This window comes from Sorex fumeus, unplaced genomic scaffold, assembly GCF_029834395.1.
Source record: "Sorex fumeus unplaced genomic scaffold, SorFum_2.1 ptg000066l, whole genome shotgun sequence".
NCBI lineage: Eukaryota > Metazoa > Chordata > Mammalia > Eulipotyphla > Soricidae > Sorex > Sorex fumeus.
The window spans coordinates 345,068-417,156 of record NW_026606123.1 but is presented as its reverse complement, the minus strand read 5'-3'; positions in this window follow the sequence as shown (position 1 = coordinate 417,156).

Below are 72,089 nucleotides of genomic sequence, written 5' to 3'. Positions count from 1 at the left end.
TACATTCTCCCCTCAGGCCCACTGCAGGGCCGGGACATAAGTGGGACTCGGGGCCCAGGGTTGGGGGTGGGAGTCAGGGCCCCAGGGGGTTCGGCCAGCGTGGTTGGGGGTTAGTCAGGGGCTGGGGGTTGTGGCCAGCTTGTCTCTCGCTCAGCCCATCTCCCAGGTCTGCGGGAGCCTGAGGGTCTGTGGGACGCATTCCTGGAGCAGTGCATAGTTGAACTGGTGGGTGCTCGTGGTCAGCCTGGGGCGAACCCAGGCAGAGGGTGGAGTGGGTGCTGGGGCACCCACTCAGTGCAGGCAGGTTCCCAGGGCCCAGACAAGTGATGAGGAGAGGGTTGGGCATTGTCAGCCCAGGCTGTTGGCGCAGAAAGGGGAAGAGCGAGTGTCTCGGAATCACAGGGTCCTGCGGAGTGTTGGCGTAAAACTCAGCCCCCTTGCATGCAGGAAGACCCATGGCCTGGAGCCAGGGAACAGGGTCTGAGGAGCCTGTAGGTGAGACTGGTGTCCCCAGACACCCTGCAGGTGTATGTATGTGCCTCCTGGTTCCTGTCTCGTGGATGGACACTGTTGAAGCAGGGAACCCCTACACGGCCCCTCCCTGCCTTCACTGTCCGGTTGTTCTCTGCTCAGTTCACCCCCTGGGAGCTGGGAAGTTTCCAGGGATGGAAATCTGGGGGTGGTGGCATTTCTGAGGGGGAGGAGGGGAGAGCCCACTCATGACTGGGACAGGCAAGCTCCTTCCTGTGCTTGGGCACCCAGAAAAATCATTTGGTCCATGCCAGCTTCCTCTGACCCTCTCCACCCCCTCGGGGTGTGGAGCCCTGTCGCAGGGAGTGGACATAGACTGGCCTCGATCCTCTTGAAAGGACACGAGGGTGGACAGCAGCCAGTGGCGACCTCCCTCTACTGTGGGTCGAACACCAGGCCACTCGGGGTGCATGCTGGTCTGGGTACAGACACAGGGTCAGCCAACAACCTCCTAGCTTCTCTCGAGTGATACCCAGTATGACTTATAGGGTCCATCCCACCCACGTGGTCCCTTCAGGAGGGTATGGTGCCCTTGGAGGTGGCTGTGCTAAGGGCATATACCTCAGAGGAATCACAATTGGGGTGCGGGCGGGGAGGGGTGCCCCAGGTCGGGGAGCCAGGCACAGATTCCCAGGAGGTCCTGGTGGCTGTCCCAGGCCCCCTGGACAGGGTAGAGGACGGGATGCTGTCATTTGGCCCCTCTACTAAATGGTTTAGCTGGAAGTGGGGGTGAATGGCCCTTGTGGGATGTGCAGGACAGCCAGAACCTGAAGATGTACAGTGCAATCCTCAAGAGCCAGCACTGACTGTCCCCACAGGGAAGCCTGGCAGGTGGCTCAGGAGAGCAGGGTGTGGCCTCGCTGACTCTGGTGGGAGGTGTCCTGTGTGCCTGACAGTGTCAGTGCTGCAGGGTGTGCCGCCCCCTAGTGGTTTCCACTACCTATTGCAGCTTCAAGGGGCATAATCCCTTCCAGGAGCCCAGAGTGTGTGTGTGTGTGTGTGTGTGTGTGTGTGTGTGTGTGTGTGTGTGTGTGTGTGAAGAGGGTCGGTTAGGAGCCCTGGTGGGGCTGGGGGTGGGGGGCACTGACTGTGTTCAGTTTGGTCATCTTTCAGGTCATTTGCCAAGTTGATTCTTTTTTTTTTTCTTTTTGGGTCACACCCAGCAATGCTCAGGGGTTACTCCTGGCTCTGCACTCAGGAATTACTCCTGGCAATGCGGGGAGACCATATGGGATGCAGGGGATGGAACCCTGGTTGACCGCGTGCAAGAAAAATGCCCTATGCTGTACTATGGCTCCGGCCCCAACCAAATTGATTCTTTCCTTCCTTCTTTCTTTCTTTCTTTCTTTCTTTCTTTCTTTCTTTCTTTCTTTCTTTCTTTTTGTTAATTTTTATTAGTGAGACACCATGAGGTACAGTTGTAGACTTACAAATTTTTGTGCTTGGGTTTCAATTATACAATGATCAAACACCCATCCCTCCACCAGTGCCCTTTTCCCACCACCACGGATCCCAGTATCCCTCCCATCCCCCATCCCCCCACCCCACCCTGCCTCTGTTCAGGGCATTCCCTTTTGTTCTCTCTCTCCTCTTGGGTGTTGTGGTTTGCAAAAGAGGCATTGAGTAGCAATCATGTTTGGTCCATAGTCTACTTTCAGCAAGCATCTCCCATCCTGGGAGGATCCTCACAACATCCTTTCCAAATTGATTCTTAAGCTGCCTCCCCGCTGTACCATCGCTCTAGTCCCAGCTTCTCGTTTCTAAGTCATTTTCTGGTGGAGTCTGTAGGTTTTTCTACATAAATTTTTGTGCCATCCACAGACAGTTTCACTTCTTCTTTTCTAATTTGGATCTGTGATTATTTTCCTGACTGCTACGGTAAGGACTTCCAAAACTCTTGGGAGGGAGTGGGGAACGTGGGCGTCTAAGCCAGTAACTGCTGTTGATTGTGGCGCTGGCTGTGGTGCTGCGGATGACCATTGCTGGCCTTAGGTGTGTGCCTATTAGTCTTATTTGTTGAGAATTGTCATGAATGGATGTTGAAACTTGTCAGAAGTTTTTCTCTGCACCTTTTTATTTGATCGTGTATTGTGTGTGTACTTTTTTGGGGGGCCATACTGGCAGTTCTGGGTCTTACTCCTGGCTCTCCCTCAGGGATCATCCCTTGTGGTGCCTGGGGGACCATATGTGGTACCAGGGATCGAACCCAGCTGGGCCCAGTCTAGGCCAGCACCATCCTCTCTGTCCTTGCTCCCTGGCCCAGCATGTGTTTTGTTTCCCTTCCCTTTGGTTGATGGTCACAGGAACCTGCATGCATAATGCTGAGCCTTTCCGGGATGATCCCACCTGCTTGGGCTGATCTGCTTTGCTGAGTTCCTGTGGAGGAGGTTCTTGGCCTCAAGGTTCATCAGGGATGTCAGCCTGTAACTTTCCTTTTCAAACTGCTTATCAGGTGATGCTGGTGTCTCAGAGGCTGTTATTGTCACTAGCATCTGGGTCTGGACTGGGCTTTTGTTCTTGGGATTTTTAAATGACTGTTTCCCTTTCCTCACTCGTTTTTGGTCACTTCGGTTTTCTGCTTGCTCAATCAGCTGTTAGCAGTTCTGATTCTAAGAATTCCGCGATTTCTTCCAGGCTCACTAGCTTAATGGCCTCAAGCCGTTCCTGGACACCTCTTAGGAGACAGTTTTGCATTTCAGAAGTGTCTTTTGTAGCTTTTTCTGTTCCATCATCGACCCGGTTTATTGGAGTTTTCTCTTTTGTCTTCACGAGTCTAAGTGTTTTCAGTCCTGTGTGCTCTCTGAGACACCCAGCTCCTGATTTCATTTATCATTTGTGCTGCATTCTAATTTCTGTATCATTGATTTCTGTTCTAATTTTTATTATTCCCACCCCCCCACCACCACCCTGGGATTCACCTGTTCTACTCTAGTTCTCCAGGTGCGAACTTAGTTACTGAGTTCAGTGTGTTCATGGTTCTGTGTAAGCCCGGATAGCTACACACTCCCCAAAGTCCTGCTTCTGTGGTGTCCACGTTGGTCCTCATGGTTTGCCTTCTTGCTCATTTGTTTTGAAGCATCTTCTTGCTTCTCCACTGGCTTCCACCGTGACTCAGTAGCTGTTTAACTGTACTGTGCTCTGTTTTCAAATGTGGGAGCATTGAGGCCTGAGCTAGTACAGCAGGTAGGATGTTTGCTTGCACTGGGCCAACCTGGGTTTAATTCTGGGAAACCCACAGGGAACCACAAACCCACTTGGCGTGATCTCTGAATGCAGATTCGGGAGTAAGCCCTCGTGGAAAAACCCAAATGCGGAAGGTTCTCTCTCTCTCTCTCTCTCTCTCTCTCTCTCTCTCTCTCTCTCTCTCTCTCTCTCTCTCTCTCTCTCTCCCTCCCCGGCTCCATCATGGCACTGTGGCTGAGAAAGCTCCTGTCATGATTTCTACTTTATTGACCTGATGGACACAGAAATTGGGTCCCAATAATTGATCTGAAGCCAGCATGTTTGTCTGATTTGATTTTCATTTTTCCTGTTTTTCAACATTTCCCTCGGAGCCACTGTTCATCATGAGAATTTTGGTGCGTCTCCTGTGAGGAGCAGAAGCTTGGGTTTTCTTTACAAATAGTTTTTATTTATTTTTTGTTTGGGGGACTTGCATGGTGATGCCCAGGGATTAGTCCTGGCTCTCCAATCAGGAATCATCCCTGGTGCTGCTTGGGGACCCTGCGGGGTGCTGGGGATCAAAGCCGGGTTAGCTGCATGCAAGGCAAGTGCCCTCCGCACTGTTTGATTGCTCTGGCCCTCAAACAAGATAGATAAATTTTGAACAGAAAGATAAATTTTGAACAGAATTTATTTAGAAATTGCACTTTATCTCTGGATGCAGTATGACTGTCTGTGCCCTTAGATGGCAGAGTTCTGTGCATTGATGCTTAGAGAATTTATTTATGAATAAATTCATAAATTGGAAGAAATTGGTGGCCATTTTTCTTCAGGATTTTTATTGCCATTTTTTTCCTTCCTTTGCTATCTTTTAATTTTAAGTAACTTTACCTTTCAAAGCTCATTTTTATGAAAGGGGTTAATCGACACCCAGCAAAGTGCCAGCCTTTCTCCTACCTCTGTGCTCAGGAACCATGCCTGATGGGGCTTGGGGGATTGTCTGTGGTGCCAGGGATTGAATCTGGGTCAGCCATGTGGCAACAGAAGTGCCCTATCTTGTAATAAATAAATAGTAAGACTCTAGTAAGAGATAGTAAGCATGCTATCTCTCTGGCCTCTGAAGCTCATTTTGAGTATGAGTAGAAAAACATAGAAGTGTTAAGTTGAAAAATTAAAAAGACTTTACTAGGAAAGATCTTTTACTGTTTTGTCCCGCATTATTTTGGAGCTTGTCAAGCCCGTGTTTGTGTCCATCAGGGCTTCGTTACTGAAGTGCGGAGTCACTCCGTTACACCGTTACTGAACCGTCCCTGGCAAGACCGTTACGTGTCCACAGGAGTCTGTGTAAAATGAGCCCTGAGTAACAGCAGTGTCCACTTAGGGCTCAGAGGGACTCATGGCGACGGTGAGAAACATCAGCTCATTTCATCAGCAGTGATACTCACTGCAGGAAGTTTTAAAAGGGGGGGAAGGGCATCAAAGTAGAAGGCAGAATTCAAATACCACATTCCTAATGATTCACAAGTAATTCTACACCCAGAGGGGATAACGTGCAGAGTGATCTAAGGCGTGAGCAGGGCCTGGCCTGGGCCTGAAGCTAGCGCGTCTCTGCCAGTTTGTGTCAAGAGACACGTGGCACAGGATGGAGGCCACCGAGGGCAGATGCCAAGTCAAGGGCTCTGCCTGTGTCTTCCATTTCGCCACGCCACTTGTCACGGGAGCTATCGGTGCCTTGCAGAACCAGTGTGGTGTGTAAAGCAGTGGACAGCACTGCTGTTTGAATGAGAAAGTTTGTGTCACCCCACTTTGTTAGGTCTCTGGTCCTCTCAGTGGAAACCCCCAAATCATTTTATCCTGGTGTGGGGGTCCAGGACTTCTGGTGGGGACTCGGGGTTTGGAGGCGGATTCTGAGCCCTGGTGCCTTGTGTAGCATCCAAAACGGCACTTTTCCCTCTGTGTTGTCGTCCTGGGCTGTGCGAGCCCCAGCCTCAACCACAGCCTCTCTAACCATGTTTGGGGCAGCCTGATGACAGGTCAGGCCAACCTGCGGGCACTCAGGGTACCCTGGGCAGTGCTGGGGACGGAGCCAGGACCCCCTGTGGGTAAGTGCCTCGACCCCTGTTCTGCCTGTCCAGCCCTGGTCAGGCTATTTTGAAGACCCAAGATTTTGCCCTCGTGAACTTGCCAAGCAGTTGTGAAGGAGGAATGGGACCCCCTCTCCTTCTGCACTGCCCTGACCCCTTGCCAAATCTGGCCCTTCTGGGCAGTCAGACACAGGGAGCTTAGCTGAATGGCCCCCAGATGGCGTCCTTACCGCTCTTGCCCAGCAGCAGGGACGGGGTGTGGGTGGGTTGTCTGGGCAGCACCATGTCCACCAAAAGGCGTGTTGGACGCCCCCAAAAAAGGGGCCAGTCAGGTCACGCTGATGCATGACCTGACTGAGTGGCCCTTTTACATCTGTGTACACATTCTTACACACACGTTCTTTCCCTGAGTCCATGTCTGCAAACATGTCCTCCTACACATTTCTGGACATGGGTCTTCATGACAGTGCGTGAGCCTTGCACACACACGTTCATGTGCATTGCTGATATTGTGCAGTGACTGAGGCATCAAGGCCACCAGGCCCCATGGGCGGGCAGTTGGGGAGCTGCATGTCCAGCGAGCACCACACACACTTTTCTGGAGTATAGCCTGCCTGTGTTGGGCCAGAGCAATAATACAGCAGATAGGGTATATCTACCTTGTATGCAGCCCACCTGGGTTTGATTCCTGGAATCCCATATGGTTCCCCAAGTCTCCCAGCAATGATCCCTGTGCACAGAGCCAGGAGGAAGCCCTGAACATTGCCAGGTGTGGCCTAAAACTTATAAATGAATATTCTACATCATTTATAAACACAAAACCCTCCCTCAGCTCACTCTTTTTTTTCCTCAGCTCATTCTTCAAGACCCTTCATCTGCCACCTCTACCCTTCCTGTGGACACCCCTGCTCAGGTTACACACAGATGTCCATGACTCCCAGCTATGATGTCTTGTGCCAGGCCAAATTGTTTCTTTCAACAATGAAACCTGCAGAACTTGGGCTCTATCATGTGGTTGGTTCCTGGGAGGTTGGTGGAATGAACTGGAGGGCTTTCATAAAAACTGCACCCAGTTTTCAATTTTCATATGAAAAGGTGGGGACACAGACATACAGGCGTGGAGTGAAACACTCAATGCAGTTCACTGAGCAACACTTGCTGCTGGTGGCTGGTCTGTGCAGGCACAGCCTGGTCACTGTTGCAGGTGGTATTTCTGCAGAGACACAACCCAGTCACTGTTCGTCTGTCTCTTGTCTTTCCGTCGGTGCAGTTCGAGTTCATGATTGAGTCCACCCTCTATGCCCGGGATGCATGGCTGAAGGAGGACGGGATCGTCTGGCCAACTACAGCTGCACTGCAGAGCAGACCAGGACTACCGCAGCAAGTTTTACTTCTGGGACAATGCCTGTGAGTTTGACATCAGTGCCCTCAACTGAGTGTAGTGGTGAGTGCAGGGCCTCTGGGACAGGTGACTGGGAGAGAGTCGCTTGCTTCTTTCACACTGCACTGGAATTGGGTCTGTGGTGCTTTTAAGTTTTCTGTGTGAATATGTGCATACCTGTTGCGATCAATCAGGGGGAACTGCTTTCCAGTCCTGGTGGGACAGAAACCCAGAGTGTGGGGCTTCCACTGCTCATGAAAACCTTGTCACCTTGGTATCTACACATGAAAATGCCACAGTTACAACTTCAACATGCAGTGCCTTGTTAGATCTTCAATTCTATTGGAAAAAGATGAACATGGGGATGGAGAGATAGTGCAGTGGGTAAGGCATTGACCTTGCATGTTTGATCCCTGACCTCCCATACGGTCCTTTGAACACTGCTTTAAACATGCCAGCCACAGCTTAGAGAGTAGAGTGACTTTGGGGCACACTTCAATGTAGGCAGAGAGGGTCTTCCTGGGAGGGGACCAGGAAACAGGCACATTTCAGGAACTGTCTCAGTAATCAGGGTCCTCATGAACACCGACCCTTGGGTTTGATGGAGCCAGTCCCTACTGGTCTGTGACCCCACATCCAACGTGGGTTTACCCATGGGTTGGGGTGGGACTCTGACAGAGCAGCAGTTCCCGACACACATCCCTTGTCACACAACACCACTCACTGGAAGCAGGTGCTGTTCATGATGGATGAGCCCGTGGCCGTCTGCGCAGGAGATGTGCTCACAGGCTCTGTTTGTGCTGCAGAGAAACTCTGTGTGGAGGAGACACATGTCTGTGGCTCTGAGTTAGTCTGTCACCTCCAGACAAGATTTGCATGGCACAGAAGGTAAGGGATCACCTGGAATTGTGTGCCATGGTGCTTGTTGGGGACCGGGTGATGCCTTGTCTTTCTCCGGTCCACTGACAGGAAGTGGGAATGGTGCAGAGTGATTCGGGCTGCTGTGAGAGCAGAGACCCTCGGCCTCTTACTCTGCTTCCTGGTGGAGGGTGGTGTGGTGATGTTCTGACTGATTGCACCTGGACAAAGGCTGAGACACCATGCAGTAGGTGGCGACCACATCTTACAAAGGCTGCTGAAATGGGCTCTACTCTAGACTCGGGAGCATGTAGGAAGGAAGAAAACAAAAAGGTAGCTGCTCTTTTCTTGTCTTCAGGCTATATCTGGCAGTATGCAGGTGCTACTACTGGCTTTGTGCTCAGGAGTGACCCCCTCCCCCTGGTCACTGGTGGTGCTCAGGGGACAGTACTCAATGGTGCTCAGGGGACTGTATTCAGTACTAGCATTCAAAGAGGGCCGGTGGGTTACAAGCATCTGCATCAGCCTTGTAATGTTTTTCTGTCCCTCCCTTTGTTTTTGCTACTTATTTCATGCTGTGCTTTACCCTTTTTATTTTGGTGGGGGTTGGAGCAACACCCAGTGGTACTCAGGGCTTACTCTTGACTTTGCACTTAAGGTCTCTTATGTGGTGCTTTGTATTGAACCTGGGTCATCCGTGTGCAGGGCAAGTGTCCTACCCACTATAGAGAGGGCCCGAGTACTCTGAGACCCAGCCCAAGGGTGAGGCCAGGCATCTGACTCTAGGTGACTTGTTCTGCTTCTGAAGAGTGTTTGAATGAAATTATACATGGTGTATTTGCTATAGAGTGAACACCTGTGTCTTCCCAAAATCCATGTATTGAAACCCAGCTGAAATGTGAAGTTTTTAGGGACTCTAGGCCTTTGGAGGAGAGTAGGTTAAGAAGGTTGAATTCGAGTGATGGGACTGATGCTCTCATTAAAACTAATGTCTCAAGGGCAGGAGATATGGCTCCATGGGCTGAGCATGCTCTTAGCATGCAGGAGCCCAGGTTTGGCTTATGGCACTGTATGGTCCCATGGGCACCACTGGGAACAACCCTTGAGCACCGAGCTGAGAGTTGCCCCTGAGCAGTGCTGGGTATGGTCCCAAAATAGCAAGAACAAAAACTAACTCCAGATGGCTTACTGGTCTCTACTGCCCTCTGATCCCTCTGTGAGGGGACACCTCTCCTCCCGATTCCCACCAGCTCTGATCTGGAAGCAGAATTGCAGCAGATGGGGCTGGTGTCTTGATGTTGGACCATGTAGCCTCTGAGAACTGTTGCTTTTTATTTTGTTTGGTTTGGGGGGTCAAAGCTGGTGGTGCTAAGGGCTTCTAACTCTAAACTCAGGGCTTACTTCTGGCTCTGGGCTCAGGGACAACTCCTGGAAGTCTCAAGGAACCTTAAGGGATGCTGGAGGTCAGAACTCCAGAACTCTATCTTGGGCCAGTTTTTCTGGTGCCAATCATTCCTGAGCCAATCTCTCTTGGGTCAGTTGATGTGGGTCCAATTTATATTGTGCCAATCTATTTTGAAATAATCTATGTGGGGTCAACCTACTGAGGCCAATCTATGTGAAGACAATCTGTCTTGGCACAATTGATATTGGGCCAATCTATCTTGGAACAGTGTCTATTGGGCCAATCTGTCTTGGCCCAATCTATCTGGGACCAATCTAGGTTAGGCCAATCTGTCTTTGGCCAATATATCTTGGGTCAATCTTTTTGGGGTCAATCTATCTTGGGCAAGTCTATCTTGGACCAATCTACCTTCATCCTATCTATCTTGGAATTATTTATCCTGGGCCAATATGTTAGGAGCCAATCTGCCTTGGTCCAATCTAGCTTGGGCTAATCTATCTTGGGCAGATCTATCTGGGGCCAACCTATCTGAGGTCAATCTATCTTTGGCCATTATATCTTGGGAAAAATCTATTTTGAACCAATCTATTTGGGTCAGTCTATCTTGGGCCAATCTATCTTGGGCCTGTCTACCTTGAAACAATCTTTCCTGGGCTCATTTATCCTGGTAAATCTATCTTGGGCCAAACTATCTGGGGCCACTTTATCTGGGGACAATCTATATGGCACAAATATATATGGGGCCAAACTCTCTTGGTTCAATATATGTGGGGTCAATCTATCTTGGTCAATCTATCTTGGATAATCTATCTTGGGCCAATCTATCTGTGACTATTCTATATGTGGCCAATCTATCCTGGGCCAATCTCTCTTTGGCCAGTCTATCTTGGGCCAATATATTTTGGGCCTATCTACCTGAGGACAATCTATCTTGGGCCAATCAATCTTGGGCCAATCTATCTTGAGCCAGTGTGTCTTGGGCCAAACTAACTGGGATGAATATATCTGTGACAATCTCTCAGGGGCCTATTTATCTTGGGACATTCTCTATGGGTTCAATCTATCTTGGGCCAATCTACCTTGGGCCAGTCTATCCTGCACCAATATATCTTAAGCCAATATAACTGGTGACAATCTGAGGCAAAACTCTCATGAGCATTCTATCTTGGAAAATTCAACTGGGGCCAATCTTTCTTGGGCATTCGTTCTTGGGCCACTCTATCTCAGGCCAGTCAATGTGGGGCCAAACTAGCTGGGGCCAGTGTAGCCTGTGCTAATATACCTGGGACCAATATATCTGGGGCCAATTTATCTTGGGCAAATCTATCTTGGCCAATATATATTTGGTCAATCTATCTGGAGCCAATCTACTTTGGGCCAGTCTACCTTGAGCCATTCTCTCTTGGGCCAATCTATCTTATGCCAATCTATCTTTGGCCAATCTATCTTGTGCCAAACTATGGGGTCAATATATCTTGGGCCAATCTACCTTGGCCAATCTTTCTGGGGCCAATTTATCAGTAGCCAATATAACTGAGTTAATCTATCTTGGGCCAATCTATTTGAGACCAATCACTCTGGGGCCAAGATATCTGAGGCCCATCTATGTGGGGAAAATCTCTCTTGGGCCAATCTATATTAGGCCAATATATCTGGCTCAAATCTCTTGGGGGCCAATATATCTGGAACCAATATGTTATGGATAAATCTATCCCAGGTCTATCATTCTTCGGCTAATCTATCTCAAGCCAATCTATTCGGGCCAATCTATTTTGGGTGAAACTATCTTGGGCTAGTATATCATGGGCCATTCTATCTTGGGCCAATCTATCTCAGCCACTTTTTCTAGGGCCAATATATGTGGGGCCAATCTATGTGTGCAAGCAATCTCAGGTCAATATACCTTGGTGAAATCTAGTGAGACCAATCTATCTTTGGCTAGTATATCTTGGGTCAATCAATATGGGGCAAGTCTATTAGTGACAAATATATCTGGGGCCAATATATCTGTTGTCAATTTATTTGGCCAATCTATAGGAGGGTAATATACCTGGGGCCAATCTATCTGGGCCCAATATATCCTGTACCAATCAATCTTGGGCCAATCTATCTTGAGCAATCTATTTCGGTCAATCTCTCTCAAGACTATATATCTAGGGTCAATCTATGTGGGATCAATCTACCCTTGGCCAATCTATCTTGGGCAAAACTATGTAGGGCCAATATATCTTGGGCTAATATATTTTGGGCCAATCTCTTGGGTCAATCAATCTGTGGCCAATCTCTCTCTGGCCAAACTATATGGGGGTCAATCTATCTTGGGACAATCTATCTGGGAGCAATCTACTGTGTGCTAAACTATATGGGCCCAATGTATCTGGGGCTAATCCATGTGGGTTCAATCTATCTTGGGCCAATCTTTCTTGGGACAGTCTGTCTGGGGTCAATCTATCTGGCGCCAATCATCTCAGGCCAATCTGGTGCCAATCTATCTTGTGCTATCTATCTGTGGCCAATCTATTTTGGGCCAAACTATCTTGGGTAAATCTAACTGGGGCTAATATATCTGGGGCAAATCTCTCAGGGGACGATTTATCTTGGCAAATCAACTGGGACCAATATTTCTTGTGCTAATCTCTCTTGGGGCCAATATGGGGCCAATCTATCTGAGGTCTGTCTATCTGTGGTCAATCTATGTGGGGCAAATTCATTCTTGGCCATTCTATCTTGGGACAATCTGTCTTGGGCCAATCTATCTAGGCCTAATCTATCTGGGGCCAATCTCTCTTGGGCCAATCTATCTCAGCCAATATATCTGGGGCCAATATATATGGGGTGCATCTGTTGTCAATTTATTTGGCCAATCTATAGGAGGGTAATATATCTGGGGCCAATCTATCTGGGGCCAATCTATCTCGGGTCAATCTATCATGGGGAAATCTATCTGGGGCCAGTCTATCTTGGCTAATATATCTTGGGCCAATCTATCTCAGGTCAATCAAAAAGGGGCAAGTCTATCAATGACCAGTCTTTCAGAGGCCAATCTATCTTGGCCAAACTATCTTTGGCCAATCTTTCTGGGGCCAATAAATACCTGGGGTCAATCTGTTGGGGCCAGACTAGACCGTCTGGATGAGCCCATGGAGACTGACCTGCAAAAGGGCAGAAACCCAGGGACCCATGAAAATGGGCAAGACATGACTCGTGTGTCCAGACTGGTTTGGATAAGACAGAACATCTCTTTCTTTAGGCTTCCTTCAGTAAATAACCTAAATCTGAGTATACCAGAAGAGTCAGCGTTCCTCTTCTCACAGAGCCCAGACCCAGCTTGTCTTTGATAAGCAAACCCTAGGTGCTTGTGGCCCTGGAATGCTCTTGTCTGTGCATTTCTTTCTGAGGGGATTGAAAGTAACTGGCTTGGGGACATAAGGAAACAATGTATGTCTTAATGCCTCAATGTTCCTCCGCGAACTTCTGAACTTTTTGTTTAGATGATGTAATAAAAGGAGATCTCAGGATGCTCTACCTTTGTCACAGGATCTGAGTGATTCCCGTGATCCTACACGAAAAATAATTTCTCTTGCGTTCCTTGTCTCAGTGCCTTTGACTGAACGAATACTCGCAACATCTGGCGCTCAACACACAGGCCAGAAGGTAAGGACCGGGTACGGGAGAAACCAAGAGGGATAACGTTGCACCGAGTTTGCATAGTCTCTCGACAGATAGGAGGCGGGGGAAAGGGTGTGATGGGTAGTTCCGTAATGTTGCAGCAGGAGGTTTATATTGACATCCTGAACTCTCTGACAAAAGCAGTAGGTCTGCTTTTGAAGGAACAAATAATGCGACTGCTCCTTGAGAGGGTACATAGGTATTGCAAAGAGAGAACAGTTCGATTTGAAACTGTGGAGAAAAGTAGGGAAAAAATTGTGTCATGCACATCAGAAAGGGGACTTGATCCCTGCAGATGAATGGGGCGTGTGCGATGTAATTACCACCTCCCTGATTCCTTTCCAGTCTGACGCCACAAAATGCATGGCTTACTGGAGGGTCACTGGTTGGGGAGTGTGGGAGACGTCCCCATTGCCCCCAGGAATGGAGCACTGTTTGGTAAGACACCATGGTCTGGCAGGAGTTCACTGAACTCCTAGTTTTTAACCTGCCTAGTTAAAAAACAAGAGCTTTTGTGAAACAGTTCAGAGATAAAATTAGTTTGGTGTTTTCTTATGTTGCTTAGTGAGTGCCAATGATGTGTGTGTGTGTGTGTGTGTGTGTGTGTGTGTGTGTGTGTGTGTGTGTGTGTCTATCTGTCTGTCTGTGAAGGCATGTTTGTAACTTTAACTGTTGTAAATTGTTAAAGTGTCTGGGTATGGTGTGAAGATTTTATGATTTAAGGTAATTAAGAACTTTTAAAATTAAGCGAAAAGGTGCCAGAAGAAGTCCAAAACCCACCAGGATGGGTCCCCTTTGAATATATTTTGCCGACTTTATAGTAAGAAAGGCACTTTATTGATCCAATTTTAACAAGCAGGAGACAAGCTAGTTAGACTGAGAAATGGGGAACAATCCTGGGGAATTTTACCTTGGGGACTGCCCTTCCTTTCTCAGTCCATCAGTTTTTCCCCTGTCATTCTTTTCTTCTTCTTCTTCTTCTTCTTCTTCTTCTTCTTCTTCTTCTTCTTCTTCTTCTTCTTCTTCTTCTTCTTCTATTTATTTATTGAATCACTGTGGGAAAAGTTACTAAGCTTTCAGGTCTAAGTCTTGGTCATACAATGATCAAACACCTTTCCCTTCACCAGTACTCATTTTTCACCACCAAGAACCCCAATATAACCTCCTCCCACCGCTCCCAATGCCTGTGAGGCAGATGATTTTTCACTTAACTCTTCTCTACATTGATTACATTCATTATTTTAACAAAATATGCACCATTATTGTTTAGAATCCCCCCCCAACCAATCAGAATTGCTGAAAAGGCATTGTGAAATACTTTGTTTTCTGTTGCTGGTTATAAGAATCATATAATCTTGCATGGCCACAATAGCAGCCTTTTGATTTTGGATTTCTGCAAAGAGCCAGATAATTATGAGATTGGTTTCTGTGCATCTGGTGTGGCTGTGCCAGAGAGCCACTTGTGGGGGGCAACGTGTGACCTCGGTAAGGCGTGAAGGACATGCCGGTACCGCCCCCTTTCCCATGAGACTGAAGTTGCCCCGTCAACGCCGGCTCATACCTGGCTTTTCAATAAGCTCTGAAGCGGCGGCCACCTTGCTGCTGGGCGGGAAAAAGGCAGAAGGGAGCAACACCTTTTCCCTCTCGGGAAGGCATGGAGCCGTAGTTTAATGCATGGTCCATTCACTTTTCTGCCACAAGCTACCGGGCTCTGGATTAAGTCCTTTTGCCTCTGGAGCCATGGCCGTGCCGGAGAGTAGCTCGTGGGGGGCAACTAGTGACCTTGGTAGGGCGAGAAGGACGAGCTGGTACCGCCCCCCTTCCCATGAAACTGCAGTTGCCCCGTCAACGCCAGCTCATACCCGGCTTTCCAAGAAGCTCTGAGGCGGCGGCCACCTTGTAGGTGGTCCAGATGCATTTCTGCCAAAAGCCGCTAGGTTTCAAGATTTGTTTCTGAATCTCTGGGATCATGGCCGTTAATTAGCTTGATCAGGAGCCAGAGAGGTCGCTGGGATGGAGAGGAAAGGGCTGGTTCCACCCCCATCTGGTGAGGCCCCACATGTCTCATCCCTGCAGACCCAAACCTGACTGTACAGTAGCCTCTGGAGGATGGTGGTCTCCGGGCCGCCAAGGGGAACAGGCCAAGGCACAAAACCTATTCCCACCTGGATTGGCCCAGAGCCAGTAACCTACTGCAGGAACAGGATGCATTTCTGCCAAAAGCCTTTGGGTTCCAAGATTCATTTCTGAGTCTCTGGGATCATGGCTGTCAAGCAGTTCGATCAGGAACCATAGAGGCCATGCCTCCAATGATATAGCTGAGCCGGAGGTGGTTTGTGGGTGTGTCTCCCACATACCTAACTTTTGGCTGTTTACTTTCTTGGTAAACTTTGCCCCAAGTTTTTGGGGTCTGACCAAGGGCACAGCAGCATTTCTGGGGTATCTGAAAGTCTGATGGTGCCATCAGGGTGCTGATACACTCATCTCACAGGTACAAATTGATCTGCTGGTGGCATCATACCCCTGTTTTTTGTTTTTTGTTTTTTGTTTTTTTTTTTGCTTTTTGGGTGACACCTGGCGATGCTCAGGGGTTACTCCTGGTTTGCGCTCAGGAATCACTCCTGGCAGTGCTCAGGAGACTATATGGGATGCTGGGAATCAAGCCGGGGTCAGCTGCATGCAAGGCAAACACCCTACCCACTGTGCTATCACTCCAGCCCCTTCCCTGCCATTCTTGAAGGGTCAGATCAATTGATCAAGTATATATGTGCACACATGTACATGTGATGTTTGTTGTCTTTCTGTCTGTCTGTCTGTATTGAGTACTCAAATGTTAGAGTCAGATTAAAATCAGAAGTAGAAATCCTTAAACCTGTGTAAGCAGCATTATCACAAAAGTTCAGTGATATGCAATCCAGCAATTTAAAAAGATTAGGCATTTTTGGAACTTGTTTGACAAAGGTTTAAACAAAAACCAATCCCTGCGGATGAATGGGGATGTATGTGGCACCTACAGAGAACTTGAAATTCTCAATCTAAAATTTCTTATTGGAAAAACTTTAATGGTTACTAACAGTTGCATTTTTTTGAACTTCAGAATATGCTGCTGTGTAGGAAGAATTGCAGAATTAGAGTCTGAAACTAAAGTAAAAATTGCTAAAGTATCTGGTGCAGAAAGCTCATGATTTGAAATAACTAAGTTGTAAGAACTATTGAAAATAAGCCAAAAGAGGTTTTTCTCGTGCTTCATAAAAAAAATTTCAAACTCTTCTCTATGCTCATATATATACATATATATGTTATAAAATTGGTTGCAAAACTTATCCTACCAGTGTTTTAATCTCTGAGACTTTTGGTAGTTAAAATTTCTAGGGCTAATTAGACAAGTTATAATGGGTTAATGTCAGATATTAACCTGATAGCCTGAAGTCATAGCTTACACGGTGTCTTTGTAAAAGTTTAAAGAGATAGCAGGTTTTCCTGCTAAAATGCCAGACCAGCTTCAGAATTTTTTTCTCCCTCCATCCTTTCTCAGTCTTCTGATTTTCGTTTTGAAGTTAGGAAGTCAATATCTAAAGTGTTAAAAGTTTTGAATGCCTTTTGAATTGAGTATCTCCAGAAAACAAAATATGTATGTGTGGTAAAAAGGAATTTCAAGTTTAAAGTATTCTGGCAGAAGAGTTAGTCCACTGGAAGTGATGAAGTGGGCAAAGATAGAAGGAATATGTAGATAAATGAAATATATGAATTTTGTGAGCATTTTAACCCTCTTCTATCCATGTTCTCCTGCAGTTTGAAATTCTATATCATAAGGTCTTTCATTATGAGCATTGTAAACCTTTTGAAAATATACAGGGCTAATGTGATGCTTTTGAAAGAGTACTACAAAGTACAACTTAGTCATGGTCAATGAGACAATGATTAGTAATCTTCATAAAAACTTTTAAACTTGTATCTGCAGAATTGTTCTAGTATCCAGACTCCTATTACAGTGTTCCTAGATAATTGGAAATCATGGTTTTCAACATGGAACTAAATGAGTTATACATGATGTTGTTAAACTTTACATTCTATCTCTACACAACTTAAAGCTTTTATTAATTTGATGAGGACCTATAGCAAATAGGTATTGGTCATGTTTTCAAAACAATTCTGCTGCTCAAAAAAAATAGCTCTCCCAATAGTTCAGAAACAAGTTCAGTCAGTTTGGGTTGAGCAGTGGCCCCTGACAAAAGAAAAACTTGAGGCTTTGCATAAATTTGCATAAATTTATTACAGAGCAGCTTGATTTGGGATATATCGTTCCTAGCTCTAGTCTTTGGAATTCACCTGTATTTATTATTATGTTAGCTGATCTAAGAAAGGTTAATGACTGTATGAAACCAACGGGCCCTTTACAATAGGGGGTGCCTAATTTGGCCATAATCCCAAAGCAGTGGGATATTATTATAATTGACATAAAAGATTGTTTCTATATTATCTCTTTAAGGGAAGAGGATAGAAAAAAATTTGCATTTACTGTGCCTTCTTTAAATAATGAACTTCCTACTAAAAGATATCAGTGGACTGTTTTGCCCCAATGGATGATGAACAGTTCCACGATGTGCCAATATTTTGTTAATCAACCACTGGATGTCATAAAGGCACATGTCCTGAAGTCAAAATTATTCACTAGATGGATGATATTCTAATCACTACTGCACCTCAGACCAATTCGCAGAAGGTGTATGAAGCTGTAACTTATGAATTAGAGTCATGGGGTTTAAACATTGCACAGGATAAAATTCAATGTCAGGTTCCTAGGAAATTTTGGGGACAAATAATATGGGAGAGTAAGATTACATCTCAAATGGCCTAAATTCAGAGAGATAAGTGAAAAACTTTAAATGATTTTCAAAAGCTTTTGGAAAATATAAATTGGCTATGGCCTTCCCTGGGCATTCCGACTTATGTCCTACAAAATTTGTTTTGTACTTTGGAAGGTAACTCTTCTCTTAATAGTCTGAGGCAACTCAGCCCCAGGAGCTGAGCATGAATTGGAACTAATTGAGAAAATTGTTAATAAGGATCAGCTAGATAGAATTGATTCTTTAGAAAATTTAAATAGTGTTGCATACTTCACATTCTCCCACTGAGTTTCTGGTACAAGGAACTAATATTGTGGAATGGAGTTTTTTACGTAACAAGCCTACTAAAAAATTGGTCACTTGCGTGTGTAAAATATCTCAAATATTTCTCAAAGGAAGAAAAAGAACTAGACAATAGGGAGTGATCCTGCTGAAATTATTGTGCCATTGACTAATGAACAAATCCAAGCGCTATGAGAACTTGATTAGGATTGGCAAATTGCCTGCAAAAACTATTTGGGAAAAATCCATAACAGCTTTCCAAAACAAAAGATATTTCAATTTCTTAAATTTACTGATTGGATTTGGCCTATCATCATAAAAGCTTAACCTATTGAATCAGCAGTTACATTCTTTACAGATGCTAGCAAAGAAGGAAAGGCTGCTTATGCTGGTATGCAAAATGATAAGGTTTTGCAAGCTCCATATAATTCGGTTCAAAAGAATGAATTGTTTGCAATTATTTCTCTTTTTACGAGATTATTCTGAACCCGTTAATATAATAACCATTCTCAATACGCAGCTTGGACTTTCAATCATATACTTACTGTTGCTTTGCCTTTGAGTGACTCTGAACTTATTTCTTTATTTAAAGATTTACAGCAAGTTTTGAGAGACCATAAACATCCTTTATACATTACTCATATACAGCTCTTAGGTCTTCTGGGTCCCTTAGCTCAAGGCAATGATAAGCTGATAAATTGGTTACTTTGGTAATGAATGCTGAGAAGTCTCATGCTTTGCATCACCAGAATGCCCATCCTTTGAAAATCAAATATGCTCTTACTTGGAGGCAAGCTAAAGGCATTATTAGGCAATATACTACTTGTCAGGCAATCAATACACCTCATATGCTTTGGGGGGCTAACCCTCAAAGCATAAAAACAAATGAAATTTAGCAAATGGATGTAACTTCTGTCCCAACTCTTGGTAAACAAAAATATGTTCATCAATCAATTGACACTTATTCTCATTACCAATGGGCTTCTGCATTACCTTCAGTAAAAGCAGGAGCTGTGATTATTCACTTGTTAGAAGCTTTAGTTGTCATGGGCATTCCTAAGGCCCTGAAAATGGATAATTCACTTGCCTATACCTCAGCAAAATTGTGTGCTTTTTTTCCTCTGCTTATGGTATTAATCATATTACAGGAATTCCTTACAGAACAAGCTATTATTGAAAGAGCAAATCACTCACTTAAAGAAATGTTACTTAAACAAAAAGGGGGAGTATATACGAATTCTCCCAGACAGCAGTTATTCAGAGAACTGTTTACTTTAAATTTTTTGACTGCTCTGATAATATAACACCTGCAGAAAAACACTGGGAAGTTCAAAATAGCTCAGAAGAAACAAGTTCTAAGGCAATCAGAAATAACTGAGATAAAACTATTCAGAGATGAAAAGTCCTTTATAGGGACCTAGTCTCTGGTAATTGGATACCAGGTCAGGTAGAAAGGTGAGGGCAAGGTTTTGCTTTTATTTCTACTGACAAAGAATGCTCTGGTGTCCCACCAAAAAGACTTAACATCAATCCAATCAAAAAGAAACAGATGAAACAGCTATGAAAAAAGATGAAAAGATTCCAAACAGTCATCAGAGTCTGGCCCAAAATGCACTCCCTCAACGCAGATGCCTTCCAACAACACAGCCAGCAGTGACTCCAACATGGGGAACTTCAAAACCCTGATTAAACATGCTGAGGAGGTATTGTGCAACACTGACACAGAGAAAACTCCTGAAGTGCTCTCTCTCTCTCTCTCTCTCTCTCTCTCTCTCTCTCTCTCTCTCTCTCTCTTAATATTATTGAATCACCATGAGATAGTTAGAAGCTTTCATGTTTGGGTTACAGTCACACAATGATCAAACACCCATCCCTCCACCAGTGCACATTCCTCACCACCAATATCCCCAGTATACCCCCCTCTTTATCCCCCTCCCCCTGCCTCCATGGCAGACAATATTCCCCATACTCTCTCTCTACTTTTGGGAATTATGGTTTGCAATACAGACACTGAGAGTTTATCATGTTTGTTCCTTTATTTACTTTCTGCACACATCTCCCATCACTACCGGTTCCTCAAGCCATCATTTTCTTAGTGATCCCTTCCCTATTCCAGCTGACTTCTCCCCTTTGCTCATGAGGCAGGCTTCCAGCTCTGGAGAAATGTACCTGTCCAGTGTATCTACTATCCTTAGGTATCAGCCTCATGTTACGTTGTTTTATACTCCACAAATGTGTTCAGTCCTTCTATGTCTGTTCCTCTCTTTCTGACTCATCTCACTTAGCATGATACTCTCCATGTCTATCCATTATAAACGAAGTTCATGACTTCATCTCTCATGACAGCTACATAGTATTCCATTGTATAGATGAACCAAAGTTTCTTTAAACCGTCATTTGTTCTAGGGCACTTGGGTTGTTTCCAGATTTTGGCTATTGTGAACAGTGCTGCAATGAACATATAGATACAGATGTCATTTCTACTGTGCTTTTTTGCATCCTCGGGATATATTCCCAGAAGTAGTATTGCGGGATCATATGGAAGCTCAATTTCTAGTTTTTGAAGGACTGTCCATATTATTTTCCAGAAAGACTGGACTAGTGGGCATTCCCACCAACAGTGAAAGAGTGTCCTTTATCCCCCACATCCACACCAGCACCGGTTGCTTTTGTTCTTTTGAATGTGTGACAGTCTCTATGGTGTGAGATGGTATCTCATTGTTGTTTTTATTTGCATCTCCCACATCAGGGTTTTCTTCCTGTCCCTCTGGGACTCCAATAATTCTTATCTTACTCCTCTTGGCTTCATCATGATCTTCTCTTGCCATCTGTTCCCGGATTTTGAGTCTCTTTTCCATTTTCTGCTCTTTTCTGGAGAGTCTCTGGACTTCATCTTCGAGCTCACTGATTCTGTCCTCAGCAGCTGTTACTCTGCTGCTGAGGCCTTCCACTGAGTTTTTCAAATTGCCTACCAGGTTGTTCAGGCCTGACATTTCCGTTTGTAATTTTGTTTGCATTTTCTGCATTTCTACTTTCAAATCCTCTTGTCTTTTATTAGCATTGCTTTCCATTGTTTCTTTTAGCTCTTTAAGCATCTTCAGTAGCTCCTTTCTAAATTTCGTGTTGGAGAGGTTGTCTAGTACTTCATTACTGTTGGGGTCTTCTAGGCTAGCCTTTTCAATAGGTAAGCTTGGTGGGCTTCTCCGTTCTTTTACCATAGTATAGTTTAGCCCTTCACACTCACTGTTTCTGTTCTTCTTATGATGCAGTATTAATTAAAGTGGGCTTAATGAATTATTAACTAATGTGTTTCTAAGCTAACTTAGTGAAAGTTCCAACTAAGAGGGTAACTTATAGTTCTTATGAGATATGGAGTGGAGGATTATTGATGGCCACTAACACAGCCGTGGCTCCAGGTAGGAGCCCTGCCACCGGGCAGGTACCTGGTGAGATGAGCAGAGAGTGGCCGGAATGGTTAAGCTTTGTATACGCACAGTGTGCCTCAATTCCCGTCCCCCCACAGATCAATGATGAAAACCGGCAGTTCTGGGGACTAGCTAGACGCTTGGCTCCGGGAAGGAGCCCTGGCACCAGGCGGGTACCTGGGTGAGATGAGCAGAGGGTACCCGGAATGGTTCAGCTTTGGTTGTGTGCGGTGTGCCTCAATTCCCATCCCCCGCAGATCAAGGATGAAAACCGGCAGCCCTGGGGACTTGCTAGATGCACAGCTCTGAGAAGGAGCCCTGCCACTGGGTGGGTACCTGGGTAAGATTGAAGCTCTCTTTTTAGCTATCATATCTCTTCTGTCATTATAAGTAAATCCCTCTACTCAAAAATCTAACCTATTGGGCTTACATTCTTAATCCACCTTTACCAAGTGATGTGTCCAGTAGGACGAAGTGATACTTATTGTAATAATGAAACCTTTTGGCTGCAAATATATCTATCTATCCCAGCTATACCTCCATGTAAGCTGGAGAGTATGAAAAATTTATATTATTGGATTTCTTGGGAAAATTGTAGAGGATTGCTTGCAAACATTTACATTGATGATTCTGTTAAAATTATAGGTTGGAGCCCTAAATTTAGGTTATTCGAATGGACAAAAAAGGAATAAAAAGAAGCCTGGTATGGCAATTTAAAGATGATCAACATATGGATGCAGTGTCATCTGACTCCACTTATTGGAAGAATGAGGGGTTTCCTCTTCCTGCATCATTTCAACCTGGATTTTCAAAGTGAATTTACTTATGGAAAATTGGCTCTGCTCTGTATGAACCTGCCTCTTGGCAGAGTAGCCAAACTAAGGATGGTACTATTGATGTGATGTATTTCAACAGAAATTTAACCCTCTCTATCTTAGCTGGTGTCCCTTTTCCTTATGTGACCCTGAAAAAGGAAAAATTAATTAGGACATACATGAAGAAATGATTTCCTGTAGACAGTGTTCCATGTATACTTGTATTGACCCATCTGTGAGACTCCTTGAAGGAGGAAGTTTTTATTTTTTTCAGAGCCTTAGTAGGTGTTTGAATGCTGATGACTTTTCCATAGACCATGCGAGTTGAGTCCAATGATGGGAGCACTTTGTCAACTGATCGTCCATCTCTTCCAATGGACCAAGAGATCCCTTGACCTGCTCATCACTGCTATCATGGGGGTCATTGCAGTGACAGTGACGATGGCTGTGGAAGATGTAGCTCTGAAGTAAGGAACACAGACTGTGGGAATCGTCCAGAAATGGCGTGAGAACTCTGGGAAATTATGGACTACTCAAAGACAAATTGGCTCTGAACTGCAGGCTGAATTGGCTAATGTTGCTTAAATTATTACTTTGTTTGGAGGCTTAGTTATCTAGTCTCCACCATCAGTTGTCTTTGAAATGTGATGGTACTACTATTTTACTTTGTGTAACATCTGTGCTGTATATATAATATGACTAAATTTTCATGGAATAAGGTTAAAAAACATCTGTAAGCATGTAAGAAAATAACAGCTAGAATACTGAACTTATAAAGTTCATGGCACCTTTAAGGACCATATTTCTGGTATTGGGTTTTCAGAAATATGGCAAGGGATTTCTGATTATTTAAATTCCTTTAATTCTAAGGGACTGCTGGAAGATCTGTGGGAATAGGTGCTTTGCTCTTGTTACTGGCTATTTTGTGCCTACTCTTTGGCCAATCTATCTCGACTAATCTCTCTGGAGTCAATAAATCTGGGGCCAATCTATGTAGTGCCAATCTGCGCTCTTGGCCAATATATCTTGGGCAAATTTATCTGTGGCCAGTCTATCTTGTGCTAATATATCTGGAACCAATATAAAATTGGTCAATTGGGGCCCAAATTATTGGGCTCCAATCTATTTGGGGCCAATATTCTGTGGGGCCAATATATCTTAGGCCATTATATCTTGGGCCAACCACATGGGACCAGTCTAACTGGGACCATTCTATCTTGGACCAATCTTTCTGGGGCCAGTCTAGCTGGGGCCAATCTATCTTGGCTCAAACTATTTGGGCCAATCTTTCTCAGGATAACCTATCACAGCCAAATCTATCTTGTGCCAATCTATCTTAGGCAAAACTATTTTGGGCGACTTTATCTTGGGTCAATATATGATGGACCAATCTATCTTGGGCCAATCTATCTTGAGTGAATCTATATTGGGCTAATCTCTTTGGGCCAATCTATTAGACCAATTTATCTGGGCCATTATATCTGGGGCCAATCTATATTGGGCAAATCTATTTGCAGTCAATCTATCTTAGTCTAATATGTATTGGACCAACCTATCTCAAAATAATCAATATAGGGCCAGTCTATCTAGGGCAAAACTATCTTGGGACAATTAATATAGGGCCAATATATCTTGTGTTATAATCTGGGGCAAATCAATCTTGGTCCAATCTATCTAGGACAAAAATCTGTGGCCAATCTATCTGGGGCCAAATCATTTGGAGGTAATCTATCATGGACCAATCTATCTAGAGTCGATCTGGGGCCACTCTATCTTGGACCAGTCTATCTGGGCCCGATCTATCAGTAGCCAATCTATGTAGGGCCAAACTATTTGGGGCCAGTCTATCTTGTGCTAACCTATCTAGGAGCCAATCAATCTTTGGCCAGTATAACTGGGACCAAAATATCTGGGGCTAATTTATGTGGGGTCAATCTATTTTGGGTCAATACATCTTGGGCCAATCTATCTGGGGTCAATCTATCTGGGACCAATCTATCTTGGAACAATCTCTCTGGGGCCAAACTATCTGGGACCACTCTCTCTGGGTACAATCAATGTGGGGTCAATATATCTTTGGCCAATCTCTCTTGGTTCGAGCTACATGGTTCAATCTCTCTTGGGTCAGTGTTTCTTGTGACAAACTATCTTAGACCAATCTGTCTTGGGCCAATAAATCTTGGGTCAAGCAATCCTGGGCCAATCTATCTCGAGCCAATCTATCTTGGTTCAATCTGTCCTCCCATTGTTCATCGATTTTCTCGAGCAGGCCCAGTAACGTCTCCATTGTGAGACTTTGTTGTTACTGTGTTTGGTATATTGAATATGTCACTGGTAGCTTGCCAGGCTTTGCTGTGTGGGCGAGATACTCTTGGTAGCTTGCTGGGCTCTCTGAGAGGGGCGGAGGAATCAAACTCAGGTCAGCCATGTTGGCTGCATGCAAGGCAAACGCCCTACCATCTGTGCTATCACTCCAGTCCCATGGGTCAATCTATGTCAGCTAATCTTTCTGGAGCCAATATATCTGGGGCTAGTCTATGTAGGTCCAATCTATCCTTGGCTGATATATCTTAAGCAAATCTATTTGGGGCCAATCTATCTTGTGCTAATATATCTGGGACCAACATAACATTGACCAATGTATCTGGACCCAAACTATCTGGCCCCAATCTATATGCAGCGAATCCCCATGGGGCCTATCTATCTTGCACAATATATCTTGGGCCAATCTCTCTGGGGCCAATCTAACTGGGCCATTCTATCTTGGACCAATCTAACAGGGACCAATATATCTGGGGCCAATATATCTGGGGGTAATCTACCTTGGTCCAAACGATTTGAACCAATCTCTCTCAGGCTTACCTATCACAAGAAAATCTATCTTGGGTCAAACTATCTTGGACATAACTATATTGGGTGAATCTATCTTGTGCCAATATATGATGGGCCAATCTATCTTGGGCCAATCTATCTTGGGCCAATCTACTTTGGGTCAATCAATCATGGACAATTATTCTGGGGTAATTATATCTGGGGCTAGAGCGATAGCACAGCGGTAGGGCGTTTGCCTTGCACACAGTCAGCATGGCCGACCCGACTTCCATTCCTCCACCCCTCTCGGAGAGCCTGGCAAGCTACCGAGAGTATCTCGCCCACACAGCAGAGCCTGGCAAGCTACCCGTGATGTATTCGATATGCCAAACACAGTAACAACAAAGTCTCCAATGGAGACGTTACTGGGCCTGCTCGAACAAATCGATGAACAACGGGAGGACAGTGACAGTGACAATTATATCTGGGGACAATCTATTTGGGGCCAACCTAACTTGGGCCAATCTACCTGTGGCTAGTCTGTCTGGGGCCAATCTGTATTGGGACAAACTATCTTGAGCCAGTATATCTGGGGCCAATCTATATTGGGCCAATCTATCTAGGAACAGTCTGTCTCGGGCCTATCTATCTGGGAACAATCTATAGTATCCAATCTCTCTTGTTCCAATATATCTTGGGCTAATCTATCTTGGTTAATCTATATTGGCCAATATATCTGGGGCTAATATATCTTTTTTTTGTTATATTTATTTATTGGATCACTGTGGGAAAAGTTACAAAGCTTTCAGGTTTAAGTCTGGGTCATACAATGATCAAACACCGTTCCCTTCACCAGTGCTTGTTTTTCACCACCAAGAACCCCAATATACCCACTTCCACCCCTCCTGATGCCTGTGAGGCAGATGATTTCTACTTAACTCTCTCTCTCTACTTTGATTACATTCATTATTTCGACAAAAGATGCACCATTATTGTTTAGAATTTCCCCTGAACAATCAGAACTGCTGAAAAGGCATTGTGAAATAATTTGTTTTCTATAGCTGGTTATGAGAACCACATGATGTCGCGCGGCTGCTATTGCTTTTGTATTGCCTTTGGATTTATGATATTTTACTAAATATCTGATATTTCTGATATTTTACTAAATAAGTCTGGAGGGATTTCTGCCAAGAGTCAGATAATTACAAGATTGGTTTCTGTGTGTCTGATGCTATGGCCATGCTGGAGAGCCACTCTTGGTGGGCAATTCATGACCTTGGTAGGGCGTGAAGGATGAGCCGGTACCAGACTCCATCCCATGAGGCTGCAGTTGCCCCGTCACCGCCGGCTCATACCTGGCTTTCCAATAAGCTCTGAGGCAGCAACCACCTTGCTGCCGGGGGGAAAAAGGTGGAAGGGACTGACACCCTTTCCCTCCCGGCGAGGCATGGCCCCATAGTTTAACACATAGTCCATGCACTTTTTCGCTGCAAGCTGCCAGGCTCTGGATTAAGTCCTTGTGCCTCTCGAGCCATAGCCGTGCCAGAGAGCCGCTCATCGGGGGAAACTTGTGACCTCAGTAGGGCGTGAATGGGGCTAATATATCCTGGGCCAATCTATCTTATACCTTAGGCTAATATATCTGGGGCCAATTCATCTTGGGCCATTCTATCTTGACCAATCTATATTGGGCCAATCCAGCTGGGGACAATAAATGTGGGGCCAATATATTGGGCCAATCTTCCTTGGGCCAATCTACCTTGGGCCACCCTATCTCAGGCCAACTTATCTCAGCCAATCTCTCTGGGGCCTAATATTTCTGGAGCCAATCGATGTAGGGCTAATCTATATTTGGCCAATCTATCTTGGCCAGATCTATCTGCAGCCAGTCTGTAGCACTGTAGCACTGTAGCACTGTCCTCCCGTTGTTCATCGATTTGCTTGAGTGGGCCCAGTAACATCTCCATCATGAGACGACTTGTTACTGTGTTTGGCATATTGAATATGTCATGGGTAGCTTGCCAGGCTTTGCCGTGCAGGTGAGATACTCTTGGTAGCTTGCCGGGCTCCCCGAGAGGGGTGGAGGAAACAAACTTGGGTTGACCGCATGGGCTGTGTGCAAGGCAAACGCCCTACCCACTGTGCTATCGCTCCAGCCTGAAGCCAGTCTATCTTGTGATAATATATCTGGGACCAATATAACATTGGCCAATGTATCTGGGCCCAAACTACCTGACTGCAATCTATCTGGGACCAATCCTGTGGGACCTATCTATCTTGGGACAATATATCTTGGAACAATCTATCTGGGGCCAGTCTAAATTGGGCGATTTTATCTTGGACCAATCTATCTGGTGCCAATCAAGCTTGGGCCAATCTATCTAGGGGCAATCTATATTAGTCCAAAATATTTGGGCCAATCTCTCTTGGGCTATTCTATCATGAGCAAATGTATCTTGGCCCAATATATCTTGGGCAAAACTATATTTGGCTAATCTGTCTTAGGCCAATATGTGATGGGTCAATTTATCTTGGTTAAATCTATATTGGCCAATCTACCTTGGTCTAATCAATCTCGGCCCATTTATATGGGGCCAATATATCTGGGGACAATGTACTTGGGACCAATCTATCTTGGACCAATCTATCTTGGGTGAATCAACCTGGGGACAATCTACTTTGTACCAATCTATCTTGGGCCAATCTATCTCTACCAATCTACCTTAGGCCTATCTAACTGGAACAACCTATATGGGGCCAATCTATCTTGTCCAATCTCTCTGGGGCCAATCTATCTAGGGCCAGTCTATGTGTGGCCATTCTATATTTGGCTAATCTATCTTGGGCAAATCTATCTTGGGTCCATCTAACTGGGGCCAATCTCTCTTGGGCCAATTCAGCTGGGGCCAACTATCTTTGGCCAATCTATCTGGGGCCAAATTATCTTTGGTCAATCTATCTGAGATCAATCCATTCTGAGCCAAAATATCTTGGGCCAATCTATCTGGGGCCAATCTATCTTGAGCCACTCTATCTTGGGCTAATTTTTCTTGGGTCAATCTGTCTTGGGACAATATATCTCAGGCCAAACTCTCTCTGGATTATCTATCTCCAGCCAAACTATTTCAGATCAATCTATCTCAGGCCAATCTATATTGGAACATCTCTCTTGGGCCAGTGTATAGATTCATCCGAGATAGTTCATCCCTAGATAGATTGGGCCAAGATATATTGGCTCAAGATAGATTACCTGAGCTATATTAAACCAGAGATATATTGGCTCATGATAGATTGGCCTGGGATAGATTGGCCAAAGATAGATTGGACCTCAATAGATTGGTCCAAGATATATTGTCCCAAGATAGATAGGAGAAGAGAGTTTGGCCAAAGATTGATTGTCCAAGAGAGATTGGCTCGCCCCACAGATAGATTTGCCTAAGGAAGTTTGACGCAAGATAGATTGTCCGAAGAGAGATTGGGTAGGAGGACATTGGTCCCAGATAGATTGGCACCAGAAAGTTTGGCCCAAGATTGATTCATCCCAGATAGATTGGGCCAGCTAAATTTGCTCTATGTAGATTGGCTCACAATAGATCAGCCCCACGTAGATTGGCCCCAGTTATATTGGCCCCATATAAATTGACCGAGATAGATTTGCCCAAGCTAGATAGGCCCAAGCTAGATGGACCCAAGATAGATTGGACCAAGATCAATTGGCCCAATAGAGATTTGTCTGAGATAGTTCAGTCCGAAATAGACTGGGCCAAGGTAGATTGTAGTGGTAGAAGTGGTAGAAGCCCGCTTGTTAAGTTCCATCCATATTGCAGCAAACTGAATGATTTCATCTTTCTTAGAGCTGTATAGTACTTCATTGTAGATATGTACCGCAGCTTCTTTATCCATTTTTGTGAGGTTAGGCATTTATGTTATTTTCATGTGCAGTTTATTTTACTAAGTACTACAATGAATAAAATGTGCATGTAACTTTTTAAAATAATGTTTTGGTTTTTGAGGGGAAGTGGGGGGAGCAGATGCCAAAAACAGGAATTTTTGGGTGATATGGGAGTTCTATTCTTTATTCCAATTTATACTATAGTTTATTGAGGGACTATGATTTACATAATGTTAATGACAGTAATTTATATATATATATTATCCAACAATATACCTACAACTAGAGTGCCTGGTTTCCTCCACTAGTGTCTCAAGGTAACTCCTATTCACACACATACACACACACACACACGCACACGCGTGCGCACGCGCGCACCTTGTAAAATCAGTACTGTGGTCCAACTCTTCAGTTCTGTATTCTTTCCCCATATGTTGCTCCCTTACTATGTAACTATAAACAACATATATTAGAGAGACCCTTATTTATCTACCCCTTCCTTTTGAGTCACATCATTCATCATGATGCCTTCTAGTTCCGTCTTCCATCTGTGTAGCAACAAATTGCATTATTCTGTCCTTCCTTACAGCTGCATAGTATTTTCAATACTATTCTTACTGGTTTTGGATTATATTTCACTGTCATGTTCATTTCTTATAAAAAAAATTGTGATGGTTTTCCAATGAGAATGACACGTGTCACTAAGAATGTAAACAACCAGTGTTGGTGGAGATGTAGTTAAAACAGAAAAGCTCATTCGTGGATGGCTGGAAAGTCAGATGGTTATGCCAAATGAAAAGCAGTGTGCTGACTTGTAAAAAAGGTAAAGATAGTCCATAGGATCCCTTAGAAGTTATTCCAAGAAAATAAAAGCAGTAACTTGAAAACATACATGCTCCCCTCATTGTACTATTCTTAACGATTGTAACACTTTATGCGTACTAAAGACAGGAGCAGGGCAGCCCTGCCCATACCAGACCTAAAATATCCAGCTTACCCACCCCCCAACAATAATTAGAGATAGGTACATACCACTTATTGGTGAAAGAAATCAAGAAATACTAACTCTTACCAACATATATGCATCAAATGAAGGGGCAGAAACATATATGAAATGTCTGCTCAACAAACTAAAGAAACACAGTGGTGGAATCACAGTAATAGTGAAAACTTCAACTCTCCACTTTCAGCATTAGACAGATCAACAAAATATCAATAAAGATGCAAAAGCCCTAAATGATGAGTTTGAGTAACTGGACTGACATACACAGCTTCTCCTATCTCCAGAAAGCCAAAAACACATTCTCCTCTTGTATATATGGTCCAGTCTAGACCATATACTAGGGCATAAATTAACATATATAAATTTACAAAAGTATTAATCATGCCAAGCAGCCTCTCAGATCACAATACCATAAAAGTAGAAATCAGCAATAAAAATAAGATGGAGGAAAAACTCAACCACTTAGGAGCCAACAAAATCCTTCCAAACAGACCCACACCTGTCCTCCACCTCACCAAGAGGCCCAGCTCGGTGGCTGCTGAAGCTCTGTACACTACCACACCCTTCCAGGTGGACCCATCTCTTGGCTGACAACTCCAAGGCCTTTCCAGAAAGGGAGTAGGGGTGGGAAGATTCCCCAGCTCCCCCAAATTTCTCACTATTCACAGTTCAGTAGGAGCACAAAAAACACATGGGAGAAGATACGTAGAAGTCCACTCAATGAGTGAAAACAAGAACAAAGAGGAAGGTTCAAATAGCCCCAACCAGCTTGGTAAATCCTTGATGACTTTAGTGAAATCATTGTGAGGATGTTTAATGAGCTCAAAGAAACAATGGCATAAGTAGTCAGCAGTGGCATAGGTAATCTGGTATATCCCGTTATTATGTGCTCTTTACCTCCCACACACACTTGTGGCAAGCTTCCAATCGTTGACCTGTCCTCCCTGTCCCCTTGTCACTTGGATATTAGTCTCTCTCTCTATATATATAAATATATATACACATATATGTATATATACACATGTATCTCATAACCCACACATGAATGCAATCATTCTATATCTGTCCCTCTCCTTTTGACTCATATCACGCAACATGATACTCTCCATGTCAATCCATCTATAGGCAAATTTCATGATTTCATACTTCCTAACAGCTGTATAGTATTCCATAGTCTAGACGTACCATAGTTTTTCAGGCACTTGGAGTATTTCCAGCCTCTGGCTATTGTGAATAGTGCTGCAATGAACTTCGAAGTACAGATGGTGTTTCTTCTGTGTTTTGCGGCCCTCAGGGTATATTCCCAGAAGAAGTATTGCTGAGTCAAATGGGAGTTCAATTTCTAGTTTTTTGAGGAACGTCCGTATTGTTTTCCAAAATGACTGGACAAGTAAGCATTCCCAACAACAATGAAGGAGAGTCCCTTTTCCCCACATCCATGCCAGCATTGGTTGTTTTTGGTTTTTTGGAGATGTGTGCCATTTTCTGTTTTGTGAAATGATATTGTTTTTTGATTTGTATCTCCTTGATGATTAGTGATTTAGAGCATTTTCTCATGTGCCTTTTGGCGATTTGAATTTTTTCTTTGAAGAAGTTTCTGTTCAATTCCTCTCCCCATTTTTTGTTGGGGTTGGATGTTTTATTACCTCATATTTTTTCTTGAAATTTTTACTCTTACTAAATCTTATATTTGTAGCTTTTACATATTTAATATAAATTGAAAAATACATTAGCTCACCACTAAAGTATAGTTTTATAGGAAGATATGATTATTACCATAATGGGGCTCGTGCATAAAAAAAAACCTTAATGCATCTATTATAGATGCCAAGGTTGAATATTGAATTAAATTATTTGAATTTCCCTATTTACATAGGTTAAAATCAGAGCCATCAATATCATAAATTTACTTTTATTTTATTTTCTATGGTCCCATTTGCCATTTCTCTAATTTTTTGTTCACAATAATTTATATTGCATTCAGTATTCCAACACCAATCCCACCCCCATTACACCTTCTCACAACCATTATTTTGAATTCTTCCACCAACACCTAAACCTGCCCAAAAGACAGGTCTTAAATTTATTTTGTATTGCTTGTTATGAATAATCAGCTAAAAATAATCCAAAATAAGTTCCTTAGAGGAAATTGTATGAAGATAGTTGTATCTCATCCTGGAGACATTAAGCTCTTGTATAAGGGGTAATTAAGATGTTGTTAGAGGTTGAGCCTTTCGTGTTAATATATATATACATAAATTATGTGTGTATGATATGTATATATATGGATATATATTATGTGTTAATATATATATACACATATTATGTGTGAATGGTCAAGATCAGTCGCCTTATACTTTAAACCCTATCAAATATGGTGTACTATTTCTGGTACATTAGTGGCTTAGAGAACGAAATGTCATGGCCTTGAGCTCCAAGAATTCTAAAATTTTAAATAGTATGATAGAGCTGCAGTTAGATTTTTAACTGGATGTTGACTTTGGGGTCTGGAGGCATGTCTTCGGCTTGTTGCTCTCTTTCGAGATCTATTTGTGCATTTCTCTAATTTTTGTTGGAGCAAGAATATGAAGTAAATTTGTGATGTGCTTGCTATGGGGGCAGGCTGGGGGTCTGAGGGAAACCGGGGAGTGGTGTAGGGGAGGTCACACTAGTAGTGGGATTGTATGTCTGAAACAATTGCATTATGAACGACTTTGTAAATCATGGTGTTTTAATAAAAAAATACTCCTCAACATCTGGATAAAAGAGAAAAGGTGGGATAAGATGGAAATTCTTGGAAACTAATGAGAATAAAGAAACAAACTATCAGAATCTTTGGGACACAGCAAAAGGTGTACTAAAAGGAAAATTTACAGTGATACATGCTTATATTAGGAAAGAAGAAAAAGCTCAAACCAACAATCGAAACACATGTCAATCACCTGGAGAAAGAAAAACAATCAAGTCCCAAAGATAGTTGGGACAAAGATAGTATGAAGAAGGAAATAATAAAAATTAGAACAGAAATCAATTACATAGAAATTAAGAAAACAATGCAAAGAATCAATGAAACCAGTGGCTGATTCAAAAGAAAAAACAAGATAGACAAAACTTTGACTAGACCCACAAGATAAAAATAGAGGAAACACCTAAATAAAAAGGATCAAAGATGGAAGGGAAGGAATTACAGAAGACTCTTCTCACATTCAAGATATCCTGAGGGGTTACTAAGAACAACTCTGTTCTGTTAATCTGAAGAATCTAGAAGAATTTTTACAATCATATTACCTCAAAAAACTATTCAAGGAGGAAATAGGCCAATCTCAAGCACTGACATTGAAACAGTAATTAAGAATCTCCCTAAGGACAAAAGTTCTGGTCCAAATGGGTTTATTGGTGAGTTTTATCAAAACTTTAAGAAATACTTACTACCATTACTCCTCAAACTGTTCCAAAAAATTGAAGAAATAGGAATTCTGACTAATATAGTGTCTATTAAGCCAACATTACATTAATGCCCAAAGCAAGTATAGATGCTACTAAAACTTTTTAAGCCAATTTCCTTGATTTCCCCGAATTAAAAAAAAAGCTCTTCAACCAAATCTTTGCAAACAGAATTCAATAGCATATCAAAAAGTTAATTCAACATGATCAAGTTGAGCTTCATCCATAGATGCAAGTGGTTCAAAAATTGCAAATTAACGTAATAAAAGAAAAGATGAGAATTATGATCATATCAATTAATGCAGAGAAAGCTTTCATCAAGATCCAAAATCTATTAATAATAAAAACTCTCAACAAAATAGAGGTGGAAGGCACCTTCCTCAAAACAGGGATAGAGATCTATAATGAACACACAGCCAGTTTCATTCTCAGTGGTGAGAAACTGAAAGCATTCCTGCTGAGATTAGGCAGAAGATAGGGATGTTCACTATCTTCCCTTTTATTTAATATTGTATTAGAAGTTGTAGCAACAGCCAAGTAGGCAAGACAAAGAAATCAAAGGGATTCAAATTGGAAAAGAAAGAAGTCAAACTATCACTACTAAGAAAGAAGTCAAACTATCACTACTTGTAGATTACATGATCATATACATAGAATACTTTAAAGAATTTACTAAGAAGCTTCTTGAAACAATAAACCAATACAGCGAAGTAGCTGTATACAAAGTCAACACAGAAAAATGGATCATGTTTCTATTCCAAATAACGAAAGATGCCAGAGTCTATTCTGTTCAAAAGAATATCACAAAATCAAGTACCTGTAAATCAACTTAAACGATGTGAAATTTATACATATTTATGTAGATGTATAAAATCATAAAAACTACAAAACATTTTTGTGCAGCTTGATGTCTGCCTCACGAGCTGGTGTGACACGAGGACTGTACCACACAGGAGATCATGGCTGAATTTTTTCAGTCCTAGATTTCCTCAGGCCTCTCCAAGTGACCAAGATGGATAAAGAAGAAAGTAGCAGACACCCTTCTCCAGGCTGCCATCTCTGCCTTCTCCCTACTTCACATCAGTCACCTGCAACACGTTAAAGTCATTAAAAGTCCTGTGATAAACATTAAATTGTTGATTTATGAGAGTATGTTTTTGCTGTAGAGTCTCCTTTTCAAAGTTGGGTTATGTTAGAGCAGGGAATCCTGTATTTCAACTTCAAGATTTTTTTTGCTCTCAGGAGGAGTATTCACCTTTACTGAATTATACATGGGTTATGCTGTCCATTAAATAAAGAGGTAGGATTTTGGTGTCAAGACAAAATTCTATCTCTGGAACATTACTTCATGTGTATGTACCTCAGTTTCATTACCCAGGTGTCAGCAGCCCTACATATTTCAGAGGCTGGTTAGAATGATCCTAGATGAGGAAAGCAAATGACCCGGTCACCTACACCCCATCTGATCTGGTAGTCCTCCTCTGTTCATGCTAATTAGAATATCAGAATATCAGATGTGGGGACATAAAGAAGGTGGAGATGGAAGAAGGCATGATCAAGAGCAGGTTGGGCATTCCAACCAGACTTGCTTGCACCAGTGCTGTGCCCAGTTCCTGTTTTCCCTACAGAACCCCGCTGCCCTCCCATAAAACCAACACAGAGAACTGCCAAGTAAGGTTCTTTTTGATTTATTTATTGTTTTGTAAAATTTAGAGCTCAGTCAGGAACCAAAGCAATCGAAAGAAGTCTGACCAGATGGTGGACTAAACTGATTATAGCTTACAGAGCTGCTTTGGTTTGGAAGGATGTAATGATCCCCAGTAGTGTGTATTAGGAAATGGAGAGTGGAATTTGAATGAGGAATTATTGATTGAAAGCCTTACTACATTGAACTTTCCATAACCTGGTAAATTGTTAAATGTTCTATTAGTAGGAAATGACAGCTCTACTGGAATATTTATAGATTAGCAAAAACAAATATTATTATAAATATGCAGGATATCACATTTCCTCAATATTCAAAGTAAGTAAGTAACGTCATAATACAGAAACATATTTTTCCTCTTTTGGTCCACACCTATCAGTGTTCAGGTCTTACTAGAAACTATTTTTTGTTTTATTTTGCCAATTGTGATGGTTTTGTTTTTCTGTTTGTATTGCAACAAATGATAGTAATTTCTGGACACGTGTTATTAAAACTCACCAGAAGAGTTTTAAAGTGGAGCAGACATACAGGGTTAAAGATGACCAAAGTCAAAGCTTTCCTTTGTGGAGATACCTCTTTGTTCCTCTCCCATTATTTCAATTCTTTATGTCCTTCTTTCATAACTTGTCATTAACTATAACATTGATCGTGAAAAATATTTATTTTTAGAAAGCCTTTATGGGGTCAGAGAGAACAAGGGTTAAGGTGTTTCCTTTGTAATGAAGTGGACTGTGGTCTGATTCTTAGCACTGCATATCCTCCATCATTGCCATGGGGCACTTCTGAGCACTGAGTCAAAACAGTTTATGAGTAACTCAAAGTGTATGGACTCTCCGTTTTCTAAACTTTTGAAATTAAGACTTAGTGTATATCACAGGACTCTTAGAATAAGTAAGAGAACAAGATGAAGGGTGGAGTCCTAGATAGCTTCGTCTGAGTCTGTCTTGAATGAATGGCCCACTTCTGCTTGGATCTCACCCATGTACCACAGGGAGTGAGGGTGCACACGTGATGAAGCCAACTCCCCATTCTAATCTAGCTTTGCTGTTCATTTTTAGAATCTGTTCCTGTATTTGTTAGAGGGAAATTTCTCTCATTCTTAGACATTGTTGGAACTATTTAGTTTCCTGAACTATCAACATTTTTTCAGAAATATTTCAGTGGCGGGGGTAATATTTGACTTAGGTAAGTAGCACTATCTAGAGCTTAATTATGAAAATTCTCTGTTCTCATTCTAAGTGATAGATTTGAAATAGTACAAGCGTGTATTACTGTAGCCTATAAAAGCACTTTAACTTCTTCCACAATGTCTGTGGAGAAATGGAAAAATCCCGGCCAGGATAACTTACCCAAACTAAGTGTCTGCTAGTTACTGTTGATTAACATTGATCAAAAATAGCCACAAACACATATTTTTGTTTTGGAAATCTATCAGGGGTCATTATTTTTTGACTTGCCATCTTCAATTTATTATCCATTTCACTGTTGAGATACCGTTGTTCACTTCACTTAATCACTTAACTTCCCATTAGTCGGCGATTTGCTCGAGCGGGCGCCAGTAACGTCTCCATTTGTCCCTGTCGCGTGCTAGTGTAGCCCAATGGCATCTGTTCGCTCCGGGAACATGAAGGGCCTCAAACCGATCGTTCATGATCTTCACGAAGAAGTCTGACCATCTGGTAGGTGGGCGGCCACGCGGTCTTTTGACATCCTGTGGAATCCAGTCGGTAACAGCTCGAGTCCAGCGGTCGTCTTTAAATCTCATTACGTGACCAGCCCATCTGATTTTCGACACCTTGGCAAATGAGACAGCGTCCCTGATCCTTGATTGTCGACGGATGTCAGAACTCCGGATTCTTTCTCTCATTTGAGTGCAATGTGATATTCCAAGCACAGCTCTTTCTATTCTTCTTTGGGAGACCTGAATGGCGTTCTCATCTCATTCACCATTGTTCAATAGAAATATAATGTGGGCCACGTGTACTTTTTATTTTGAGACCACATCAACCGTGCTGCCATTTTTACTTCAGATGGGAAATATAATTTAGCAAATGCAAGTTTTAGTATTTTTCTGTTTTTTTAACTGTTAATCCTTCATTACACAATTCCACCTCTATTTTTTCCTTATCAGCTTTAGAATTTCCTTTAGCCATTCATTTATGACTTAGTCTATTGGTAACTAAATCCCTCAGTTTTTCTTCACTTGAAAATGCTTTTAATCTTTCTTTCTTTTTGGAGGGTGGGGGCAGAATGACTCCTAACCAGTAGTCAGGAGGTTTGGAATTGAGTCTGGATTGAGTGTATGCAAGACATGAGTCTTAACCACCGTTCTATTTCCTGCCCCCTCAATTTCATTTCTGTCTCATCCCAAGCAGTCTACTCACTTCCTGTGAATGACAGCCAGGTGCAGTTCCTGCATCCTTTTTTTTTTTTATCCCATTTGCTTTCCTCAGTCTCCAGCCACGGCCACATGCATGTGGGCAAGATCCCTGCACTAAGTACTTGTTGCTGAGCCCCAAGTGCTCTTGTCCTGTCCTGCTTTCCCAATCTCTGGCCACAGTCATGTGCGTGCAAGTGGGTGAGACTCCTATGCTCAGCATCTTATCACTACCTGGGCATCAGAGCCCTACCTGAACCTGAGCTTTCCTGGGCATCTGAGCCCTGGCTGTATTTTGTCCCTGTCTGGGCCTATATGGCCTGCCTGTACTCAGCCATCTGTCTGGGAGTGCAGCCTTACCTGATCCTACAGTCTGTGGAGAGAGGAAGATGGTGGTCTGGGAAGAGAGAGCCAGAAGAGAGTGAAATCGGGCTGGGAACTCCTTTTATCTGATGGTATCCCATCCCCCAGCCATTCCATTATCTATTCTGATTAGCTACCCGTTCAATGGGCAAAATTTAAAGTGACCAACGAAATTCACCTGGCCCTCCACCCTTTCACTCCTGCTTTATCATCGTTATTGTTCAGAAGTATGGTTATGACATGCCTTACCGATGCTCCAACCGATAGCACAGCGGGTAGGGCGTCTGCCTTGCATGCAGCCAACATGGCCGACCCGAGTTCGATTCCTCCGCCCCTCTCGGACAGCCCGGCAAGCTACCGAGAGTATTCGATATGCCAGACACAGTAACAACAAAGTCTCCAATGGAGACGTTACTGGGCCCGCTCGAGCAAATCGACGATCAACGGGAGGGCCTTTACCTTTACCTTTACCTTATTGTTCAGAAGTATGGTTATGACATGCCTTATTGTAGAACTTTGATACTATTGGGATTCACTTACATACTTGAATTTTTAGGTTTAATTTGCTTTTGTTTGGTCAGATTGGACAATTAAGGGCATCCAGATAGGAAAGGAAGAAATCAAGCTCTCACTATTCGCAGATGCTATGATACTATATCTAAAGAATCCTCAAGGCTCTACCAAGAAACTCCTAGAAACAATAGACTTGTACAGTAAAGTCGCAGGCTATAAAATCAATATCCAAAAATCCATGGTCTTCCTATACGCCCCAGAAAATCAAGTACCTCAGAATCAGCCTACCTAAGGAGTTAAAGGACCTCTACAAAGAAAACTACAAAAAGTTACTCCACGAAATAAAAGAGGACATGAGGAAATGGAAACATATCCCCTGCTCATAAGCCACCCATGAGGGTCCACTGATATCAAGTCATAGATTTCCATAGCTCTTACCTGGTGGTAGAGGTGGATAGAGAAAAAGCAGATTTCCTTCTCAAAGCCACTGCCTCTCTCCTCCCCCTTCACTCCACCAGCAACACTAACATGCTGAAAGCAATATCTGCTTTAAATGCTGACTTAGCTTAATGATAGCAAGATAGCAATCAGTCAGCATTCAGACTTGTGTTTTATCCCTTCTCTGATCTAGCAACGCAAACTTTACAAACATTACCCAAGAGCAGGCAGGTAGATGGGAAAGAGCCCTCACCCTCCCCCAACAGTGAATGCACAGCGGGTAGGGCGTCTGCCTTGCACGCGGCCAACATGGCCGACCCGAGTTCGATTCCTCCACCCCTCTCGGAGAGCCCGGCAAGCTACCGAGAGTATTCGATATGCCAGACACAGTAACAACAAAGTCTCCAATGGAGACGTTACTGGGCCCGCTCGAGCAAATCGACGATCAACGGGAGGGCCTTTACCTTTACCCAACAGTGAAATTCCTGGGAAATAATGAAACCAATAGCCCTGAAACTGCAAAAAGCCCTTTTTGCAGAAATGGAAACTAAGGCCTGGTAAGGCTTCCCCTGGCACCAACAGACCCAGAGAGAGCTGGAGCCCTCCGAGAGAAGCTCCAGCAGGAACAAAAGCCAGGAAAGGAATTGCAAAGAGAACCTTCAACCACTCCCAACTCTACCCGCTTGGCAGCAACCTTAGCAATGGACTTTTACTTAGGTAGAAGCCCTGTGTGGGAGCAAGTTGGAGAAACCCTATAAATATAAGCCATCTGTTATAGTGTTTCTCCAACAAAGGAAGGGTGCACACATGCTGCCTGAGCTCGTGTGCTGTTTGTGCCCACGTGGCCACATCTCCCCTCTAGAGATGTGTACTGGGGCTCTCTCCATCTCTGGAGTAGCCTGTGTTCTCCCTTGAGTACATTAGTCTTACTCTCTCCCATTACTCTCCTTCCTTCTCTTTCCTAAAAACCTCCAAATAAAATCCTTTTTACAAGACAAGGATCCAGAAACTCTGAGTAAGTTCTGTGACTGACTTTCCTTTCCTGCAAAGAGCAATCCCAGCATCTGCAGCTCCCCCAAGAGATTGAGTGATGGGGATCAACTCCAGTGCCAAGAAGACCAAGAAGACATCAAGTGTGGCTTGATATCCACCGTGTGGGGCTGGCAGGATTCCAAGTCCATGCCATGCAGGGGCTCATAGCAGATTTGATCAGTCCTAACCTTCTCAGCAGGTCCAGGGGTGGCAGAGGTGGATCAGGAGAAAGTAACCGTCTCTCTCCTCCTTGCCTCACATAAGCCACCTGTGGGGACCCACCAACTTCATTCTTAACTCAATCTTCCATTAATAACCAAATCATGACCCAGCTGAAAGCACTGAAGCCGGTAGTCCAGTATCTAGGCATGCAGCACGAAGTTTTAATATAATCATTTAGACTTCTCTGAGACCCCCCCCCTTTAATACGTTTGTATGACTGCATGACTGCATTCCCTATAATCAATCAGTAAGTTGGAGCAAAGTAGAAGACCACTTGCCAGATAAGTATAGAGTACAGCTATTTAGGGTCTTTCAACTGTAGGGATTACAAAGACAAATAGAATAGGAAACTGTTGGGACTTTAGTGAGTAATGGTACCTTTTGAGAGCTGTGTAAAGCACCCAGCCTCTGGTCTTCCTCATACCTAATGAATGTTGATGTGCTTCCTAATTGTCCTTAACATCAACAATGCCTCACTTGTTTGGAACCCAGTGGGGGGGTTGGGGGGGCAGGAGGGAGGGGCATTACTGTAATTGAATAAATGTTTAGCCTGTGAGAGTAATAGGGGATGCCCAGTGACCTAAAACTAGGACAGTGACTTTTTATTTGTCTGTCTTTATGTGTTTTCTGTCTCATTCTCTGAATCTGACCCTTGTTAGACAGGGGTCAAAGGTGCCGGTCTGATTGACTTTATACAGTGGGTTGCTTTTATTAGGTAACCTTTCAGCAATCCTTGAGGGTTTGGTTTAGTTGTAGCAAAGGATGTTAGTTCTTTTTTGTCTGAAAATGTTTTTATACCTCCCTCAAATATAAATGACAACTTTGCCAGATAGAGGTCTCTGGGCTGAAAGTCTTGTTTATTTCACTTTCCTTTAAAAACATTCAAATGAATGTGGGTTGTTGTTGTTTTCATTTCATATGGGAAAAATAGGATTCTTTTACTTCCCTTGTATTTGAGGTTTTTCCTTCTTTCTTATTGCTTAAGTAGTCTGTTTCTCTCTCTTTGTTCTTACCTTTATGTATCTGGTGTTGTTTTCTTCATAAAGTATTCACTGTATCGCTGTATCACTGTCATCCCATCGGTCATCAAATTACTCGAGTGGGCACCAGTAATGTCTCTATTCCTCCCAGCCCTGAGATTTTAGCAGCTTCTTCTTACTTTGTCTTTTCCCAATGATTGGAGGCTCTTTCAGGGTAAGGGGAATAGACCTGTTGTTGTTACTGTATTTGGCATATTGAATACGTCATGGGGAGCTTGCCAGGCCCTGCCCATGTGGGCACTGCCCATACTCTCAGTAGCTTGCTGGGCTTTCCAAGAGGCATTTATTTATATATATTCACTATGATCTGTTTCCTACTGTCTGAACCCCATCAGATATGGTCTAGTAATTGTGAAAAATGGGTAGGAAGGCCGCATGGTCCGGAAAGTGGCCTGAAGCATGGCGGTGGTTGGGTAGTGGAGGTCAGCTGCCAGGGCTGGGTCCCTTGGGGTGGGGCAGGCTCTCACCCACCCCAGAGCCTGGCGTGGAAAACACGAGAAACCTCACCCGGCCCGGACACGGACAATTGACTGATAGCTCTTTCTCAATTCTGTGGGTGGTGGTGCATGGCTGTTCTTAGTTGGTGGAGCAATTTTTCTGGTTAATTCTGATAACTAACGAGACTCTAGCATGCTAACTAGTTACACGACCTCTGAGTGGTCGGCATCCCCCAACTCCTTAGAGGGACAAGTGGTGTTCGGCCACCTGAGATTGAGCAATACCAGGTCTGTGATGCCCTTAGATGTCCGGGGCTGCACGCACGCTACACTGACTGGCTCAGCGTGTGCTGGCAGGCGCAGGTCACCCGTTGAACCCCATTCATGATGGGGATCAGGGATTGCAATTATTCCCCATGAACGAAGAATTCCCAGTAAGTGCGGATCATAAGTTTGTGTTGATTGAGTCCCTGCCCTTTGTATACACCGCCTGTCTCTACTATGGATTGGATGGTTTAGTGAGGACCTCGGATCTGCCCTGCCGGGTCGGCCCACGGCCCTGGCAGAGCACTAAGAATATAGTCGAACTTGACTATCTGGAGGAAGTAAAAGTCCTTAAAGTATTATGTTCAGTATTCTTTGGGCCTCTTGCCTCTGTGCAGAAGCCTCTATACAGAGATGAGGACGTTCTGAGCTATTACATGTTCCCACAAGTAGTTCTTTCTCTCCTGGTATTGCTGTAATTCAGATATTACTCCTCTTTATATTCTCTTCCATTCCTTTCCATTTTCTTTTGCTACTCAGTTGTGGTTAATGAGTAGCATATTGCCTTGAAGATCACTCATAGAATTCTCCACATTTTGAATTCTGGTACTGTGGTTTGCTCCTTCAATTATATGTGTTTAGATTCTTTTACCCTTGGAAAATTCTTTTTTGGATTGATTGAATTTCTTTCCCAATGATTGCTAAATTTTCATTGCCATTGCATGGAATTTTGATTTGATATCCTCCTGATTCAGGCTTGAGGTTTTTAGGAATTTGAGGACTTTTTTGATATGTCTACCAATACAGATGATTTTCACATTGTGTTCAGGATTTTGTCAATGCTGACTGTTAGGGCCCTCCTGTTGATCATCGATTTTGCTCGAGCGGGCCCAGTAACGTCTCCATTGGAGACTTTGTTGTTACTGTGTCTGGCATATCCAATACTCTCGGTAACGACTGCTAACCTCAGCAGTTAGGGGGAGTGAACTCAAATAACTGACCCAGGAAAAGACAGCCAATCCCTAGTGGGAAAGTCCCTAACCGCCCGAGGCTCACCAATCGGGAAGAGGTTGGTTGACAGTTGGGGTTCCAGGTATAAAAGGGACTCAGAGGCATAGGTATGCGCTAGCTCTCTGGGGAGACGGCCTTGATGGATTGATTGATCAGAATCTGGACTCTGCTTGGTGCAAAATAAAGCTCTGCTAGACTTTTGAATTTGTGTTGCACTTTTCCCTTAGATCATGGACCCTAACACTGACAAATGTAACTTTAAATTCCTGGTCATCTGGTACTGACCTGATATGCTATTTTACACTAACTGACTACCATTTATGTATGCCTCTGATACTGGGACCATTACCAATGTTGGGGGGGGGGGGTTCGTAATCAAAAGACCACAAGAGACCAAAATATTAGAATTTAGAGGTCTATTGACACCAGCTGGCGAGATGTCCTGCTGGGCAAGAGCAGAAGCCCTGATCTCTTGTTAGGCAAAACCTCATCCTGGTGCCCCAAGCACTTTCTTAAGCACATGCAACACTTGTTTTGCCCACCAGGGTTCACATCCTGGCACCCACTAAGTTCACACAAGTCCAGCAAACAGGTTTTTACAGAGGTGAGAAAAAGTAGTTATAACAGGAGTCCATAAAGCAAACAGTCATCTTTAACTATATCCCTCTAAAATCCTAGTCCATTGTTCCTGTTTGCAATCCATGATGGGCTTTCAGTCCTCCAGCAAGTTCAGTGTACTTATGGAATGACAGTTAAATCAGCTAAAAAAAAAAAACCCTGTAGTACTGTAGCACTGTCCTCCCGTTGTTCATCGATTTGCTCAAGCGGGCCCAGTAATATCTCCGTTGTGAGATTTGTTGTTACTGTGTTTGGCATATCGAATACGCCATGGGGAGCTTGCCAGGCTCTGCCCTGCAGGCGGGCTACTCTCAGTAGCTTGCCGGGCTCTCCGAGAGGGGTGGAGGAATCAAACCCAGGTTGGCCGCATGCAAGGCAAACGCCCTACCCACTGTGCTATTGCTCCAGCCTGAAAGAAGTGAGTGGTCGCAAGGTCAATCTGAAGTCAACCTGCAGCAAAAACAAAACAAAACAAAACAAAACAAAACCATAAACTTTTAAAAACATTAAATTTTTTATTGCTCCCTTTCAGTCTCCCCCATTATACCTTATATAGGTCTTTCAGTGGGACATACAGGAGTATGTCTAATTTCCCCCAATTTTTGCTGGAATTTTAATGGAGGTACCCTTGTTGTATCCCGGGAAGGGAGTCTCACTCACACATTGACCGGACCAGATTCGAGGATGCAAACGCAAGCCACTCTTTATTGCTAGCTCAAGCGAAGGTTCAAGTCTCTTCCAACACAGTGGAGTCTTGACAAAGACCCCAACCCAAGTTGCAGGGAACATTTTATGGCATATTGTTACATAAGCAATGTTTGGCAGTTTTCTCAAGAATTGCGGCAAAGTATTCACAAGTCTGTGAGCTAATTGTTCATGCCCACCTGCTGTGCCCAAAGATAACCTACTTATATTAGGACTAGCTAGAGGCATCTAGGGGATTTCCAGCTTCGGCCAAGGACAGCCTCATCCTATCTTTGATGAGAGACCCCAATTAATTCAAGATGCAGGGGCCCACAGTCAAGAGCAAAAGTAGGAGCACAGGGGTCCCAGGTGGGATGGGACCAGGGTGACAAGTTGACTTTTCCAGATCCCCCTTTATAACAATACCTATAGCACAATCTTCACCATTAAACACAATTCAGGAGGACTGAAATTGGCAAAGTAGGAAGGAGAGGAGACAAGCAAGGAATTACATACAAGCAAGCCAAGTATTGTTGGGTCCCTAACATAGGGGCTCCTCTAGCAGACCTGTGGTATAATCACTGGGAGATCACTCTATAGTTTTGGTTACAACAGGCCTGGTAGGTCCCTGGTAGGTCCACACGTCCCAGTGTGGGCCATAACTGACACAGATCAATGTTAATTCTACCTGTCTCAATATCAGAAAGCACTCAGTGCCCAAAACTGGGGCATGCAAGGAACTCGCTCCACAGCTGTCACTATGAGCAGACAGAAACAGAATAACTTGTGCCCTTCCCATGGTTCCTTTAAGTATCTTTCTTCAGTCTTATCTTGAAGGGAGTGGGGGTCATCTCCCGTTGTCCGGACATGCCACTGGTTGGAGTCGTCTGTATGTTCCATTGTGTATGGATGAGGAGTTGCTAGTTCCCTTTCACTCTGGCGGTGTGCTCCAGGCCCTGCATAGAGCTGGGCCTTGTTACCTGTAAGGTCTGTAATGACAGGAGAAGCGAGAGATCATACATTCTGGCCTACACTTCCTCTTTCAAGGCTAACTGGAATAGTGACAGTCGACCCGAAAGAATTTCAAAGGGAGCAGAGTTCCACTCCGTAAAGGGAGTTCACACAACATGGCAATTGGAAGGGATTTTTGGGGGAAGGGGGAATTCCTTAATCTACCTACATCCATATTCCCCTAGAGATTTCACCTCCTTAGATCTTTGAAAGGGATGTGGTCAAAGTTTCATCTTCTGGGGCTGTTTCATGCTGATAAAGGGGCGCCAACCCTGCCTGCACAAAGGGTGAATTCTCATGATAACTTAGTTTTTAATGGGCCCCTGGCAATGAATGGGTTGGGTACCTGAAATTATCAGCATCTTAAAGAAAAGATCAGGCAGATTAAAAATGAAAAATATTTACTTCCTCACCCATGAATTTAGTTGATAGAAAAAGATTTCCGGTATCCAGATCTTTCTAATTTACACAGAAACACCAGGCCACCTCTCTGAATTTCTCAGTATAGATTGGAAAAGTTTTTGTCTATCCACTGAAGAACCAATAGATATTTATACCTTAAACATTTGAGCATTTGATCCTGTGCATGAAGTCAAGCCAGTCCTCCCCTGGATAAGACTCTGATGTTGAACAGGCGCTGTTAGGAGGGCAGACCCAAGATTTCCACTAGGTTTATTAATGGCACAGAAAGCACAGTTCTGAGTTACTGCATTGGTCCAGGAGTTAGCAATTTCCCTTGTTTGGTAACCCATCCATCAACCATCCTTTGGAAACCTTGCTCCACTGCCCATTCTTCCTCTTCTGCAGAGTGTTCTGGCTTATAGGAAATGTTTTCTAAATGGTGTATTAATCTCATGATGGAAAAGAATTAAAAACTGTTAAAAATCTCTGTTCTCTCCAAATGACTATGTGCATTCACAGAAATAAGAATGAGGGGCTGGAGCGATAGCACAGCAGGAAGGGCATTTGTCTTAGCTGACCTGGGTTCGATTCCCAGCATCCCATTTGGTCCCCCAAGCACGCCAGGAGTGATTCCTGAGTGCAGAGCCAGGAGTAACCCCTGAGCATCGCCAGGTGTGACCCAAAAAGAAAAAAACAGAAATAAGAACGAATACTTAGAACCCACTTAGATGTCCACACTCAGCACTTCAGCTGATTGACAGGCTGGGGGAAAGCAATTGATCCTGCACTTTGAGCTGAGGTTCCTTCCTGGTAAAGCTCTGGCTTCCACTTTTCTGACCAGACTGGTTATAGCATATACAACATTGAGTCTTTTTATGGACTAGGCAACTAATTTACTAAATTACTCAATTATTGAATCACCTTTGTATAATGAGAACAAAAGAGTCAAATTCCAGAAACATGGTTTTCTCTCCTTCATTATAAATTTTCCAGATGGCTTTACAAACCTGGCTCATTCCTTGGCATAAACACAGCAGGATTGACTTTATTTGGGGTACCCCGTTATTTACTGAGAAGCCCTAGAGATTGGTTAAAGACAGAGCAGGAGACACACCAATAATGACATTTAATATTTAGTCACACATCAGGGCTACCCCAGGCTTGGTCACAGGATGTGAAGATCAGGTCCCATGATGAACTAAAGGTAGAGTCTTCAAGCTGAACTGGATGTGGCCTCAGGCCTCTCACCCGTAGGAGTGTCCTGGCAGTTAGGAATCCATCCCATCCCTTCTTCAGGGCTGGGAGAGATCTCGACCTCCAGTTTTTGGACACTGAGGGAGGGACCCAAGCTGAGTAAGTCGTTGCAGATTTCTAGCTTCCTCATTTACCATGGCACAGACGATGTCCAGTCCTTCCTTGAGCTGGCCTGCCGCTGAGGTTTGTAGGGTACTTGAAACAGTAACTGTTTAATACCCACTTCTGTCATTTAGACGAATCCCTCAACTCTCTCCCTGAAAGAGGGCTTTTGGGGTCCTATATCTGGTTTTCCTGTCTGCAGTAGGGGTAGGTCCTATTGCAGAGAGGGAAGATTTTTATCTGGTTTTATGCAAACAAACATAGTTTCATGAAGCATTTAAAAAAGAACATGCTGAAGGTACAAAGGGAAGAAAAGCAAATATTTCACCTTACAATGAGATGTAGCTGTTGGCTATAGGTCCTAGTCAAAAGAAGCATTAAGTTCTGTAGAGATAGAATATACAGTTTCATTTACTCCCATATTGAAAACCTTGATTTCCAGTTGTCTAAGAGCACTGTAATAGGAGTCTGGATACTAGAACAATTCTGCAAATATAATCTAAGGAGTTCTTATAACAGTATAGTTTTTCATTTTCTTTCTTAAAACACCACCTCAAACGTACACATTTCTTTACATTCTCAAGCCTTCTACGCATTCCTTCATGTTCATTTTGTTCCGTTCTTCACTTTAACAGGATTCCTTTTCCTTTTTCCATCAACAACATCGCCATCCATTATCTTTCTTACTTAAAATGCACATTTGTTTTCCTTCCTTATAATTATATCTCACAGGTTTTAACTTCCTTATTTTACTGAACTTAGCTTGATCTACCAAGAAATTTGGAAAGAAGTTTGTTAATAATTTTCTCAATTACTGTGACTAAGCTGCACTCTGCAGTACACTTTCAAAAGCATTAACTCAGAATAGATATTCAAAAGGTTTACACTGCTCATAATTAAAGATCTTATAACACAGAATTCCAAATTCTAGGAAAATATGGGTAAAGGAGGATTAAAATGCTCACAAGATTCATATGTTTCATTTACCTACATCTTTCTTCAATCTTTGTCCACTTCATCACTTCTAGTGGACTGCATTTTGTATTTTATTCCATTGAATAACTTTAACCTCAATTTTAATTTTTCTCCAGTACACAACTCAAATAGCTTTATATGCAGGGTAAGCTTGCTTTTTTAAACAATCCTTGAAAATAACATAATAGAGAAATGGAACAGAGTTTTAGATTGTTTATATTTATTTTAGTACGAAGCTCAAATATTCCTTCTAGTTTTCTGTTTCTTGAGACAAAACTCCTCTGCCAGAATACTTTAAAAAATAAATTCCTTTTTACCACAAATACATATTTTGATTTCTGGATATATTCTATTCAAGAGGCATTCAAAACTTCTAACACTTAGATATCAACTTCTTAACTTCAAAACTGAAATCAGAATAAGGCTTTAATTTATCACCATTCTCAATTCTAATTGGCCTCAGCTGAGGAAGGAGAGGTGGTGGCTGCCTCTGTTCAACTGTCAGGTGACTAAAGCCAAAAAGGGCGGGTTTTAGCTGCTTGTATTTTAGCTGCACACTCCCCCCCCCCCCCCCCCCGCGCCCTTTCAGCAAGAATAATGAAGCTGGTCTGAAATTTCAAAAAAAACAAAACAAACATGATATGTTTAAACTCTGATTGGATAAAAGCTTTGCAGCCAAAATTATAACTCTAGTAACTCATGCTTTAAACCAAACCATTACTCTTTGAACCTGTTTTTAGGTACAAGAATTATTTCAACTCACATTCTAACAATCCAATGCAGATGCAAACAAATATATATTGACATATCAACATGATAAAACACTTGAACTGCCAATGTTTATGAAAACATGGGAAAACTTTTTTTAATGAATCCTGTACCTCTGTTGTTTGTAAAAATGGCCTAATTTTTCATTAAGATTTGCAGTGGCTGGTAAGATAAAGCTTTGCATTCTTATTTCAGTGTGCATTCTTATTTCACTTTAGTTTCAGGCTCTAATTCTGCAGTTCTTTTCTAGATAATACAGATTCCAAAGTGCAAAAGAATTTCAATTATTAATAACCATTAATGTTTTTCCAATAAGAGATTTCAGACTGAGAATTTCAATTTCTCTGTCCAAAAACACCTTAATAACTTAATCACTTAATCCCCGTTATTCATCGATTTATTCGAGTGGGTGCCAGTAACGTCTCCATTCATCCCGGTTGCGTGCTAGCGTAGCCCAATGGTATCTGTTCGTTTTAGGAACATGTAGAGCCTCAAACCGATCATTTAGGGTCTTGACGAAGAAGTCTGACCATCTTATAGGTGGGCGTCCACGTGATCTTTTGATGTCTCGTGGAATCCAATCAGTAATGGCTCTAGTCCAGCGGTTGTCTGTAAACCTCATTACATGTCCAGCCCATCTGATTTTTGATGTCTTGGCAAATGAGACAGCGTCCCTGATTCTTGAGCGTTGACGAAGATCAGAACTCCGGATTCTATCTCTCATTTGAGTGAATCGTGATATTCCAAGCATAGTTCTTTCGATTCCTCTTTGAGAGACCTGAATAGTGTTCTCATCCTGTTTTCGTAGGGTCCAGGTCTCTGAGGCATATGTTAATGCAGGAAGAATAGTGGAATCAAAGAGATGTGCTCGTAGCTGGAGGTTCTTTGTCCTTTTAGTTATTTCTTCAATGCTCTTGAAGGCATTCCAAGCCGCTCTCTTCCTCCTGTGTAACTCAGGTGCCAGGTCATTCATCATGTTGATTTCTCGACCTAAGTATATATAACTGTTGCATTCGGAGATGGTGGTTCCGTTGAGAGCGAATGGAGCGTCAGGAACAAGGCTGTTTCTCATAAACATTGTCTTCGTAAGATTCAGCTGTAGTCCGACCTTTCCACACTCACGGTCAAAGTCCGCAAGCATTTGTGCCGCTTGGCTGATGTTTGGTGTTATTAGAACGATGTCATCAGCAAAGCGGAGGTGGTGTAGTTGCCGACCATCTATCTTCACTCCCATGTTTTCCCATTCTAGTCGTCGCATGATGTTCTCGAGGGTGGCACTGAAGAGTTTTGGTGAAATGGTATCACCCTGCCGAACCCCTCTCTTGATATGGATGATTACTTCTTTGTAGAATGGTGAGATCTTGGTAGTGAATCCGCAATAGAGCTCACGAAGGATCCTGATGTATTGAGTTTGTACGCCCTGATTGGCTAGGGCTTCCATGACCGCTTCCGTCTCAACAGAATCAAAGGCCTTCTTTAAATCAATGAACGTTAGACAGAGCGGCATCTTGAACTCCCGAGATACCTCAATGAGCTTGGTTATTGTGTGGATATGGTCAATGGTACTGAATCCTTTTCGGAATCCAGCTTGTTCACATGGTTGTCCTTCATCTAGTGTTCTGCTAATCCTATTCAGGATGACTCGAGTGAATAGTTTGTAGATGACAGACAATAGGCAGATTGGGCGATAGTTGCCAATGTCGTGGATGTCTCCTTTCTTGTATAGTAGTACAGTCTTGCTGGTTTTCCATTGGGATGGAACCTTGCATTCAGACAGGTAGCGTGTGAAGAGTCGAGCTAATGTATTGATGAGTACTGATGGTAAGTTCTTCAGGTGTTCAGGTCTGATCTTGTCTGGGCCAGGTGCTTTTTGTTTCTTTACCGACGAGATGGCATGTTGGATTTCGGAAGGGAGAACATTGGGAACGACATATCCATCATGTGGTATGTGGTATGTGGGCAAGTGGATGTGGCTATTAAAGAGATCTGAGTAGAAGTCATGAATAATCTTCTCCATTGCCCTTCTGGAAGATGTGATAGATCCATCATGATGTCGGAGGGCAGTCATCTTGGTTTTGTAGTTGGTGAAGGACAGGCGGGCATTACGAATGTAATGTAAAATGTAATGTAAAAACACCTAAACCTTTTAAATTGCTAGGTTGCTTATCATTCTGACCTTTTGTGATGATGCTTGCTCAAGTTTAAGGATTTCTACTTTCTGATTTTAACCTGACTCTAGCATTTGAGTATCCATAGCATTTGGGTATCCAACACAGACAGACAGAAAGATAACAAAAATCACATACACTTGTGCACACATATATACTTGATCAATCAATCTGACCCTTCAATAATGGCAGGGAGAAATCTGATGAACTGAGAAAGGAAGGGGCAAAATAAACCCTATGGCCAACTGGATCCTTGCCCTTCGTTTCTCAGCCTGACCAGCCTGTTTCCTGCTTGTTAAAAAGACTCAAGAAAGTGCTTTTGTTAATATAAAGCTAGCAACATTAATTCATAGGGGACCCGTCCTTGTAGGTGTTGGATTTCTTATAGTCCTTCTTTGGCTTAATTTTAAAAGTTCTTAATTATCTCAAATCATAAGATTTTTACACCAGACACCTCAACAATTCCACAATACGAACATGCTTTCAGACATAGAAAGAAGCCATTGGTATCCACCAAACTTTAAATAGAAGCATAAGACAGCATTTGAATGGTCTATGTTTATGAAAACATCAGAAAACTTTGTTTTGATGGTCACTATACCTCCATTACTAAAATTAATAACCTAATTTTATCTCTGTACTGTTTCACAAAGCTCTTTATGGATAAAAAGAGACAGGGGTGTTGTCTGTCCCTGGCCCATGTTCCTGTGGAGGAAGTGTGTGATTAATGGTCCAAGAACAAAACAAAGACACAGACTCAAGACACATGCAGTCACACAAATATGCCATGAAGAAGACAGACAAATATCGTCCACTTGCCCTCTCTTAATTGTTCCAAACCCCTCTTCTTGTCTGGCCCCTCTGTGACCAAGCTTATCAAACATTGTCCACCATTCTGAGACTCCTGGGGGATAGTAGGGATGTTTCCCACACTCCCCGACCAATGACCTTTCAGTATGTCCACCTAGGTCTCGTGCTGGTCCTCTCTGCCTTACTCCTGACACCTCTGGTCGGAAAACTTGGACAGTCGGTGCAGCTGATCGACCTACCTCAGTTGACCTACACTCAGCTCCCCCCTCCAGGGTGACTTTCACTCAGATGCCCCCTCTGAAGTGACCTACACCATGGGAACCCCAAGAGTTCCCACGTTGCTTATCAGCAAATGAGGGAAGAATGAGGAATGAGGGCCACATCATGATCTGGGGGGGGGGGGTCACGGTATGAGCAAAAATCCCGGAGGATGAGCCCCCAGATGTTGTGTCCCAGGAAGGGAGTCTTGTTCCAGGCAGTATTCACTGGGCCACCTCAGAGGAGGGAGGATTGAGTAGCCCTCCCCACCCCAAACAGAAGCCCAGCAGCCCAAAACCTCCAGCACCCAACCGCTGCCATGCTCAAGCTCACTCTCCACATGCTTGGACAACCTCTCCCAAGAGGAGACAAGCCTCACTCAAGACAGGATAAACCTCACTGGAGAGCGGACTGACTGGAAAACTCAGGTACACGGGAACCCGTGACTGAGATCTCCAAGCTCGCTCAGATCGGGGCTGGGCCTCTTCCCCCCAGCTCCCCAGTTTTCCAGTAGCTTGGCAGTCACACCCACAAACTGCCCCTGGCACCATGTAATCTCATCAAAGGCCAAGACCCAGAGTCTATAAACTAAAACTCCTGGAAGAGAATGACACAGAATTTCCTGGACATGCTGGAGCGATAGCACAGCGGGTAGGGCGTTCGCCTTACAAGCGGCCAACATGGCCGACCCGAGTTCGATTCCTCCGCCCCTCTCGGAGAGCCCGGCAAGCTACCGAGAGTGTTCGATATGCCAGACACAGTAACAACAAAGTCTCCAATGGAGACGTTACTGGGCCCGCTCGAGCAAATCGACGATCAACGGGAGGGCCTTTACCTTTGGGCTGGAGCGATAGCACAGCGGTAGGGCATTCGCCTTACAAGCGGCCAACTTGGCCGACCCGAGTTCGATTCCTCCGCCCCTCTCGGAGAGCCCGGCAAGCTACCGAGAGTATTCGATATGCCAGACACAGTAACAACAAAGTCTCCAATGGAGACGTTACTGGGACCGCTCGAGCAAATCGACGATCAACGGGAGGGCCTATATTCTATCCATAAAAAGCAATACAAAACAAATCATCTAGCACTGCCTTTTCGGCAGGTTTGAGTGTTGGTGTGACAGGTGTCAGAATATCGAATGTAACCAAAGTAGAGAGAGAGTATGGGGAAATTATCTGCCACATAGGCAGGAGAAGGGTTGGAATGGGGTGGGGTGGGGGAATACTGAGGATTTTGATGGTGGAAAATGTGCACTGGTGAAGGGATCCGGAGGCAGGAGACTGCGCTGTTCTCTTCCAGGAGCTGGGTTCTCCAAGCTGAGATCTCCAAGCCTACTCGGATCGGGGCTGAGCATCCTCCACCCAGATCCTCCAAATTCCAGTAGGCAGGGGTCACACCCACCAACTGGCCCCCTGGCACCGTGTAATCCCATCAGCGGCCCAGACTCAGAGACTATAAAAACCAGCTCCTGGAAGTGAATGCAGCCGCGCAACATCTTATCATCTCATTCCTACTTTGGACAAACTGGCAGGCTACCGAATGTAACCTGCCCACACGGCAGAGTCTGGCAAACTCCCCGTGGTGTACCCAATATGCCAAATACCAGTAACAATGAAGGGTCTCATTCTCCTAACTCTGAAAGAGCCTTGAATATGGCACTTTTTAAAAAAATCTTAGGGCTAGGACAAAGGAGACGTTACTAGGGCCTGCTTGAGGCAATCGACGAATAACAGGATGGTTGTGATTTTGTGTTGTGGTGAAGGGATGAGTGTTTGATGATTGTGTGACCGAAACTCAAACATAAAAGCTTTGTAATTGTATCTCACAGTGAAAAAAAAACGGTGGGGGGAAATAATAATAAAATAATAAAATAAAATTAACATTCTGAATAAAAAAGGAAAAAGTAATGTGGGAGTTCATGCCCAATTCAATCAGCTTAATCAATGGCTGAATAAATAGCAGTACTCCTACATTATTTAAAAAAATTAAATAAGTAAGAGAATACCAGTATTGAAATTTTAGGGTTATAACAATAAGCTACACCTCATCCACACCCCTAGATTTCTAGTGAGTTGGTACTATGACCTTATCTGTCAGGTTTTTCCACACATCTGGAGACCCAGAGATGTGGCATAGTGTCCTTCCTATATGCCAAGAGTGGTTTATGTTGGTATCTTTGGACAAAAAATATGGTGTCTCTGGCAGCACAACAAAATTTGTGGGAGAACCATAGCTAAAGAGTGAAATCCTCAGCTGAGTGACACAACTAAGGACAGAACAGTAAGCAAGAGTGCAAGCCACTCACAAATTTAAGAGTCTAGTAACTAAATATGTGACCTCCCCCAGTCAGAACAAGGTGAAAAAAGGGAAGTGTAGAGGAGGAAGTTACTCCCTTTATGACTTATGAGTCAAGACTTGATTCTTTTAGCTTTAATGGGTAATTAAATAAACTTAGGATCTCTGGGCTCAGTAAGTTCAAAACAAAAATATTTAGAATAAATTAACAAAAAGAGAATAATGGAAGATTGTTACATTACACACAAAGCACAGAAAACAAGGAAGTCCCAAAACAAGTCAAACTTCAAAAACACTCCAAGTAATCATAGAAAAATAAAAGTGTTCGTTTATAGTAATAATTTCTCTAAATTTCAGTGAATTGAACTCCCCTATCAAGGCTAGGTGCGTTAGGAATCAAACCCTTTGTTGCATGTAAGAGACACGTTTGAGCTCTTGCTATAAGTACTAGTTCTGAAAGATGGGAAACAGTTATACAGGCTAATGCTATATTTACATAAAAGCAGGAACAAGGCCTGAGTGACAGTAGGTGATGTCTTGCATGGGACTGACCCTGGTTCTATCTATTGCACCTTATATGCCCGCTGCAGCCCAGCCCCATCAGGAGTGAGCCTTGAGCACAGAGCCAGGAGTAAGCCCTGAGCACAGTCAGGTGTGACCCAAGCACTGCCAATCCCCCCTCCCCAATCATTCTTGTATAAAACTAGCATTCAAACTGAGAAGTGTGATGAGACAGATATTAATTACAGACTGATTAAGGGATCAATTGATCAAAAGGATTGTATAATCACATATACAACAAAAGGGACAACGAAGTTTCTAAAGTCACTGGTGATGTACCTGAGGAGGTGCATGGATGCAACAGCACGGGGCAACTTCACCACCCACTATCATCATTAGATACATCAGAGATTACAAATGAAGAAACAAGAATTCTAACGAGAAATTGGAAGAAACAAGACATGAGCATAAACATAAACACGGTGCTCCTCTGCAAAAAATTCTCTCTGGTGAACATGGAACATTCTCCAAGATAGATGATATCTATCTTGGAGAATGTTCAAAATGTTCACAAGTTGGGTGTCCACAAAGTAATGAAAATAGAATAATACCAAGTATCTTTTCATATCATAATGCAAAAAAAGAGATATATTGACCCTAAAAAGGCCAGTAAAATATTCCAATATACAGGAACTGAAAAATATATTTTTAAACAATATACTTTTAAACAAGTTGGAGCCTCTTCCCGTTCATCCCCAACACAGTGCCCTGCTTTCTCCTCCTCCAGGTCAGTCAGTATTCGAACCCAGGACTCTGATTTCCCTAAGCAGGTGCCCTAGGCATCCTCTAGGACCCTGGGCCGCTGTCCATCCCTGAGCCTCTTCCTGTTCATCCCCAACACGGTGCCGGGCTTTCTCCTCCCCCAGGTTGTACACGCCACACACACCAGGTACCCGTAGAGGGCGTGGCCTCTTCAGAAGTGGACATGGCCTCTGTAGAAGTGCGTGTGGCCTAATTTGGGGCCAGTGGATGCTCACAGAGCCGGAGGCAATTATTCATACCCAGCAATCTCCTGTAATATCTCAGTCTCCATACCACCACACCAACATGAAGAAACAATGCAAATCCCCACCAGGAGGAGAGGACAATGAAAAGAGAAGCCTCATTATGTGTTACTCACCTAAGGAAGCTCTCTGATAAAGAATTCAGATATGAAGTAATGAAGATGTTCAATGAACTCAGTGAAACAGTGAGACAGATATCCAGTAAATTAAAGAAGGACATGAAAGAAACAATCGAGAAATACAGGAATAAATGAGAGTAGAAATTGGAAAACTACACACAGAAGTGTCACGAATAAAAGATTCGGTAGATGAAATAAAAAACTCAGTCTGTGACCTCAACAGAAGAATGGCTACAGCTGAAGACAGAATCAGTGAGCTGGAAGATGAGCTGCAGGAAGCCTACAGGCAACAACAAACAATGGCAAGAGACTGCAAAATAGCCCTAGAGCAAATCAGAGTCCTAGGGGATGATTCCAAGAGGAACAACATTAGAATCATTGAAGTACCAGAAGGTCAGGGAAACAGTCCCAATGAAAAAGCCACAGTTAAGCAAATCATTGCTAAAAAATTCCCAGAGCTGGACAATGCAGGCATCCAAATTCAAGGAGCCCAAAGGGTGCCAGCTAAAAAAGACCCTAACAAAAACACTCCGAGACATAACATAGTTAGAATGATGGATGTCACGGATAGAGACCCAATACTGCAAGCAGCGATTTCAAACGAGGAAATCACCCCTTCTTTCATTAATATTAAAACTAGAGCAAAGAAATAATGGCTCTGAAGGAAATCACAAAGGAGCACCCCTTAGATTCACAGCAGACCTATCAGAGGTAACCCTCGAAGCCCGAAGGCAATGGTGGGATATAGTGAAAAAAAAACTCAATGAAATGAACGCTTCACCAAGAATACTTTATCCGGCTAAACTCTCTCTCAAACGTGAAGGAACAGTACACTATTTTATAGATAAACAACAGCTCAGGACCTTCATAGACTCAAACCAAACCTAAAAGAAGGGATAAAGGGGCTAATGTGAGACAAGACAAACCCCTACAAGCACAACAAACCCTTACAGAAAGATGACACAAAACCCCATAACAATAATCTCTCTCAACGTCAGTGCTCTAAATTCACCGATTAAGAGACACAGAGTGGCAAAATGGATTCAGAGACAGAACCCAACATTCTGCTGCCTATAAGAAATACATCTCAACAATCAGAACAAACAGACAAAGTCAAAGGATAGAAAACAACCCTGCAAGCAAACAACCCCCTCAAAAACGCTGGGGTGGCCTTACTAGTATCAGACAACATACATTTCAGGTTGAAAAAGATTAGAAGGAACAGTGAAAGCCATTTTTTATTAATCAAGGGATATGTACATCAAGAAGAAATCACACTCCTAAACATATATGCACCCAATGAGGGACCAGCCAAATACCTACAACAACTGCTAACAGACCTTAAGAAGGACATTACAAGGAACACAATAGTAGTTGGAGACTTCAACTTCAACACCACCTTATCACCCATGGATAGATCAAGAAGATTAAAACTAGAGCAAGGAAATAATGGCTCTGAAAGAAGAAATAGAAGACAGAGAACTAATAGATATATACAGGACTCTGTATCCCCCCACCCCTGCACACACACACACACACAGAAAAGAATACACATTCTTTTCCAGTGCACATGGAACATTTTCCAGAATATACCATGTGCTGGGCCACAAAGTATGCCTCAACAGAATCAGGAAGATAGACATTGTATCAACTATCTTCTCAGACCATGATGCACTGAAGATAGAAGTTAATTATGTACAGTTGCAGAAAAAAACAAATCAAACACCTGGAAATTAAACAACTCAATGTTGAACAACGAGTGGATCAGGAAAGAAATCAAGGAAGAAATCGAAAGATACCCGGAAACAAATGAGAATGAAGACACGAGCTACCAGAATCTATGGGACGCAGCTAAAGCCTTGTTAAGAGGAAAACTTACAGCTCTGCAAGCATTTCTCAAAAAAGAAGAAATTGCCCACATAAACAACTTGACTTCCCAGCTCAAGACCTTAGAAAAGGACCAACAAAAGGAGCCCAAACTAGGCAGAGGATAGAGATCATAAAAGTTAGAGCAGAAATCAACATGGAAACCCAAAAAACAATCCGAAAGATCAATGAAACCAAGAGCTGGTTCTTCGAGAAAATAGACAAGATTGATAAACCACTAGCAAGACTCACAAAGAGAGAGAGAGAGAGAGAGAGAGAGAGAGAGAGAGAGGGAGAGAGAACCCACCCTAATAAACTGTATCAGAATGAGAAGGGGGATATCACAACAGAAACCAAAGAAATTCAAAAGATCGTCAGAGCCATCAGTCTGTATGCCACAAAACAAGAGAACCTAGAAGAAATGGATAAATTCCTGCATTCCTATAATCTCCCAAGACTGAATCAAGAAGATCTAGAATACCTTAATAGTCCTATTAATATCAAGGAAATTGAAACTGTAATCAAAAGTCTCTGCAGAAACAAAAGCCCAAGTCCAGATGGATTCACTAGCAATTTTTCCAAACATTTAAAGAGGACATATTGCCAGTTCTTCTCAAGCTTTTCCAGGAAATTGAAGAAACAGAAACTCTCCCAGTTTCTATGAGGCCCATATCTCTCTAATACCAAAAGGAAACAAAGACACCACAAAAAAAGAAAACTGCAGGCCGATATCCCTGATGAACACGGATGCGAAGATTCTCAACAAAATACTAGCAAATAGAATTCAACAACTCATCAAAAAGATCATACACCATGACCAAGTGGGATTCATCTCGGGGATGCAAGGATGGTTTAACATTCAGAAATCAATCAACATAATCCAAAATATCAACAAAAGAAAAGATAAAAACCATATGATCATATCAATAGATGCAGAGAAAGCATTTGACAAGATCCAGCACCCATTTATTATGAAAACCCTCACCAAAATGGGCATAGAAGGGACTTTTCTCAATATAGTTAAAGCCATCTATCACAAGCCTATGGTAAGCATCATCCTCAATGGGGAAAAACTAAGAGCCTTCCCTCTAAATCAGGGATGAGACAAGGGTGCCCATTTTCTCCACTGCAGTTCAATATAGTACTGGAAGTACTTGCAATAGCGGTTAGGAAAGAAAAAGATATTAAGGGCATTCAGGTAAGAAAGGAAGAAAACAAGCTCTTGCAGATGATATGATACTATACTTAGAGAACCCTAAAACCTCTACCAAGAAACTCCGAGAAACAAGACTTGTATAGTAAAGTTGAAGGCTTTAAAATCAATATTCAAAAGTCCATGTCTTTCCTATACACAAATAGTGAGAGAGAAGAAAGTGACATGAAAAAAACAACCCTGTTCACAATTGTGCCCCAGAAAATCAAGTACCTATAAATCAGCTTAACTAAGGATGTAAAAGACCTGTACAAAGAAAACTACAAAAAGCTACTTTGGAAAATAAGAGGAAATGGAAATATATCAAAGATTAGATGATCATATGTTTGGGAGGATATGTCAGTATATTCTAATTTTTTAAGAATCGCCCATACTGTTTTCCTAAAGGGCTGAACCAGTTGGCATTCCCACCAGCAGTAAAGGAGGGTCCCTTTCTCACCACAACCATGCCAACAACTGTTGCTTTTATTCTTTTTGATGTGGGCCAGTCTCTGTGGTGTGAGATGATATCTCATTGTTGTTTTGATCTGCATCTTCCTGATGATTGGTGATGTAGAGCATTTTCTCATTCCCAGCATCCCATATGGTCCACTGAGCACTGCCGGGAGTAATTCCTGAGTGTATGAGCCAGGAGTATTCCCTGAGCATCTCTGGGTGTGACCCAAAAAAAAAAACTAGTATTATCACAAAGATTTCATCACAGTCTTGGAAACTTGATGATCTGGAGAGATTAGATACTATGAATGGTGTATACTTTGCATGTGGCACCACATATAGTAATCATAGCACCACTAGAAGCAACCCTGAGACAGAGCCAGAAATAGCACCTGAAGAACCTCTAGGTATGACACAAAATGCCCCCTACATAAAATCAAATTCAACAGTGATTCAAGAGGTTTATACAAGCAGGTGTGTGACCGGCCACTGTCACACCATCCACATGCCTGCACTCCAACCAATCACTCGGACCCAAACCCTCCCAGCCTTCCAAACCTCCATCTTGCCCACCAATGTGTGCCATAGCTGGCTTGCTCCCTCTCTCAAGTGTGTGACCCCCCTCCTGTCCCCCTCCCCCCACCTACAGTGAGGCAGGAGCGTGGTCTTCGCTTCAGGGGACATGGCTTCTGCAGTAGAGGGTGTGGCCTCCAGGGAGGACGAGACAGCCACTCAGGTGGTCACAGTTATATTCCCCTTTCCCAACACTCTGGACTCACATCTCAAATAGTCAAAGCCATCTGCCACAAGTCTATGGCAAGAATTATTCTCAATGGGGAAAAACTAAGAGCCTTCCCTTTAAGATCAGGGACTAGATAAGGATGCCTGCTCTCACCACTTCTGTGAGTATAATATAGTACCGGAAGTACTTGCAATAGTGATTAGGCAAGAACAAGATATTGAAGGCATTCAGATAGGAAAGGAAGAAATTAAGCCCTCACTATTTGCAGATGATATGATACTATATTTAGAGAACCCTAAATCCTCTACCAAGAAGCTCCTAGACTTGTATAGTAAAGTCACAGGCTTTAAAATCAATACTCAAAATCCATGGCTTTCCTATACTAAAATAATAAGAGAGAAGAAAGTGACATGAAAAAGCAATCCAGTTCACAATCATGCCTCAGAAAATCAAGTACCGGGGCTGGAACAAGAGCATAGTGGGTAGAGCATTTGCCCTGCACGTGGACGACCCGGGTTGGATTCCCAGCATCCCATATGGTTCCCCGAGCTCCTCCAGGATTAATTCCTGAGGGCAGAGCCAGGAGTAACCCCTGAGCATCGCGGGGTGTGACTCAAAAAGCAAAAAAAAAAAGAAAAAGGTGGTGTAGTTGCCGACCATCTATCTTCACTCCCATGTTTTCCCATTCCAGTCGTCGCATGATGTTCTCGAGGGTGGCACTGAAGAGTTTTGGTGAAATGGTATCACCCTGCCGAACCCCTCTCTCTCTAGACATGTATGATTACTTCTTGTAGAATGGTGAGATCCTGGTAGTGAATCTGTAATAGAGCTCACAGAGGATCCTGATGTATTGAGTTTGTACGCCCTTACTAGCTAGGGTTTCTGTGACTGCTTCTGTCTCAACAGAATCAAAGGCCTTCTTTAAATCAATGAACATTAGACAGAGTGGCATCTTGAACTCCCGAGAAACCTCAATGATCTTGGTTATCATATGGATATGGTCGATGGTGCTGAATCCTTTTCGGAACCCAGCTTGTTCGCATGGTTGTCTTTCATCTAGTGTTCTGTCAATCCTATTCAGGACAACTCAAGTGAACAGTTTGTAGATGACAGACAATAGGCAGATTGGGCAATAGTTGCCAATGTTGTGGATGTCTCCCTTCTTGTATAGTAGTACAGTCCTGCTGGTTTTCCATTGGGATGGAACCTTGCATTCAGACAGGTAGCGTGTGAAGAGCCGAGCCAGTGTATTGATGAGTACTGATGGTAAGCTCTTTAGGTGTTCAGGTATGACCTTGTCTGAGCCAGGTGCTCTTTGTTTCTTTACTGACAAGATGGCGTGTTGGATTTCGGAAGGGAGAACATTGGGAACGACATATCCATCCTACGGAATTTGGTATGTGGGCAAGTGGACATGGCTAATTAAGAGATCTGAGTAGAAGTCATGAATAATATTCTCCATTGCCCTTCTGGAAGATATGATAGATCCATTAGGATGTCAGAGGGCAGTCATCTTGGTCTTGTAGTTGGTGAAGGACAGGCGGGCATTACGAATGCTTTTCCTGGCTTCTGCCGCATCTACCAGCACTGCTGCTCTCCTGTCTTTGATCACTTCTCTGCACTGTTTTCCGAGCTCAGACGTTTGCTTGCGGTTGCCTGAGGCAAGTGACAAGCCACGTTGGTGGATAAGTTCAAGAGTGTTCGAAGAAAGGCGTTTTTTTTTTGTGGTTATCTCTCTCTTGGCATTCCTCCCACAATCATGGAGGTGCTGAATCACTCAATCGTATTCCTCATCAATGTTGTCAATGACAGCATCTTTCCATGTTGCCGCAACAGAGCCAAAGAGCTCCCAGTTGGTGGTCGTTCTTTTAATTAAAAGGTCATTTTTTAAAAAATAAAATAAATAAATAAATTAAAAGGTTTATACAAAATGATCAAGTGGGAATCTTTCTAGGGATGCAAGGATACCTCAATATATGTAAAATAATTAAGACAATAGGTTTTATTTAAAAAGAGATTGAAAAAATCATATGATCATACCCGTAAATAAAGAGAAAGTTTTTGACAAGATTAAACATCCATTGGTGATTTTTTAAAAATAGTGATAGGAGAAACATACTCTGAGGCCAAGAAAGAACCTCATATGCATCATGACAGTCTGCACTTCAGCAAAATAAGCAGTAGGCCTAAGTTTCTGCCACCTCCCCGCCACGCTGGCCTCACAGAGAATTCAATGAAACTGTCCTTGGCGAGGCTGGAACTCCCCTAGATGCCACTAACCAGTCATATGATAAATAGGATATCTCCAGGCACAGCAGGTGGGCATCACCAATTGGCTCACAGACTTGTGACTGTTTCATCGAAATTCTTGGGAAAACTGCCAACTGTAACCAACAACTGTGCCAACTTTGCTTATGTAACTATAGACTATATAATGTTCCCTGGAACTAGGGTCGGGGTCCTTGTCAAGACTCCACTGCATTGGATGAGGCTTGAACCCTAGCTAGAGCTGGCAATAAAGGTTCCTTTGCTTTTGCATTCTCACTTGTGTAACTGGTCTCTCAGTGAAAGGGAAACCCAGAACCCAGGTATAACAATACCTCAAGAGAGTAATGGCAACTCACAACCAAACCACAGCCAACATCATACTTAAGAGCAAAGAATAGAAAGTTCTAAATCTGGCATACACCAAAGCTGTCTACTTTTTCCACTGTTACTAAATATAGTTTGAAAGGCATTAACACAGCAATTAGTCTATAAAAAAATTGAAGGAATTCAAACTGAAAAAGAAGTTAAGGGTCTGGAGCAATAGCACAGCGGATAGGGCGTTTGCCTTGCACGCAGCCAACCTAGGTTCGATTCCCAGCATCCCATATGGTCCCCCAAGCACCGCCAGGAGTAATTCCTGAGTGCATGAACCAGTAGTAACGCAGGGTGTGACCCAAAAAGGAAAGAAAAAGAAGTTAAACTCTCACTATTTGCACATACATAGAAGACCCCATAAACAGCACTTTTAAAAAAAACCCTAGGAATAATAGACTAGTAGATCAAAGCAGCAGGTATTGGAGGGACAAGACAAACTTCACAGATACGTATAACTTTTACAGAAAGATAGTGAAAAGCTTCTTCGTGTCAATAATCGCACTCAATGTTAATGGCCCTAAACTCACCAATCAAGAGACACAGAGTGGAAACACATTTGAACAGTTACGGCAAACAGAGGCTCAGAGCCAGCGACTATAAACACTTCAAGCAAACAATTCCTTTAAAATGGCCAGTGTGGCCATCCTTATATCAGACAAAAGACTTGACGTTAAAAATAGTATAACAGATAGGGATGATCATTTCTTACTGACCAAGGTTTATAAACACCATGAAAAACACACTCAAACATTTATGCACCTAATGAAGTACTATCAAAATATTTAAAATAACTGTTTAATAGACTTGGGACTGGTGGGAGAGGACGTTAGCCTATACGATGAGGAGCAATGAAACTGGGTTCCAGCCACACCCACTGGCCTTCCAGCTCTCCAACAGCACAAAAACAAGCCAAGAGCATCTAGGTAAGGCAGGAATCCTGGGAAGGAAAAGCTGCAGACACATACGGTAACTAATAGAACCTCCCAACACTAGGTGGCGCCAGAGAACTTAAAAAGATAGTACCTCCTCATGGCTGGAGTGGTCCCTGAAAACTCAAAATTCCAAACCAACACTGATGCAAAAGGGTCAGGAGGAGGCAAAAAACCAGAAACTCATCTACAGCCCACAAAGCACAGCAATCATAACAGAGCCCGCCATGGTCAGTGACTGGAAAGAATAGTCTGACTGGCTCTTCCAGCACCAATCTATTCAATAAATTCTCAGACAACATTTTAAAGATTTTATAATGGTAATGTTCTAATGAGCTTAAAGAAACTACAGACTGTCAGTAATGCACAAGAAAGTATGAGAGGAAAGTCAGAAGTGATAGAACTGAAGAGCATGACTGGAAAAATTAAAAACACAGCTTAAAGCTGAGGCATGAATCAGTGACTTCAATGACACAATCCAGAAAATATCTAGGAAACAACAGAAGTTTGTAGGAATTCATCCAAGTCCTTAAATGAGAGCCAAATGCAAGGTGGATACTAATGATTACTGGGTGATAAACGACATAAGATGATGGCAAGGAAGCAAGACAGCCTTTAAGAGAAATATAAAATATCTATGCTTCACTCTACACATGTAAGAAGTTTTTATACTTCAAATGAATGGATCAAAAAGTTGTGTCATGCACATATACACAAAGGAATAGTATGCAGCTCTAAGAAAGAATAAAATCATGAAATTTTCCTCTACCTGCATGGAACTAGAGGATGTCACGCTGAAGAGAGTCAGTCAGAAGAACAGGGATAAATAGATGATGTCTCTCATATGATGTCTCTCATACGTGGCACTTAAAGATACATATCAAGGTAGCAAAAAATGTCCAAAGACAACATAATGGGAAAAAATGTATCCGCACAATCAAGTTGCCATGGTAAGGTTGGGAGGGAAGAGTCTTGGGGGTTCTTGGGAGAGGAAGGGTAGACATTGGTAATGGGTGTGGTGTTGGAATTGTGTGCATGAAAAACCATTATTAATAGCACTGTAACCACAAGATCTCAATAAAATTATTTTTCAAAAAACAACCTAAAAATTAAACTATGAGATGTTAAAATTTTCAATATTTGAAATGAGAGGGAACAGTATTTCTAAGACTCGAAGACAAAGTTTTACTAATTTATTTAGAGACTTTCTATAATAAAACATACTAATATATGCTAAGAAACATAATCAAGAAAAAACATTCCATAGACCAACCCTAATCCTAGTTTGGTTGCTTTGTTTTGTTGTTGCATGGGAGGTTGGGCTTTTTTGCAAATAAGCACCAATATTATGTATTTTTTAGAAATAATAATATTTTGTTTGGTAACTCACAGTCTTATCTAATGTAAGTAAAGGTAAAGGTAAAGGTAAAGGTAAAGGCCCTCCCGTTGATCGTCAATTTGCTCGAGCGGGCCCAGTAACGTCTCCATTGGAGACTTTGTTGTTACTGTGTCTGGCATATCGAATACTCTAGGTAGCTTGCCGGGCTCTCCGAGAGGGGCAGAGGAATCGAACTCGGGTCGGCCATGTTGGCCGCTTGTAAGGCGAACTCCCTACCCGCTGTGCTATCGCTCCAGCAGTAAAATATTACTAAAACTATGTGCTGCACTTGGAAAATGTAGAGTTCTTACATATATCTAGTATCACTTGTATCACTTGTCATCCCATTGAACTTCAATTTGCTCGAGCGGGTGCCAGTAACATCTCCATTCATCCCTGTTGCGTGCTAGTGTAGCCTAGTGGCATCTGCTCACTCCAGGAACACAAAGAGCCTCAAATCGTTTGTTCAGGGTTTTGACGAAGAAGTCATAGGTGGGCGGCCACGCGGAATCCAGTCCTTAACAGCTCTAGTCCAGCTGTCATCTCTAAATCACTTTATGTGTCTGGCCCATCTGATTTTCAATGCCTTGGCAAACAAGACAGAATCCCTGATTATTGATTGTCAATGGAGGTTGGAATTCCGGATTTCTTCTCTCACTTGAATGAAATGTGATATTCCAAGCATAGCTCTTTCAATTCCTCTTTGGAATACCCCATAATGTTCTTGTCCTGTTTTCATAGGGCCCAGGTCTCTGAGGCGTATATTAGTGCAGGAAGAATGGTGGAGTAGAAAAGATATGCCTGGAGCTGGAGGTTCTTCATCCTCTTAACAACTTCTTTGATGCTCTTGAAGGCGTTCCAAGCCGCTCTCTTCCTCCTGCACAGTTCTGGCACCAAGTCATTCCTAATTTTGAGTTCTTGACCCAGGTTCACATAGCTGCTGCATTCGGAAATGTTCGTTCTGTTGAGAGCAAATGGAACATCAGGACTAGTTCATTTTTCATGAACATTGTCTTGGTGAGATTCAGCTGCAGTCCGACCTTTCCACACTCATGGTCAAAGTTGGCCAGAATCTGTGCCACTTGGCTAATGCTTAGTGTTATTAGAACAATGTCATCAGCAAAGCAGAGGTGGTGTAGATGCTGGCTGTCTGTCTTCACTCCCATTTCTTCCCATTCCAATCATCGCATGACATTCTCCAGGTTGGCACTGAAGAGTTTCAGTGAAATGCTATCACCCTGCCAAACCCCTCTCTTGACATTGATGATCATTTCCTTGTAGAATGGTGAGATCCTAGTGGTGAATCCGTAATACAGCTCACGGAGGATCCTGATGTACTGAGTTTGAACACCCTGTTTGGCTAGGGCTTCGATGACTGCTTCAGACTCAACAGAATCAAAGGCCTTCTTTAAATCAATGAACGTTAGACAGAGCGGCATCTTGAACTCTCACAAAACCCCAATGATTTTGGTCACTGTGCAGATATGGTCGATTGTGCTGAATCCTTTTCGGAACCTGGCTTGCTTGCATGATTGTCCTTCATCTAGTGTTCTGCCTATTCTGTTCAGGATAACTTGAGTGAACAACTTGTAGACAACAGACAACAAGCAGATCAGGCGATAGTTGCTGATGTCATGGATGTCTCCCTTCTTGTACAACAGGACGGTCCTGCTGGTTTTCCATTGGGATGGAACCTTACATTCAGACAGGTAGTGTGTGAAGAGCCAAGCCAGTGTATTGATGAGTACTGGTGGCAGATTCTTCAGGTGTTTGGGTCTGACCTTGTCTGGACGGGGTGTTGTACACTTCTTTACCAACAAAATGGCATGTCAGAGTTCGGAAGGAAGAACGTTGGGAATGACATATCCATCGTGTGGAATTTTGTATGTGGGCAGGCAGACGTGGCTATCAAAGAGATTTGAGTAGAAGTTGTGGATAATCTTCTTGATTTCCCTCTGGAAGATATGATAGATCCATCAGGACATCTGAGAGCAGTCATCTTGGTCTTGTAGTTGGCAAAGGACAGGCGAGAGTTGCAAATACTTTTCCCGGCTTCTGCTGCATCGACCAGCACTGCTGCTCTTCTCTCTTTGAGATCTTTCTTTATCACTTCTCTGCACAGCTTTGCAAGCTTGGATGTTTGTGATTGCCTGAGGCTCGCGCCAAACCACATTGGCGAAGGAACTGGAGAGTTTCTGAAGGCAGGCATCTGTCTGTGGCTTTCCCACTCCCGGCATTCTTCGAGCAGTCATGGAGGTGCTGAACCAGTCGATCGTATTCCTCGTCGATGTTTTCAATGACAGCACCTTTCCACATTGCCACAATAGTGCCAAAGAGCTCCCAGTTGGTGGTCGTTCTGGGAGTTCTCTTCTTAAACTTTGCAGTCCTTTCTCTCCGCTCTGTGAAGTAGAACTTTGCACAAAGGAGATGGTGGTCCGATCCATTTAGAATTTTGGGACAGCAGCGATATCAGTCAGGCAAAACCATCGATTGAATATGATGTGGTCAATTTTGTTGTGGAACTGTTCACTAGGAAACTCCCATGTCCAACGTTTAGATTCGTCCTTCTGGAACTGTGAGTTACCATGGATGGTCTTGGTCAACATGATGAACTCAGTCTCTCACCCTGTTCGTTCCATTCTAGGCCATTGGTCCCTATGTGGAGTTCTTCGGGCAACCTTCTCAGTCCTATCTTGGCTTTAAAATCACCGACAATGATCTTGTAGAAGGTGTGGTCTTCTTTATAGAACTTTTCCAGCTCCATGTAGAACATCTCAATTTCTTCTTCATCGTAGTTGGATGTTGGTGCATAGACAACAAAGATAGAAACTACCTGCAGTGAACCACATCTATTCAAGCATAATCATCTGATTCAGGTTGTTTAGCATTCAAATGAATCAACTCTCATGGCCAAGTTCGTGTTGAAAAGGACACCGACACCACCGGCCTCTATTGTCGCATGTTCCAAGGAACAGTTTTTCTCCAGTGTCGAAAATATCTAATATAAGCCTGTCTAAATTTAAATATAGGATCCAGGACACAGTACAGCAAGTTGGGTGCTGAATTGCAAACAGCTGATCTGGGTCAGATCCCCAAACCACAAGGAATTATCCCTAAATATAGAGCAAGGGATGTCCCCTGATAAGTCACAGCCAGGTGTGACTCAAAGCCTCCCCCCCAAAAAAAATTAAATAAAATATAAAAATATAGCTAGTTACAATATCTCTGTATAAGATAAAATTAGAGTCAGGAAAAGCTAGTTGATCGTCAAGTAATATTTTTTTCAATGGTACCTAAAACATAAAATCCAGCTGTTTCCATCTGGTCTGCAGGTCTGCAATTCTGCACAGGACACCTGCCAAGGATTCTTGATTGTGATGGTGTAGAAATGTTTACACTTGTCACACTTGTATCACTTATCATCCCATTGCTCATCGATTTGCTCAGGCGGGTGCCAGTAATGTCTCCATTTGTCCCTGTCTCTTGCTAGTGTTGCCCAGTGGCATCTGCTCGCTCCAGGAACACGAAGAGCATCAAACCGTTCATTCAGGGTCTTGACGAAGAAGTGTGACCATCTCATAGGTTCACACACTGAAAAAAAATGTTCACACACACACACACACACAAAGTTCACACACTGAAAAAAAACTATTCTCTCAAAATTTTCTATCTGCACAAAGAACTTATGTCTTATAGGTTACTATAAAAATATAAAGAGGAATAATGGTTCTAAACAAAGTAATATAGTTGGAGTTTAATAGTTTTCTTTTAAAAAATAGAATTTTGCTTGCTCTTCAAACCTGTGTTCTTGCTTGCTTGCTAGTCTCTATATTTCTTGGTTTGGTTATTTCCACTCTGGAGAAGCCTGTGTTCTTTCTCCCCTTAATAAAATAAAACTTAATAAAATAAAACTTAAGTAAGTTTTAATAACTTATTAATTAAATAAACAAGTTTAAAAACCATAAAATTTTTAAAAAGAATTTTAGTTAGCTAACAAAGTTCTCCTACTTTATTTAGATTTAAGTAATCAGAAAGTCAGAGAAGATATTCCAACAGTGTTCTATAATTTTTATAAGAAGAAAAGAAGAGGGGAAATGAGCATTTGCTAAAATGATTACTTGTGAAGCAGAAATCTAACTGGTGGCTCATTTAATTCTTACAACTCATTACAACAACTCATTTTAAAAATGGAATAAACTATCTTTACTGACAAATGTACTTCATTTACCTAAAACAACTATAAAATCAATTTATATTATTGACAAGTTATGAATCTCCTAAAGAACTATATGGATTTGAATGTGGTATATGTAGTTGTCCAGTTACTAATGAAAGACTTGCTATAATATGTATTTAAAATTATCAATATATACACATTATATCAATTAAACTATATATTTTTAAAAGACATGAATATTTTAAAAAGTAAAGGCATTTTTAATAAATAGGTAGATCCCCCTTCTTCTAGTAGCTAGACAGTTACACCCACCAGATACCCCTGGTACCATGTAATCCCATCAACGGCCAAGCCCAACACTATAAAACCAAGCTCCCGACATCTTATTGTCTAGTTCTTGATCTCGGAGAACCCGGCAGACTACCGAGAGTATCCTGCCCGCACAGCAGAGTCTGTCAAGCTCCTCGTGGTGTATTCAATATGCCAAGACTCAGTAACAATGATGGGTCTCATTCCCCTGATCCTGAAAGAGCCTCCAATGTGTCACTTGCTAAAATCTCAGGGCTAGGACGAATGGAGATGTTACTGGTGCCTACTCAAGGAAATCGACGAACAGTGGGATGACAGTGACAGTGATGAAATATTATTTGGTCAGCTTATTTTTTCCCCATATTCATTCTACCAATATTAATAAATGTACCACGTGTCAGATATTTCTGTGCAATTAATAAAGATACTTTTAGAAAGTCCCAAATAACATACAGAAAATAAATCGGTGTAATTATTTGAGAAGACTTTGTTATCATGTCACTTAGGTATCTCTGAGGATACAATCTCAGAAAGAGCTGCAGCCAAGACGGAGCATCCCAGTTATGGGGGACACCGGAAATCTGACAGCCAGAACAGTCATTCCTAGAAGCCCAAAGTCAGAAAAAGTTCCGGTGTGAAAAGTATAAGTAGAAAAAGAACAAATTTGCGTGAGTAAAGGTTTTTGCTTCAGTTTTGAATATATGAACCACATTTAGCACACATGGATGAACTCATCTTCCAACAAACTGAGCAATAACACCAGAAATAAAGGCCTAGATACAGGAGAGCTTATTCATGTGCACTTTAAAAATGAGGTAAGCTGGGGGCTGGAGCAATAGCACAGCGGGTAGGGCGTTTGCCTTGCACGCGGCCGACCCGGGTTCAATTCCCAGCATCCCATATAGTCCCCTGAGCACCGCCAGGAGTAATTCCTAAGTGCAGAGCCAGGAGTAACCCCTGTGCATTGCCAGGTATGACCCAAAAAAGCAGAATAAAAAAATAAAAACAAGGTAAGCTATTGAGGACTATGAAAAAATGAGGACTAAGCCCCAGAATCTGGGTGGTGTTTACACCTGGGGAAAAGGGGAAAGTGCACGATCATTTTATGGACATTTTGTGGCATGGCATTCACCTGATAATTATTGGTTTAACTGAACAGTTTATGTTTTGTGCACTGTCTTATGTTTTACAATGAAAGTATTGATAAACTATTAACTTTACTCAACTAAAACATATATATAAATTTTAAATATATGGGTAAATATATGTATTTATGTATATATATATATATATATCGCCTGTATCACCTGTATCACCTGTCGTCCGTTGTTCATAAATTTGCTTGTGCAGGCACCAATAACGTCTCCATTCATCCCAGCCCTGAGATTTTAGCAGCCTGTCCTTACTCATCCTTCCCAACGCTGCTGTATTGGAGGATCTTTCAGGGTCAGGGGAATGAAGCCCATTATTGTTAGTGTTTTTGGCATATTGATTATGCCACGGGGCTGGAGTGAAAGCACAGCGGGTAAGGTGTTTGCCTTGCACACAGCCAACATGGTCGACCTGAGTTCGATTACTCCGCCCCTCTTGGAGAGCCCAGCAAGCTACTGAGAGTATCTCGCCCACGCGGCAAAGCCTGGCAAGCTACCCGTGATGTATTCGATATGCCAAACACAGTAAAAACAAAGTCTCACGATGGAGACGTTACTGGGCCCGCTCGAGAAAATCGATGAACAACGGGAGGACAGTGACAGTGATTATGCCACAGGTAGCTTGCCAGGCTCTGCCGTGCAGGCGGGATTACTTTGGTAGCTTGCCGGGCTCTCCAAGAGGGACAGAGATTTGGGGGGCAACCTCTAATCACTTTTACAGGTGTTCCCAGTCTATCAAACATCAAACCGAATGTCACAGGTTTGATCCCCGACATTCCATATGGTCCCACAAACCCACCTAGAGTGATCTCTGAGCACAGAGCAGGAGTAAACCCTGAGCACCACAGGTTGGCATTCAAAATATATGTATTTGGTATTTGTGAAAATATATATATATGATTTTCACTTATTCTTTTAGTTTTGTACATTACAATTTTTCCACAATGAATAACGTAACAGTGAACTAAAAGGTAAGTTCTAAAAGTGAAGAAAAATAATTCTATCTTGGAGTGGCCAGCTGCTTTTGGCATGGGCTAGGACCTGGATGGAAAAGAAAGGAGAAGAGAGGGACAACAAACCTTCCAAGGGGTGATTTATGACGCTTCCTAAACTAATAAAGTGTCTAAGTGACTTGCTCCAGGCCCACTGGCCAACGTGGGTTGAGCAACTGAGGAAAGCTCTTGTGTTCTGATAGCCATGACAGCCTAA